At 34.6% G+C, this 69,881-nt stretch overlaps 9 protein-coding genes, 2 long non-coding RNA genes and 1 pseudogene across 24 annotated transcripts in view; 9 read left to right on the plus strand and 3 right to left on the minus strand.

Annotated features, from left to right (window-relative positions):
• Nucleotides 1-1,581, plus strand: part of LOC105123819 (protein-tyrosine-phosphatase MKP1-like) — a 5,007-nt gene extending 3,426 nt beyond the window's left edge. The window contains exons 3-5 of one of the 2 annotated variants that reach the window (XM_011023674.1): nt 517-699; nt 1,165-1,341; nt 1,481-1,581. In XM_011023674.1, the coding sequence (XP_011021976.1) occupies nt 517-573 (57 nt within the window). In that variant the 3' untranslated portion in view covers nt 574-699; nt 1,165-1,341; nt 1,481-1,581. Of the gene's footprint in view, nt 1-516; nt 700-1,164; nt 1,347-1,480 lie in introns of those variants that run through there. The other variant, XM_011023593.1, reaches the window with a different exon arrangement.
• Nucleotides 1,582-6,828: 5,247 nt separating this feature from the next.
• LOC105127852 (uncharacterized) lies at nt 6,829-7,683 on the plus strand (annotated as a pseudogene).
• Nucleotides 7,684-10,183: 2,500 nt separating this feature from the next.
• LOC105123954 (60S ribosomal protein L23a) lies at nt 10,184-12,218 on the plus strand. Its single transcript, XM_011023791.1, has 4 exons — nt 10,184-10,258; nt 10,523-10,569; nt 11,214-11,574; nt 11,931-12,218. Exons 2-4 carry the CDS (start codon nt 10,554-10,556, stop codon nt 12,013-12,015), a joined length of 462 nt encoding a protein of 153 aa, XP_011022093.1. The 5' UTR covers nt 10,184-10,258; nt 10,523-10,553; the 3' UTR covers nt 12,016-12,218.
• Nucleotides 12,219-13,541: 1,323 nt separating this feature from the next.
• LOC105124037 (uncharacterized) lies at nt 13,542-16,023 on the minus strand. 10 transcript variants are annotated; one of them, XR_842025.1, is made up of 5 exons: nt 15,535-16,023; nt 15,018-15,327; nt 14,799-14,901; nt 14,036-14,345; nt 13,542-13,875 (listed from the first exon to the last, which is right to left on the minus strand). It is a non-coding gene; the product is annotated as an uncharacterized LOC105124037 (long non-coding RNA). The 10 variants fall into 10 exon arrangements; XR_842013.1 differs by having other exon boundaries at nt 14,982-15,327; XR_841995.1 differs by having other exon boundaries at nt 14,036-14,108; nt 14,265-14,345; nt 14,799-15,327.
• Nucleotides 16,024-16,626: 603 nt separating this feature from the next.
• Nucleotides 16,627-25,165, plus strand: LOC105124424 (ABC transporter B family member 20). The gene is given in 12 exon segments (XM_011024472.1): nt 16,627-17,391; nt 18,578-18,632; nt 18,739-18,914; nt 19,009-19,209; nt 19,972-20,231; nt 20,308-20,618; nt 20,719-20,939; nt 21,035-21,375; nt 21,540-22,321; nt 22,457-22,698; nt 23,314-24,024; nt 24,027-25,165. Coding segments are annotated over 12 exon segments (4,218 nt in total). The 5' UTR covers nt 16,627-17,007; the 3' UTR covers nt 24,561-25,165.
• Nucleotides 25,166-25,536: 371 nt separating this feature from the next.
• On the minus strand, nt 25,537-27,172 carry LOC105124321 (uncharacterized). 3 transcript variants are annotated; one of them, XR_842033.1, is made up of 4 exons: nt 26,984-27,172; nt 26,044-26,888; nt 25,752-25,826; nt 25,537-25,548 (listed from the first exon to the last, which is right to left on the minus strand). It is a non-coding gene; the product is annotated as an uncharacterized LOC105124321 (long non-coding RNA). The 3 variants fall into 3 exon arrangements; XR_842042.1 differs by lacking the exon at nt 25,537-25,548 and having other exon boundaries at nt 25,550-25,826; nt 26,044-26,122; nt 26,459-26,888; XR_842029.1 differs by lacking the exon at nt 25,537-25,548 and having other exon boundaries at nt 25,550-25,826.
• A 4,409-nt stretch (nt 27,173-31,581) lies between these two features.
• On the plus strand, nt 31,582-33,046 carry LOC105124508 (aquaporin TIP1-3). Its single transcript, XM_011024584.1, has 3 exons — nt 31,582-31,807; nt 32,098-32,348; nt 32,465-33,046. Exons 1-3 carry the CDS (start codon nt 31,675-31,677, stop codon nt 32,837-32,839), a joined length of 759 nt encoding a protein of 252 aa, XP_011022886.1. The 5' UTR covers nt 31,582-31,674; the 3' UTR covers nt 32,840-33,046.
• A 2,216-nt stretch (nt 33,047-35,262) lies between these two features.
• On the minus strand, nt 35,263-40,371 carry LOC105124585 (F-box family protein). 2 transcript variants are annotated; one of them, XM_011024699.1, is made up of 4 exons: nt 40,115-40,370; nt 36,493-37,303; nt 36,234-36,383; nt 35,263-35,812 (listed from the first exon to the last, which is right to left on the minus strand). In XM_011024699.1, the coding sequence occupies exons 2-4, from the start codon at nt 37,279-37,281 to the stop codon at nt 35,450-35,452; spliced, it is 1,302 nt and encodes a 433-aa protein (XP_011023001.1). In that variant the 5' UTR covers nt 37,282-37,303; nt 40,115-40,370; the 3' UTR covers nt 35,263-35,449. The 2 variants fall into 2 exon arrangements, with proteins under 2 accessions (XP_011023001.1, XP_011023076.1); XM_011024774.1 differs by having other exon boundaries at nt 35,754-35,812; nt 36,209-36,383; nt 40,115-40,371.
• Nucleotides 40,372-44,932: 4,561 nt separating this feature from the next.
• Nucleotides 44,933-46,508, plus strand: LOC105124728 (protein UPSTREAM OF FLC-like). The gene is made up of 3 exons (XM_011024871.1): nt 44,933-45,381; nt 45,545-45,614; nt 45,763-46,508. Exons 1-3 carry the CDS (start codon nt 45,162-45,164, stop codon nt 46,361-46,363), a joined length of 891 nt encoding a protein of 296 aa, XP_011023173.1. The 5' UTR covers nt 44,933-45,161; the 3' UTR covers nt 46,364-46,508.
• A 3,758-nt stretch (nt 46,509-50,266) lies between these two features.
• On the plus strand, nt 50,267-54,646 carry LOC105124812 (putative nuclease HARBI1). Its single transcript, XM_011024986.1, has 2 exons — nt 50,267-50,851; nt 53,408-54,646. The coding sequence occupies exons 1-2, from the start codon at nt 50,692-50,694 to the stop codon at nt 54,463-54,465; spliced, it is 1,218 nt and encodes a 405-aa protein (XP_011023288.1). The 5' UTR covers nt 50,267-50,691; the 3' UTR covers nt 54,466-54,646.
• A 521-nt stretch (nt 54,647-55,167) lies between these two features.
• On the plus strand, nt 55,168-56,042 carry LOC105124885 (hexose transporter). The gene is made up of 2 exons (XM_011025099.1): nt 55,168-55,494; nt 55,633-56,042. The coding sequence occupies exons 1-2, from the start codon at nt 55,405-55,407 to the stop codon at nt 55,720-55,722; spliced, it is 180 nt and encodes a 59-aa protein (XP_011023401.1). The 5' UTR covers nt 55,168-55,404; the 3' UTR covers nt 55,723-56,042.
• An 8,400-nt stretch (nt 56,043-64,442) lies between these two features.
• Nucleotides 64,443-65,356, plus strand: LOC105124951 (zinc finger protein ZAT11-like). The gene has a single exon (XM_011025216.1). The coding sequence runs from the start codon at nt 64,634-64,636 to the stop codon at nt 65,165-65,167; it is 534 nt and encodes a 177-aa protein (XP_011023518.1). The 5' UTR covers nt 64,443-64,633; the 3' UTR covers nt 65,168-65,356.
• Nucleotides 65,357-69,881: the final 4,525 nt, after the last annotated feature.

Below are 69,881 nucleotides of genomic sequence, written 5' to 3' on the forward strand. Positions count from 1 at the left end.
CCATCTCTTTTCCCATTGGTTTTTATCCTATAATCTTTGTGTGCCTTGATGGTACCTTCTGTGGACTGATTTGATTATTTCCTATAGAGAGTTTGCAAGTGTTTCGGTATGGACAGATCAGAGCCATTAGAACAGATTGTTGTGTTGATTCATGAGTCAAGAAATTTTACTTTTTCGATGAAACTTTGATAGGAAGAACAAATGAAAAATGCAAGGAATGCTTTCAAGCTTATGGCAAAATCTCGATGAAATTTTGATTTCCTTGGTTTTATTCTTCCATTGAAGCTTCTTGTCTTTGCCTTAGCATCACCCACTTATATGTTATCCCTGTTTCTCAAGTTGGTGGTTATTTACTGTTTCTGTACCTCCATTTTTTTTTCCATACCTCTCCTCTTCTGTCAGCCATCGCTACAATTCCTTACCATGCATTTTGGCAAAAAATTGATACTTATTTTCTCAAATCTGAGACAGCAGAACCATGCTAATAGTTTTGTCATAACTGCATGTTATTGACAGGTGGTCAATGAAGATGAAGAACCAGCAGAATTTCTTGCATTGTTAAGTGCATTGTAGCAACACTGAAGAATGGAGGATTCTGTAATGCAATGGCTTAGACCTTCTTCCAATTTTTTCAGCTGCCCTAATTTTCAAGACGTGTATTTGGGCATTGAAATCAATTCTCACAGCAAAACCAGTGAGGTAAATTAATGACCTTCTGTGAACTCACATGCTAGCATGTATCTTTGAGTTATTATGTTTTACGTGGTTCTGCAAATAGGGATGGTAGCTTTTAGGGGGTTGTTTAGGCTAGACTGCAAACTGTTAGCTAAGCAGTGACCTTCTATGACATCCTTTTGAAATAAGAACCGTGTGTGTTATGTGAGGTACATCAATCCCCGGCTTGCTTATGACGTCCCAGGTTGTTAGATAGTAGCTTGATCTGAAATATGTTGGGTGGTACCCGAATCTGCATTTTCTTTTGCTTGGGGGGTTGTTTAGTTGATTCTGCTGGTGTAGGGAGATCTTATAATCCTAAACATTCTGCTGGGGTAGGGAAATCTTATAATCCTAAACCTGTGCTTATGATACCTGAATCTGCATGTTTTTGTTTTATCATAAACAATCTACTTCTTCTGAGTCGTTTTTTTCTCATACTATTTGCAGGCGGCTGCTTTCTAAGCTTCTTTGTGGCTCTTCACCTGGCTGTACAGTGCCGTAATACTTCATAGCTGAATCATTTTGTCGACCAATTGAATGTTCTTGTATATTCAATTATTACCAGAAACAAATTCCTGAAGGCTTTTTCAGGAAAAATAGATGCATTGAAATTTCTCTTCCGAGGTTAATTTGCTTTCCAACTTTTGAATTTCTTTTTGTTTAGATGGTAAGAGAAGCTCGTTGAAATTGTTTTGAATGACCTGCCCTGATTGCCGCCGTTAAAACTAGTCATCCTTTTTTTACACCGACTACTGTCTCTCAGGTCGGATGGGCAGGCTTATCTCATCTGAGGGTATGCAGGGTAAGTTGCTGGCAGGATTAGCAATCATGACCGAAATCAACCTCGTATGGCTTTTGCATCAACTTCATAATAAGTGATGTTGACCCGGTGTTCATTATTAGGAAATGCTCTTCTGATAGAAACTTTGGTCTTGAATGCTTGTCATTTTGCTGCTCTGGTTACCAGAGACAACTACGAGATCTCACTGATACTTGAATCATTGTCTCCTGGTACTTACACAACATTGATGGTTCTAATAGTGGAGGCCATTCATATTATAAACAGGTACCCTAACACGCATCAATCATATGCCTTTGTGAATACAACACAGCATGTTTTCATCCTTGTACTTACCAAAAAAAGATGTTTTCATCCTTGCTCCTTGGAGTATTGTTTTGACATAGACGCCGAGCTATAGGCCAATTGGCCACCCACGCAGCGGTTGTTTTTTGTTTGTTTTCCCTATCTTCTCATGTCGTTTTATGAATGTTTAGTGCTTTTAATTATCAATATTGGTATCAAGGATATGAGACAAACAACCAGATAACTAAGCCGTTGTCTGAGCAAGTTGATCCGGACCCAGATGATATGAGGTAGTCTTAGCAAGATGATACGGACCCAGATGGATTGACAGGGACTTCCACCTCTCTTACTATTATTTAACCTCTAATCTTTGACACCACCCCTGGGCTCGAAAATCACTGAACTTAAGTGCCCGTTAATGTCATGTTGGTTTTTCTTCTTTTATGAATATTTTTTTTATCATGCTCCATTCGAGGGGGGAGGAAAGGAAAATAGATGTGAACTTGATAAAGACAGGCCATAATAATTCTTGCTCCGAAGGTCTTTGGTTGAGACACGGGACGTCGCTTTTTTGACTGGACAAATGTACAAAAATCCAACAAGTCGAGGATGTTTTAGTCGGCAAGGTTGAATAAGTCGCAACTTGGCAGATATTATCAAACCCGAAGAGGCAGACAGTTTTGCAGAAAGTAGGAGGCAGTGTCAAGCAATAATGTAGGAGATATACTACTGTCATTTGGAATATGTCGCCGAGTAATAAAAACATAAATGTTGGATCCCTGATGCCCTGATCATCATGGCACGTTTTATATGTTGAATAAAATTAATTCGAAGATACTTCTGAATCTCAAAATGGAAAGAAAGATATTTTGATGAGCTACTGTTACGATATTTCGTTATCAGAATGAGGAATTGAATTTGTTCTTATTTTAGATAATCTATAATTGGTACTAATGGCTCAAGGCATAAACATTCTAGACTCTTCTTTAAAAAAAAATAAAAATCATAGGGCGCTGATTTTTTTTACCCCGACAGTCAACGGGGGCACCCTTTAACTAATTTATATATTAATTAAAAAATTAAACAATTTTATATAATTTAAAATTTTACATTTCATATAGATTTAATAGAAAATTTTTATGAATTTTAGAAATGAATGGTAATATCTTATAAGTTACTCTCTATGTTATAAAATTTCTATAATATAAAACTCATGACAAAAATAAATAAAAATACCTTGATCTAAAATTTTTCTTTTCTATTAATATCTATTTTTTCTTTAAAGATACATTTAAAATAACTAATAAAATACCATTAAATGCGCACTCATTTAGACCAATTTAATTTAATGTATAATTCCTCTAAATTTAACTTCAAGATTTTCACTTTTAGTATATATATAGAAATTGAGTAAATAAATAAAAAATGAGTAAATCTTATTGGTCCGTGTTACTATCCAATGTGTTTTGATAAGATGATAGAGTTACTTTGAAATTTACACTGAAATATTATTTTTTATTTTTTTAAAATTCATTTGTCATATCAATAAATCAAAATATTTTTAAAATATTTAAAAAAAAAAAAAGAATTTGTAACCTCAAAAACAAACAGCCTTGGTTAGCCCTAAAACGGAAATATTTATGAAAATATTACAGCGAGTCCCTTTGTATTAATGGGCGAGATATATTTCTTCGTTTCCTTTTCTCCTTACATGTCCTATTAAAATATATGAAAAGGTTCTCCTAGGGGCGGGGTTATTGAGAAAAGTTCGTTTTTTTTACCTGAAGAGATCGGCATATTTTGTGTTGATATATGCGTTTTGTTCGTATTAATTTAGCTATCATGTCATTTTTTTTTAATAATCTAGGTGAGTTTACGTGTATTATAGTTCATTTTTAAATTTATTAAATATCTTATAAATCTAATAAATAGGTAAGACATCATAAAAATAACAGACTTCCACATAAAAACTCGAATCTGGATGCAAAAACAACAAATTCTATGCCATAACCGTTAGACTAGGACACTCAAACGCGAATTTACTCTTTTTCTTCTTTTACACTGTGATGTTTTGTCTTACAACATTGTTGCTGTTGTCTCCTTGCGTGAGGAGTTTCTGGCGTGGGGAATTTTTTCGAACCGAGTTGTGTCTCGGACACAGCTAATTCAGCAAGTAGTTTAAAATAGTCAGTCAAGATTTTGTTGTCAAATTTTATAGTTGTGGCCTTTTTTACCATTTCATTCCTTTTGGGATCCAAAAGGCTGTGTGAAAGAGCAGCTACAGCAATGTATTATGCTGAAATTACTTTGTAAATATAAAACTACTAGGAACGAAGCAATACCTGTACATAGTTCTTTTGCAGTATTGACAAATGATAGAGCCAGATACCAAACTGAGCTTGAAGTTATTGGTTTACAAGAAACCACCGCAGTCCTTTTTGCAGAAGCTGCAAAAGATATTGTGGACTTTCTGTTCAGCCTCCTTTCCTTGCCTGTGGGTACCGTGATTAGGCTTATCACAAACGCGGGTGGCCCAAGGACAGAGCGAGTAATTTGCTTTATTTTGAGTTATTAAATTAATATATAATTTTGTTAAAAAATTATATATTAATTTATGTGTTTAAATTTTTGAAGTTATTAGGAAATTTTTAATTTAAATATATTATCTAAAATATTAAAAAATAAATTTAAAAATACATAAAATTAAAGTGATATTAAAGTTATATTTTTCGATATTTTGTGGAATATAATTCATTTATAATCGAATCTGAATTGATATTTTAATAATCTCTTAACTGAAATAAAATAATAATCTCATGTCAACTAAAAATTAAAGTATTTTTTTTTTAATTTCTCTTTTCTTCACTTGATTCTTTTTTAAATTAGTGTTTTATAAGTTATATTTTATAAGTTTAAAAGGTTATTTTTTATTTTTTTATTTGATTTTTTTAATGTTTGCACCTTATTTTTCTTTCTTTCTCTCTCATCTTTTCTTTTCTTTCCTTTTCTATTTTGCTTTTGCCTAATAATCAATATATATATATAAGAGTTGATTTGTTTTATTTTTTAATAGAAAATAACTATTTCACTCTTAATAAGTTGTTTTTCTTTTATTTGATGGTCTTTTTTTGTTAACACTATCAAATTTTGTTTATTTTAAAATTTTAATTAGATTTTATTTAATATATTTTAAAATTTTTTGTAAAATTTCAGCTCAATCTGATGGTTATTTTGAAAAATAATTTTTCATCAAACTTCTGAATTTCTTTAAAAATTATAAAATTTTAACCCAAGCTAAAGTATTATATTCCAAGCTCCATATAAATTTTTAGAATCTCTTAATAACTCAATTGAGAATTACAAATTTTTTTTATATAAAACTAATTAATAAAATATTAATAAAACCTTCATCCTGACCAGAGCCCACCTAAACCCTTGACATGCCTCCTCACCATGGTTGGCTGCTTCGGAAATCTTTACTAGAGCATTGAAATCCTCGATCAAACTTACATGCAGCCTAATCAAAATAAGGATTTGCTTTTAAAGCCCCCTGTGCCAAACCATGTTGCTAATGTGCCTGACACTAATCAAGCCGAGAGAAAGTTCTACGTGTGTGAAGCAATGCCGGTGTACCACAGACTGTAAAGACACCATTTGTGCTACTTGTAGTAATCCAATGTGTTATGAGGTGAAGTTTGTTGGTGAGAATAATTCTACTGCTGATTCAACCAGCGAGGGATGTGAAGGGATTGGTTACATACATGGTGACTGATGATTTGTCAGTGTCACCAATTTCAATGATATCCGGTGTTGCTCAGCTAAACAAGTTCAATGTTAGGGATTTTGGCGCTCTTGAGGAAAGGATGGACGAGTTTGGGATCAATGGGGTAAGAATTTACGCTGTGAATTTTGTTGTTTTTAAAGTTGGTGGTCAACAGCACGAAACTTTGTCTGGACCTCTGATATTAATAGTTAATACTAGTGGCTCTGCAATTAATGTATTTGTTATGTGGATACGAAGCACTATCGATTTACTCTGTGTCTTTGCATCTTGTAGGGTCTGTAAGTGTTGAAGGCTTCTCTGCAGTCTAAGGCAGCACTTACGGCAGTCTTCCTTTCAAAGCAGGAGGTCAAGGTGGATTTCATTGCGGGGGTGATCTTTCTCAACTCTAATTTTGACTCGCAAGAAATTACATGTTCTGATCCCTTCTACGATTATTAGAGCGTGCACATTTTGTTTGGTGCTGCCCTGGTTGTTAGATTACAACGAATTCTTTCATTAATGTATGGTGAGAAACGTTATATTTTCATGGCTGGTTTATTTGCATGATGGAAAGGTAATGGAATTAATCAGCCCTTCTTTTCCCTTTTGTTCTTTTTAGACACATCTTTTGGTATCTTCCCATGCACATTTCTTGGTGTAATCATTCCATATGAAGCGATGCATTTGTTCGTGTCCTATTCGCCCCTCTGCTTTCCAACCTAGTATCAGCCGTTGGGAAAACTGTTCTCATTTCTCTCCTGGAACCAAGGCTTCAACGATAACTCAAGCGCACAAAAGTCATGATCCCTTGCGTTCCTTGCACCTGCTCATCATATATATGTATATATATATAGTATATTCTGCAAAAAAATGCTTGTCCTCTTGTTATATGGGAAGGACATTCTTTATAACATGAGTAATACGAAAAACAAATGAATTGTAAGTTCTCTAGGCTTGGTTAGGATAATGTGTTGCATTTATAAAAGTGCAAATCATTGGATCTGATCACCAAACCGGGAGTGCAATTATTTCAGTGCATGTCCCTTTTCTTTTCCTGTCAGGAACGTGAAAATACATGCATAATTAAAGAGTAGTAAATAATGAATGAAATTCAATAATAGCATACAATTATATTCACTTAAACCTTTCCTCTTCCCCACGAGGCGATTGATCTGCTCCCTGTTATATATACGGTTAGATAGCTCTACAAATTCGTCAGGAACCATAAAAGTTTTTTTGGCTCATCATTGAAGGCGGAGCAGCCATGGCAAACTCCAAAATGAGCTTGAAGCTTCTTATTGACACAACCGTAACCAAGTCGTCTTCGCTGAAGCAGGAAAAGACTTCGTGGATTTTCTGCTTCACCTCCTCTCCTTGCCTGTGGGTAGAGTTGTTGGGCTCATCAAAAAATCAGCCATGACTGGCTGCATAGCAAATCTATATGAGAGTCTTGAAAGCCTGAATGAATCGTACCTGCAGCCTAACCAAAACAAGGATTCTCTTTTGTGTCCCATTATAGTAACTAAAGTCATCAATTCCAGCTTCCTGCTTCCTTACTCAAATAAAAAACCAGAAACGCAGAAGTTATACTACGGCTCACAGCATCCAGGGTACGTGTCAGATGTTTTTAACTCCTTTTGTAGTCACTGCGTATCACCAGGCTATCCTAGTTATAGAAATCAAGAAGTGAAGTTTATTGGTACGAGTGATTCTACCACTTCCTCGGCGAAACCAAATGGTGAGGGAGGTTACGTGAAGGGCTCGGTTACATATATGGTAACGGATGATTTGTCCGTGTCTCCAATGTCAATGGTGTCTGGTGTTGGTCTGCTAAACAAGTTCAATATCAAGGATTTTGGTGTACTTGAGGAGAAGGTTGTTGGCTTGGGGATTGATGGGGTGATACTCTCTCCTCTGCCTTCTACTGTTCATTTTTAACTAGTTTTGCTGATCATTTTAACATATTTCTATGTGGCTTCTTTGGTCCTTGTTCTTTTATATATTTCAGGCGATTGAATTGTTGAAGGCTTCTCTTTTGTCAAAGGATGCTCCGACTGCTGTTTTTCTAAAGCAGAAGGTCAGAGATGTTGCGTCAAGACGTAAAAGAGGTAGAAAATAAGCTATTCACGAGGTCCTAATTTCCAAAGTGAGTGTGTCAAGGGGGAGGTTAGATTTTACTAATTCTGTCTCCGTGAAGTTTTTGAGAATTCTGCTTTTGCTCTTGGACTGCCTTTATCCTTCCTGTGCAATATATATGCTTTACATTTTCATTTAACTTTCGTTGTTGAGAAATGAGAATACGCTGGGAATGAAAATATTGGTTCGGCTACATTAATTTTCCCTCGAGCAAGCATCTTTTTAGTACATTGATCAATCCAGCGGATTGGAGAAGAAAAAGCCAATAAAAGGGAAGGGAGAGCTGGAGAGAAGAAATTGATTTTTTTAATTTATTTTTTGGCATTGGCGCTGGCGATGATGCTGCAAAGAATTACCATATGAACGTTGATGCCATGACGATGAATATGCTTAATAGCATACAGTTCTATTTGCATGCTGAGGATATGATGAAACGCTGTCATCGTTTTCTCTTTCAAGGCAAAATATATCTTTGCAAGTTTTCCCGGAAAAAACTTCGGAATCTTGGAACCCGACCACAGAGAGACACGTTGAGCGATCGACCTCCCCTGTGTCTAGAGCTTGAGAAATCTAAGCTGTTCAAATGATTTATTTGTCACAAGCCGGTAATTATCATGCCTAGCAATGGAGCATAGCTAGCAAACCCTTTCTTTCAAAGGCAGATTCAAGAACTTCATGATTTGCTTTATCAAAGCAAACAGAAACACCTTAAAAAAAGTTCACAAAGGATAGAGAAATGAATGACATGGTCAAAACTATCTCTGATCTTGTTGAAATTATTGTTTCAAGCCCGATACTACTGCAAATACTCGGGCTCGCAAGCGTTGGAGGAGCTCTCTCTCATAACAGTTGTTACAAGGTCGAACTTTTCTTGCTGCCTGCTAGACCGAATCTTACTTTTATTGATAAATATAAACTTGTGTCCGCCTAACGTTTAAGTATTTTTTTTTTATAGAACCAATCCCAGGAGTTTATTAACTCAAACTTTGTGTACGTACGATTCTGCCAGCCCCTAGGAATTGCAATGTAGAAACAAAACAAAATAAAATAATAATAATTAAGTACGAACCGAGAGCCAGCCCGCTAAAGATAAAGAAAGCAACAGCCCATAAAAACCCGCAACGGTGGGCCGCTTATCTCCTTCGTGGATGACATGTCGTCTAATATTGGCTCCTGCCTAAAATCTCGTTCCCGAAATTGGAATCTTCGGTCGCAAAAATCACCTCCAAGATTATCCCCGATAAATAAAAAGCAGCGCATTCTAATCAACTCTATTTCATTTCATGATTATAACACAAAATCAAGACTAAAAAGTCTTAATTTTTAGATCTTATCCAAGAAATAATTACCCAGCTATGAATAATCAATTCCTGTGGTGGCTGAAAATAAAACACAGAATGGGCTTGGGTTCAAGCAATTCTTAATAATAAAATATTCATATATCTGTTAAAAAGATCGCCGGCGTATCATAGACCTACAAAATATTACTTGTGGTCGTTACGACTTTCAAACGTCTAAAGAAGTTCAGTTCATCGGTGCAAAACAGTCTGCCTTTAGCACTTCATGGTAACAAATGATTTTTTGGTGTCGCCAATATCTCTGATATCTAGGTTTGGTATGATAAGATTGATTTTCGATGTGTTTTCAATGGTGCTTTTTTTGGATTATATAAAAAAATCTTGTTTAAAGTAATTTTTTTTATAATTTTAATTTGTGTTTAATGTGCTGATATTAAAAATAATTTTTAAAATATTAAAAAAATATTTTAATATATTTTTAAATAAAAAAATATTTTAAATTATTATTATTATTGAACCACATTTAAGTTGCTAATTTTTAAAGAAAAGGCCATTGAGTTTGGAGTTGATTAGCTAATGACTTGAAATTTCTGGCTTTCATTGCTCATTTTTTATACTAGCATGCTTTCTTTCCATGTTTTCTCTACTATAACCTTTGAGGTCATGGAATCACTGGCGATCAAAGACGACTCTTACCCATGCCGGCCTAGCTGGGCAAGAGTTCCGCACAAGAACAAATTTATCCCACCGTGAGGAGTTGCAGTTTCATGCATGTCTGTGCGTGTAACGTGCGTTTTAAGTTTTAAAAGAGATCCATGCAAAAAAATACCTAAATTTAGATTATGTCTGCATTTTTAACTCTTGACTTGTACAAAATTTATAAATATATATTTGGTCATAAATAAATTTTAATTTAAACCATAGGTTTATTAAAAAACTGAGTAAAGTTTTTTATTTAATTAAAAGTCAAAACCTTTTAACTTTTCAATGGAAATATTTTCAACGAAGTAAAAGGATAATACTTCCACGGGAACAATCAGCAAATAATGCCTCTTGTTGGGCCACAGAACTTAAAGCCCAAAGTAGCAAATCTTAAGCGGAGCCCACAATAAACGTTTCTCATCAACAACTAGCCCATCTCACAGCCAACTTCGAGGTTAAATTAGTATTTTCGAGATCTTATATATACCACCCCAAGTTTTCCCCGCCTAGGAAAAACCCTAGTTCACAGCCGCAGAAGCAGCAGCAGCAGCAGCTAAGGTCAGTCCATCCTATCTCTGTTTACTCTCTACCCTCACTTTTCTCTATAGGACGGTTTTTCAGAAGATTTCTTTTCTGTCATCTACGTGTAGGGTTTTTCAAATCCAAAACCCCGCTTGTAAATCTGCTTTTCGTCTTGAAATGAACCAAAGTTACTCTTGATCTTGACTTATTATTCTCTTTTCGCCTTTTCTTTTATAAGGTTATAGCTTTGGAATTGTTGTTTTTGTTACTAAAGTTTTGGTTTTGGGCTTTTGATATCAGGTTTAGTGGTGCTTAGGAAGTGGTTGCTACAATGTCTCCAGCTAGAGGTAAGTCTGTTTCTTTCTCTTACTTTTTAAATTTTGAACATCCGTTGATCGTTTATTGTTTACGTACTCTTCAATGGTCTTGAATATATGTATAATCGGTTTGCTGGGTCTTTTTTTCCTTACAAATGGTTATGCTCCCATAGTAGCTGCAGCTGGTAAATTTATGCGATTAGTTCATGCTTTATATTGATGTCTAATTACGATCTGTGCTGTACCGGTCAGTTATAAAAAGGGATTTTTCTTTCTAATTTTACAGACTACCTGCACTTGTCTTTAAAAAAAAAGTGGCGTTGGTTGTAGTGAGCACAACTGATTTGTGTGATAGAAGCAGCTTTTGGCTACGTGTGATTTTATGTTGTTCTTGGTTCATATAATTTTTCAATTTAATTTGGATGATTTTCCAGCTGTTCCATTTTTGTTTTGAAACTGCATTGCTTTTCCGATTGTGTTGAAATCATGGTTCAGTGAAGAAATTGGGCTGTGTGCTTGTAGATAAAAGCCATGATTTATATGTTACGACTGATTTTGTAATGTGTAAACTAGAAGTGTTGTGTATTTTACATATCTTTTAGTCACATCCCGCTTCTCAAACAAACAGTTTATTGATTTGATTTTTTTTTTCTTGATCTCATTTCTTCTACCAGCTGATGCTTCCAAAAAGTCTGATCCAAAGGCACAAGCCCAGAAGGCTGCCAGGGCTGTGAAATCAGGGCCAACATTTAAGAAAACAAAGAAGATCCGGACAAAGGTTACATTTCACCGCCCCCGGACATTGAAAAAGGAGAGAAACCCCAAGTATCCACGCATCAGCGCAACTCCTAGAAATAAGTTGGACCACTATCAGATTCTCAAGTACCCACTTACTACCGAGTCTGCAATGAAAAAGATTGAGGACAACAATACCCTGGTGTTCATTGTTGACATTCGTGCTGACAAGAAGAAAATCAAAGCTGCAGTCAAGAAGATGTATGACATTCAGACCAAGAAAGTGAACACTTTGATCAGGTAAACCATAGTTGCTTTAAGCCAAGACATTTTGATGTTTTACATTTATGATAAGGGGATCATTTCTTGTCTGATCCTGGTGAATATTAATGCATTATATAACTGTGGCAAGTGGGGCGTCCATCTTGACAAGATGCATGACACTCTAATCTTGTTAATTAGTAATTCCAATCTAGAGTTCATGTTCTAACCAGAGGCAACTGTATTTTAGACTAGTGAATCATCTTATACAAGTTCATCTAGAGTTCATGTTTCATGATTGAGATTTTGCCTTTAACTTTAACTGTGTTTTGAGCTCATTGCATGATTCAATCTACTCTTCCAATGGAGTCTTAACTGTATCCATTTTAATGCAGGCCTGATGGAACTAAGAAGGCATATGTCAGGTTGACACCCGATTATGATGCATTGGATGTGGCAAACAAGATTGGCATCATATAAATTTATGATTTTATAGTTATTTGATTTGATGAGCAAAGTACTGTTGACAGTTTTGTTAGCAATGCAGTCTGATAGTACTCCAATGTTATGTTTATTTTTTTTCAATATATGCTGAGAACTGTTTTCCTATTACACCATTTTCTGATGGTGGTGTTATGCTGCCAGCTTGAATGTGTGAATGACCACCTCTATTGTTTTAGCCTTGGCTTGGCAAAGACTTTACCGGTCTAGAACACTTGATGCCAGTTCGCTGTTCAAATTCTGTATGACAATCTATAGGTCTTAGAACTGCTCTTGGAGGAAACTGCAAATTCAAGTTCCCGTCTCAGTAAATGATCATATTTATCTAGCGGCTATGATTTTCATTTTACGGAAATGAATCTAAATTCTAACCTTTGGGTTTATATTTTCTTCCCTCCTTTTTCGTTTTTTATTTTCGAGTTTGTCCCTGTTTTACAATGTTAAGTTGGATGTGAAGGTACAGGTTTTGACTGCCTCACGGCTCTCACCTCCCAACCCTGAACGAGGTGGGCACCGTTTAAATGGTAACATTGGGACAGGCATTTAACCTAGATTGTAGAAGTTATGATGTGGATGATATACTAAAGAGGACAGCAATGGATGGATGGTGCCTGTATTATAATCATGACACTGAAGAATAATTAAGAGAAGTTCATTTCATATCAACACGCATGGAGCTTCGGATATCAGATGCTCCTCTACACGAGGAAAGCGGAAAAGGAGAACAACGAATGAAAACGGGAGGGATGCATGGTGACAAGAAACGTTCCTCATACAGCTCTGAAAGAGGCCTGTTCCTAAACAGAAAAGTGAAAACTGAACAGCCATATCAAACATTGAAAATTTCAAAGGAATCAACAACCGTCTGCAATCCTTCATCATGTTGACCATGAAAACTTGTCCAGTTGATCATCTCAGACTTTGAAAATCCTAACGTGTTTTACCTGAAGTTCCACAAGCATTCTGTTCTTACAAGGTGAATGCGACAGCACTGAGTAAAGATAGGAAAAATTGAAAAGAATAAAGGAGATGGTGATGGTAGCAAGATCACTGCAAACCAATTATTCCAGTTCTCTTTTAATGAAATCGCTGTGGAACCACAGGAGTAAGCCTTGAATGATGGGATGGGTGCAAGAAATTACATAATGCCATTGCCAATAGTAATTGCACTAAGAGCATGGCAGGTAAAATTTGGAGCCTGAGCAACAGACTCGATTGCATAATAAACTTTCTCATCAACATCGTGCTGCACCATAATTGCACAATATATATCAGTTAACTGTTCCTTTTTCAACAAACCTTAATGGTAAATTTACATAAGCAAGATTAAATAGTCATCTAATTAAGTACTAAGAAGGGGATAGATGTGGTCTAATTTCAATAGTACAAAGAATACCGTGCATAATTCAACCACAACAATTATTTGAAATGAGAACATGCTGCTCATAAGCATGCATGAACTCCGGTAGAAATAAATGAGGAGATGCAAGAAATCAATCCTCTTTTGCCTCGACTAGTTTTGTTTTCCGTGAAGGAGGGGCTTGAACTTTTTTGATCAACGTTTCAGCAACGTGGGATAAATGCATAACAAGCATTAGCATCTTCCATCACTTAGAGATATAAACTCAAATTATAAACTGGCGAAAGGGCATTAAGGAAAATAATGCTATCGCCTCTGTGATGAAAAAAATTGGGTGGTAAAGTATACATGGAAAACCTGTTGTGAGGACCAATGTCTCGAAGATCCTGTTTGACGGTAGGGCTCATGTTCACACTAACACTTTCTAATGGCTCAACGACATCTTTAAATACCTTGTCTTGACCTTCAATGACAACTTCCTGCCACAGACAACGGGAAATATGAAGAACCGTTCTGAAAACGTTGTATCAAGTCTTTGTTGTGTGTGGCTAGCTGATATATCAACAAAAGAGAAGAATGAATGAGCTATGAACACGAGAAGAGGAACAGAAAAGAAAAGGTTTGGGAAACCAACCATACCTGCCACCCAAATGGGAAGAGAAATGAGTATCCATCCTCTTGTCCGTGACTAGCAGAAATCCCTTTTTAGTTTCTGCAGCAACGGAACCATATCAAGGATGTCCTCTTAGGATATCAGCAATCATAATATCCCGAGGGACTGACAAAGTTGATTCTAAGCTATAAGTTTATTTCTTTGCTGAACTGCATTAGCTAATCAGAACAAAAACATCGAAAAAAGGTTGCTTACACGATGGAAAAGTATGGTTAACCATGGATACCCACGGAGCAATGACACTCGCAGCAATCAATTCGCGTCTCCCAGATCTAACTGCAAAGAGATAAGAGCGCAACTAAACAAACCAAAACACAAGGTCTCTTCGACACTGCTTCGTTCAACTTAAAGAAAAGCCTTTTAAGTTCAATTTTCTACGGGGTGTGGTTCTGGCCTTTTATCCAGTAATCTAAAGGTGGTTAAACTTCGAATTCAGCAAAATCTTATTTCATTGGCATCTGTCAAGTGCGCCCTCATAACCAAATTGCCAAAAGAGATTCTCACAGGAACACATTTTAAATACAGCAGTATTTTCCTTGAATTATGAGATTCTAGTTCCATTTTTTGATCAGTAACCACTGAATTTCCAAGGAAGAAATGCTTGATCAAATCCATCAGAATTGCAATTTACAGTAACATCTACCGAGATGAGTGCCATAATGAAGTAGTGGCAAGGACATTGTTCATTCCATCAAGAAAATTATAGCAACTAAACTGAAGAAAACTCACCTTGAGAATGAGAAGCTGAAGACGCTGACGACTGCTCAGCTTAACAAGAAAAGGAAGGCCTCTTCTACAGAAAGAACATTCCACGACTCTTTTGTACTCCTACCTGTGCACGTAAACACGAAACCCATAATGTGATATCAAGCATCCACGTAGATATATTGTTCGTTTACAGAGAGGGAGGACCTGAGAGAGAGAATTTTAAGATAATTTATGATGTACTGATGATGGTGAGAGCCATTGATCTGTGGGGAGCCTGTTAGGACGAGACATTCTTGTCCTGCGGACTTCAAGGATGTTTTTGTGGTGGAGAGCTTGTCTTCCTTTCAGCTCCCCCGCTGCTTATCCGTTATTAGTTGCCTTCGGGCCTCACTCCTCACAGCCACCTGTGTAGGTGCCTTCTTTTAGTCATGGCCCTCTTGTCCCGTCGGTGCTCCTTTCTGACCAGAACGGCTTCTATTAATTAAATAACTAGCTTCGTACATCCCATCGTGTCAATACACAAAATCTCCATGCAAAAAGCTAAGAATACCTGGACGTGAAACAATACCTTAAATTAACAATCATGTAATTTCACGCTCCAATGCAATCTAGGCACAAAAAATATTCAATTATTGAAATTAAGTACCCTTTCATATCAAGGTTAAATCCATATAATCAATCTATCAACTAATTACGTGGCCTTAAAAAGCTAAACTATTATTAATTAGCGCTAAACATTGTTATGCTGAAACTTCACCATAATTGATGGCAACGAGAATACATTGTTCTTGTTGGGTGTATTGCCCACAGCATCATGTTAAGAATATATATATATATATATATATTACAAGGAGACAACTTAGGAACTTGTTTGTTTTTCAGTATCAATGAAGGAAAAAAAAGGACAAACAAGTTGCGTCCAAATCAAACGCACAAAAGCATGGGATTCAAAATATAAATTTAAAAAAAGAAAGAAAGAAAGAAGGGCCAGATGGAACAGAGCAGATGCACTGGCAACACAGAGAAAAGCTCTCTGCAACAAACCCACCATCCCCCTCAATGATGCTGCCGCTCCCAGTCTTCCCTTGTGCCATCCCCACAAACCCTTTTTTTTCTCTTTATTTTCAAAGCCACAATAACCTCACCAAACATTCATCCAACACTCCCACGTGTCACCTCTTAACAGCTCAAAACAGCTGTCTTTCACAGTAACCAACACAAAATATTTTTGCTTTCGATTCCCAGATATGCCCCTACAAAACACGCCTGCTGTAAAGCCCGTTCAACACTCGAAAAACTTCTTATTCCAGAGTGGTATTTGGAATCATTTTTTGATAATACACTATTTGTTTAGAATAAAGAAACCATGACCAATAAAATAGTAATTTCCCATAGAAAATCCATATTGTAAAGTGTTTAAATATGACAATCAATAAATTAATATATAGAATATGTTAATCCGATGTTAACACAGAGTCCATAATTCAATCAATTGATTAATAATATATCATGACAGATTTACTAGCATGAAATTTGGAGTTTATTTGACTGTATGTTGAGCTGTCATTTAGTTTTTCTTTGAATATTTTTTGTTTTTTATCATTTTAATATTCCACCATAAAAAATAAAAAAATATTATTTTAACATATTGTTAAATAAAAAATATTTTAAAACACATCCTGATACACCCGTAAATAATCACTTATATATATAACATGAATTGTTTCTACTGGCATGACTCAGGGAACTGGAAAAAAAATTTGCACAAAACGATTGTGTAGTCAAAAGCAATATTCTAAAGTTTAAAGGACAAAAATCCCCGGAGTTTCCTGATATTGTGACAAAATAGAGGCGGGAGATGACCGTTAACCTAACAAAAACTATCACATGCAAAAAGCCAAATACGGGAAGAAAAGAAAGGAGTTTTAGAGGGGGCAGTATTCCTTACAGTCATTTCCAGTCTGGTACCTCAGCTGGTGTGAGTCAACATTTTCTCCTTCCCTCTCTCTCTAGGAAATCCTCCTTTTTGACCCGGTCCAGTCACCCAAAACCGAAAGAAAAAGATCCCATTTTTATTTTTTTCTTAAATTTTATTCTCAGCTCCTCAAAACGCACAAAAATTCGAATTTTGGCCTCTAAATTTAGCACAGATCTGCTGCTAAATTTAGAGGTAAAAGGAATCGATTAGGGTTTTTTAACGACAGAACAAACAGATAGTCATCTGCCCAAGATGATGATCTCCAGGGGATTATTCGGATGGTCCCCGCCGCATATACAACCGTTGACGCCGGTCTCCGAGGTTTCCGAGCCGCCGGAGAGTCCGTCTCCGTACTTAGATACCAGTGCGGAGGCGGCCGCCGCCGCTGCTGCGGCGGCTCAAGCTGAAGCAGATGAGGAGATCGAGGAGGCCGAGGAGATGGAGCCGCCGCCAGCTGCTGTTCCTTTCTCCGGGTTGTTTGCTTGTGCTGATAGGTTAGATTGGGGGCTCATGATCGTTGGGTCGCTTGCAGCGGCTGCGCATGGGACTGCTCTTGTTGTTTACTTGCATTACTTTGGGAAGATTATTGGGGTTTTGAGGACTGCGCCGGAGGAGCGATTTGACAGGTTTACTGATGTGAGTTATTTTTGCAAACCCTAATCGTTTTTAATTTTCCGGAGTTTTGAGTGAAAAATGATTCATAATCTGTTGTTTTGCTGGGGTGGCTAGGTGAATTTAGTTAGTAATGAGGGTTATTAGGAATTGGAAAATTAGTTAAAATCTGAAGTTGAATAGTTTTTTTGGTAGTTAAGTTTGCTGGGCTTGGTTAATTATGCTTGTAATTTGTTCTATTTTGAGAAAGTTTCAATTTTTTGGGACTTGATATGTTTTAGTTGTTAAACATGCTTAATCGTTGTTTAATTAGTCTTGTTTAGCTTATTGCCAGTTAGATTGGTTCAGAAATGAAAGTGCAGCGTTATACTACTGGAGGCAATTAGAGAGAGAGGGTTCTGTTTGGGAAGCAACTGCGATTTACTGTTTTTAATGTTGTAATTTTTGTGTAAAGAAACTGAACATATAGTCTAATTGTAGTTTCCCACGGTTTTTCTGTTTCTAAACAAATTCTTCTACCGTGATAGAAAATGTTAGTAATACACGTGTTTTTTTTTTGTCCTTGTAATCAGTAAAGGAATACTGGTAATTCTGGAGGAAGAAAAGGTTGTATAATGAATAGACTACTAAGAGCTCTATGCAATCAGGTCTTCATTTTTTTTTTCCAATTTGAGCGACAAATTAAGGGTTTTCCAAATAACGCAACTAAGTACACCATACACCCCTGAGTTTCAATCCCCCCTTCCCCTCTCTCATTCTCTAGCATTAACCAAAAACTACAACAACTCGGATTGCTCTTTTTTTACTTTTTGGTCAATATATGAAATTTGTGAAGCCAAGCTGGATCCGAGGTTGACTGTTAGGCAGGAGCATATGAATAAAATACATGTTAAGTATCAGGATCCTGTACCTATTGAAGTTTGGATAGGAGTCGATTTTCACATCTGAGAACTTGATCTTTGATGAGTCATATCTCAATCTTGGAGACATAGCTGTATGTATTCATACACGTTGCCCAGTTGGAACTTCATTTGCTGTATATGTGACCATCTAAGGCTTTAATTATTCCTTACTGATTCATTGTTTCTAATGTGTTGGTTTCCAACTGGGGCGGGGGTCCTGAGTTTCATGTTCTCTGAAATCTATTTGTCCAGTTGAAGTTGCAAACATGTACCTTTTTTTATTTGACCATGTTATGCTTTGTCTGCAGCTTGCTATGCACATTGTTTATTTAGCCGTGGGAGTTTTTGCTGCTGGTTGGATTGGTAAAATTCATATATTCACCATAATGAGCTTTATTGTATTTTTGTTATCAGCTCATGAATAATGGCCTCTTTAGAGCCATCAATTCTAACTTTTTATCTGTAATAGAGGTTTCCTGCTGGATTTTAACTGGGGAACGTCAGACCGCGGTCATCAGGTCAAAGTATGTTCAGGTATTACTCAATCAAGACATGAGCTTTTTCGATACATATGGGAATAACGGGGATATTGTTAGCCAAGTATTGAGTGACGTGCTCCTCATTCAATCTGCATTGAGTGAAAAGGTATGTTAAATCTAAATCAACTGCTTCTCCCCTCTACTTCTATTCTGTGCAAATGTTTTCTGTAAACTGATGAAAGAGGCGCTTGATGATGCAGGTCGGAAATTATATTCATAATATGGCTACATTTTTCAGTGGTCTTGCTATTGGATTTGTCAACTGCTGGCAAATTGCACTAATAACATTAGCCACTGGCCCATTCATTGTTGCTGCTGGAGGTATCTCAAATATATTTCTTCATAGGCTTTCTGAGAGCATTCAAGATGCATATGCTGAAGCTGCTAGCATTGCTGAACAGGCCCCCCCCCCCCCCTCCTCTAAACTTCTATTGCGCAATCATGTGAAGATGCATGTTTCTATTACTCACCATGGTGGGCATTGTAATTGCTTATATTTTTTTTATTGTTTCTCTGCAATTGGGCAGAATCATAATCCTGAAAAATTAGAAATAAGGATTATATATCATGTTTCTATTACTCACCATGGTGGACATTGTAATTGCTTATATTTTTTATTGTTTCTATGCAATTGAGCAGAATCATAATCCTGAAAAATTAGGAATAAGGAGTTATATATCCATGGGGATATGACTGGCTAATGAAGATATGTGTTTGCGGTGCCGTACTCTTAATGCTGTTAATATATTTTGTTGATGATTTAGTTGAGAGAGGGTTTTATTAGACTGAAATGTATCCCTGCAAATGCTTCGCTTTGTTTTTCTATTGTTGTATATGTTGGCTGTCTGTACCTTTAATTTAGATTTAATTTTTTGATGGACCATATTGTTAGGAGGGGTAGTCAAACTATTTTGAGAGGCTCTTCAAGCACTAAACAGATTGTCAGTTATGCATGAATAGAAAGCATATTCTTGCTTTTCTGGGCTTTGTAGTGTCAGCATTTGTCCGTGCAATGTAGGTGTAACCCTTTTTTAGACTGTTCTTTGGATTACAGATAGAAAATTAAAATATTGCAAGTTCTAAATTTACTTGTGATACCACTATTGTGGTGATTCATCACATGCTATTGATACTGAATACTAGTAATTTTATAAACTGTGCAGGCAGTCTCTTATAGTAGGACCTTGTATGCATTCACAAATGAAACTCTGGCAAAGTATTCATATGCAACATCACTACAAGCAACTTTGAGATATGGTATTTTGATTAGCCTTGTTCAAGGACTTGGGCTTGGTTTTACGTATGGGCTTGCAATATGTTCTTGTGCCTTGCAACTTTGGGTTGGAAGGTTTCTGGTTACAAGTCATAAAGCTCATGGTGGTGAAATAGTAACAGCCCTGTTTGCTATAATTTTAAGTGGCCTGTAAGTGTCTTGTTCTCCTCTTTCTCAGCACTGTAAACAATATTTTATGGTTTTCTTGTCTCCCTTGTGTTTACAGTGGGCTGAATCAAGCTGCAACCAATTTCTATTCATTTGACCAAGGACGAATTGCTGCATATAGACTCTTTGAGATGATAAGTCGGTCATCCTCCACAGTTAATCAGGATGGGAACAACCTAGTGGCAGTGCAAGGAAATATTGAGTTTCGAAATGTTTATTTTAGCTATCTGTCTCGTCCTGAGATTCCCATCTTGAGTGGATTTTACCTCACTGTACCAGCTAAAAAGACAGTGGCTCTTGTTGGAAGAAATGGTTCTGGAAAGAGCAGCATTATCCCACTCATGGAGCGCTTTTATGATCCTAACTTAGGTATTATGGCCATTTTATTTTTATATTTCCTTTTGAGATAATGCTATATACTTAGCCATGTCCACATGTTTATTCCAACATTTTTGGTCAATTCATTCAGGAGAAGTTCTTCTTGATGGAGAGAATATTAAAAACCTGAAACTGGAATGGCTCAGAAGCCAAATAGGGCTGGTCACCCAGGAACCTGCCTTGCTGAGTTTGAGTATAAGAGATAATATTGTATATGGACGAGATGCTACTTTGGATCAGATTGAGGAAGCTGCCAAAATAGCACATGCACACACATTTATCAGTTCACTTGAAAAAGGCTACGAGACACAGGTAATATTTAAAGGACAGGATATTTATTCGACCTGTTTATTTTTATTGCTTATCTCTTGGCTGTCCTCCTGCAAATTAATTGCTGTACATTTCAGGTTGGTAGGGCTGGTTTGGCATTGACTGAGGAGCAGAAAATTAAACTTTCTATTGCCAGGGCAGTGCTTTTAAATCCAACAATTCTTCTGCTTGATGAGGTCACTGGTGGACTTGATTTTGAAGCTGAGAGAGCAGTTCAAGAGGCACTAGATCTTCTCATGTTGGGACGTTCAACCATTATAATAGCTAGACGTCTTAGTCTAATTAGGAATGCTGATTATATAGCTGTAATGGAGGAGGGTCAGCTTGTTGAAATGGGTACACATGATGAATTATTAACCTTAAATGGTCTATATGCAGAGCTTCTCAAATGCGAAGAAGCAGCAAAACTTCCAAGGAGGTATAGTATGAGAACAATGATGTTGTGCATTATAGTGAAATTTTCATGTTTGAATTGTGTAACTTTTGTTGGCAGAATTAAAACGCTTGATTCAAACATTTCCTAAACAGTTAAATTGCATCTCTTTATGATACTATGTTTCTGAGATATGCACCTTTATCCAGGATGCCAGTTAGAAACTACAAGGATACTGCTGCTTTCCAGGTTGAAAAGGATCCCTCAACAGGCCACAGCTATCAAGAACCATCCTCCCCTAAAATAGCCAGGTCACCATCACTTCAGAGAGCTCCTGGTATATTTCGGCCTCCAGATAGCATGTTTAATTCACAAGAATCACCAAAAGTTCTCAGCCCACCACCAGAGAAGATGATGGAAAACGGCCTTCCCTTGGATGGAGCTGATAAGGAACCATCAATAAGAAGGCAGGATAGTTTTGAAATGAGACTACCTGAATTACCCAAGATTGATGTCCAGTCTGCACATAGACAGACATCAAATGGTTCAGACCCTGAATCCCCTGTTTCTCCACTTTTGACATCTGATCCTAAAAATGAGCGTTCCCACTCGCAGACTTTCAGTCGACCCCACAGTCACTCAGATGATGTTCCAATTAAAGTGAAGGAATCAAAGGATACAAAGCATCTGGAAGAACCATCATTTTGGAGACTAGCAGAGCTTAGTTTGGCAGAGTGGCTTTATGCTGTTTTAGGAAGCATTGGTGCTGCTATTTTTGGTTCTTTCAATCCACTACTTGCTTATGTTATTTCACTGATAGTGACTGCTTATTATGGAGGAGGAGAACACTTGCAGCAGGAGGTAAACAGGTGGTGCTTGATGATTGCCATCATGGGTGTGGTGACTGTTGTTGCCAATTTCTTGCAGCACTTCTATTTTGGTATCATGGGAGAGAAAATGACTGAACGTGTCCGCAGAATGATGTTTTCAGGTAAATAGCTTTAATATCTCTGTTAGTTTCTTTGAGAATATGGTGCCAGGTGTCACATCCGACACAGCTGTTATTTCCATGCTTTATAGAGTTATTTGTGTGGACGATGACTTATTAATGGTCATCATCTCACAGCAATGCTGCGGAATGAAGTCGGATGGTTCGATGAAGAGGATAATGGTGCTGACACGTTATCCATGCGCTTGGCAAATGATGCTACTTTTGTAAGAGCTGCATTCAGCAACCGACTTTCAATATTTATACAGGACAGTGCTGCAGTTATTGTGGCTGTTGTCATTGGGATGCTGCTTCAGTGGCGATTGGCTCTTGTAGCACTGGCAACCTTGCCAGTTCTCACTGTCTCTGCAATTGCACAGGTTTGAACAGTTTCTGCATGCTTTTTAACCTGACATCATTTTATCATGAGAAGTTTTCTGTAAGTGTTGATGACTTAATTTTGCAACAAACGTTTTTTGATCTGATTTTTATGTTACATAGTCGAATGAAACAGAATAAATCTTGTGTTACCACTTACTGATCAGTAATTAAAGTTTCTAGGAGTTTCTTTTATGAGTCAATTTCCTTTTTCATTCTTTTCTTTTGATTAGGGGGCTATTAACCATCAAGCATTAGCCATATGGCAGTGAGTGTCAACCTGTGAAAAGTGAAAAATGCCTTTTAGTTGCATGCTTTTCCTTAACAGTTTTTTGCTTATGTTTTTAGCTTTTGTTTGGATTTGGTACAAACTGTATTAGACCAATTTTTCAATACCAGTTTTATTGGGATAGTCTATGGTCGTACGAGCTCCACAAGCACACACATACACGTAACCTTGCAAATCCAGCTATTTTCAATCGGATATGTTCAGTGACTGAGCTTTAATTCCATCCCATCAAGCATTTTTCCACTCTTAAAAGTTGAATTATAAACACTACATTATTTATAGTTTATTGTGCCAAAACCCTGAATGGCTGCCAACTTAAAAATTGCAGAAGTTGTGGCTTGCTGGATTTTCTAGGGGCATCCAGGAGATGCACAGAAAAGCATCATTAGTCCTTGAGGATTCTGTTAGAAACATTTATACAGTTGTGGCATTCTGTGCGGGTAATAAAGTAATGGAGCTCTACAGATTTCAACTACAGAAAATATTTAAGCAGAGTTTTGTCCTTGGAATGGCCATTGGTTTTGGATTTGGTTTTTCTCAGTTTCTTCTCTTCGCCTGTAATGCCCTTCTTCTCTGGTACACTGCGTACTCTGTAAAGAATCACAATGTGAATCTTCATACGGCTCTCAAGGAGTATATGGTTTTTTCTTTTGCAACATTTGCACTGGTGGAGCCTTTTGGATTGGCTCCCTACATTCTTAAGCGGCGAAAATCTCTTATTTCAGTGTTTGAAATTATAGATCGAGAACCTAAGATTGACCCAGATGATAACTCAGCACTGAAGCCTCCTAATGTTTATGGAAGCATTGAGTTGAAGAATGTGGATTTCTGTTATCCAACTCGTCCAGAAATGTTGGTATTGAGCAATTTCAGTCTCAAGGTGAATGGAGGACAAACTGTAGCTGTCGTGGGAGTTTCAGGGTCTGGAAAAAGCACTATAATTTCTTTAATTGAAAGATTTTATGATCCAGTTGCCGGTCAAGTCCTACTGGATGGCCGGGATTTAAAACTTTATAATTTGAGATGGTTGAGGAATCATCTTGGTCTTGTTCAGCACTTGGTCTTGTACAGCAGGAACCGATTATCTTCTCAACAACTATAAGAGAAAATATTATATATGCTAGGCACAATGCCAGCGAGGCTGAGGTGAAAGAGGCTGCAAGAATTGCTAATGCTCACCATTTCATCAGTAGTCTGCCTCATGGTTATGACACACATGTGGGAATGAGGGGCGTGGACCTTACCCCAGGGCAGAAGCAGAGAATTGCAATAGCTCGAGTGGTGTTGAAGAATGCACCCATCTTGTTATTGGATGAAGCCAGCTCATCCATCGAATCTGAATCAAGTCGAGTGGTACAAGAGGCACTAGATACTCTTATTATGGGAAACAAAACTACCATTTTGATAGCTCATAGAACTGCAATGATGAGGCATGTTGACAACATTGTGGTTCTAAATGGAGGACGAATTGTTGAGGAAGGGGCCCATGATTCTTTGATGGCAAAGAATGGTTTGTATGTCCGTCTGATGCAACCCCACTTTGGAAAGGGTTTGCGACAACATCGGTTGATTTAAGGTTGGGCTACAGTGTTGAAATTTCCATCTGGTTCACCTGTATAGTTCTTCTGGGCCATCTTGAATTTCTTGAAACGTGTATACCTGCTAGTGCTTCTAGAAATATCAGTAGGTTGGAGTTTCCAGATTACACAAGAAGCTAATGAGAATGATGAAGCTTTTGACAGCGTTTTCTATGGCTAAAATGAGATGGAGCAGTGGTGGCAGTGATAGCTATGTTGTTCAGATGTAGGATTTAGAAATAGGGATCTTGGATTTTGTTTGGCTGGCGAGGAAATGCTCTTTCGAGAGGCTAGATGCGACCATATTCTTTTGGAGGGAAGCATTACGTTGTTGCTTCGTCTCCATGATTGATTTTTTCGTTAGTCAGGGATTGGGTGGAGGAGATAATTCTAGTCCTAATGGGGTGTGTTTCCTGGTTTTTGTTCTCTTTTGTGAGTATTTTTCTCCCTTAAATGAATTTATGCGACTGACTAGCTTGGGTGTGTTTACTGTAAATTTTACATTTGTGAACTTGAAAGAAAGTTCAGAATAGGGTAAGAGGTGAGAGAATTTGTTGCGATCTTTGTAAATAACCACGCGGTTAATTTATAACCTGTTAACTTCTACTAGTTTACTCACAATCGGATTGATTTTTTTGTCAGTTAGATCAGCGCCATTGTTATGCTTTTGCTGGAAACAAGGCAGTATGATGTTTGATGCTTTATTATTATTATTACAAGGATGGATATGTTTCTGATGCCTTGAAACTGTACTATCATGCCATGGTAGGAATTTCAACTTTACATCCAGCTCTTTACATCGTGAGGAATGTTTTACTACGAAAGTCGTGTTCTTGCATGGTCAAGAGAAAAAGGCATGTCATGTTTTTCAGGTGGTGATTCTGAAAATGGCCACCCCGCCCTGAACCTCCTCTTCGACCTTTCATTTTCCGCACTGTTTTATATCAATCATCTGGTGTTCATGGAGGCTACCGCTTCGCCTTTGTCTATGTCCATTACCACCTAGTTTATTCACAAGAAATGTGCACTGTGCTCGAAAGCAGCATCATTCAGTTTTTATTGCCAAGCCAAGCCAGGGTCCAAGGTAAAAGCAATTTCATCGCCAAAAATTGTCAACTAATTATGTGTGCGCTACGCATGAATATTTTTCTTATTCAACCATCGTTAACCCGTATAGCATTTCAAGCACCTTGAAAGAGTCGGCTTCCACTTTAAGCTGACTGCAAAATCTTCTCCACCGTCACAATCAGTGTGCAAGAACTCCCTACACAGAAATACAACCATTGATCAATCCAGATTCTGAAAAGCAGCTTCATCTATATCTTTCCCTGTTCTTACACTTTCCCTATTCTTACAGGCTTTCATATGGACTGTTTTATCTGCTTGTGTCCATGTTAACACAGTATCACCTGCTGTTCGCTTCTGTTGGCATATAGTGGCAATATATAGAATGTTGACGATTCAAGAGATATGATGCTTACCATTAGCAATAGCTATGGTTGCTGTTTAGAGATGCAAGTCCGTACTCAAAAGTGATGGTTTTTTTCCGTCTACAGTTTTCTGCGTTCAGAAGAAACCCGTCAAAGAAATTCAGTATGCCAAGAGATAATGATTTCACTTGCCGAAAGGTGAAACTTCTGTCAAGCTAAAATCCATCACAAGAATGATTCAGCACTCATGGGCTTACAAACATAATTTTCAAGAAAACTTCTTATATTCTTGCTGCCTGTGATTGTCATATTCGTAAACTATTTACTGAGCAAAGATCAAGTTAAAATCTTCGTGCAGGAAGTACGAAATCAGCAAGCATGGGAGGGTCTGATAATCGCCGGATTTGAAGGAAGTGTTTTTAGCTAAGAGGAGCCGATAAACTGAAAGGATAGGCAATGATACAACCTCCTGCATGCTATATATGGTTGGCATTTGATTTGGTGCTGTATACCTGTGCTTCCCCAATCGGTAAATAACCTGACAAGGAGAAAAGCTTGTGAAGTACCATATCTAGGCTTTAATGACGTGAAAAGGGAACGAAACTACAATCTTTCTGCCTCTTCCATTGGACCCCAATTCATGAATTTCCTTTTTCTCCGGTGGTATCAATCTCACCCTAACATTCTGCAATTGCCTCGTTCTGTCCTTAAAAGCAGAATAAAGTCCCCTGAAGTCAAAATCCTAGGAAATAGACGACAAGTTGTCGAGTCTTGAGAGCTAAACTTCAAGCTTCCACGTTATAATATGACTGCATAACTTACTATCCAATCTGAGGGGTAATAATATGGATATCCATCTTCAAAGTTCACAGAACATGGATAGTTTTTTGGTATCTCTGCACAATTCCACGACAGAGAGAGGTTTGACAAGAATTCATTTTTATGTACAGTAGCTACGAATATATAGAGATGACTACCAATCTATAATTACCTTCAGCTAAAAGGAGATTTGCTGCGAGTGAACTTGTGGTCATTGCTTTAACTCCTAGCAGTAGGAGGCGCCTCTTGCAGTTGCCTAGAAAGCATTGATAGCTATGAGCAACACAAGGAACATAAGTTGGTCATCTAGAGTACGATGAGGTAGTAATATAAGACCAAAGTTATTTAGTAATTGTTCCAAAATATCCTAATTCTAGGGCAGTTCCCTCTCGACTTTGGATCTTAGCACCCCAAACGTTTGTCTGTACAAACGATCTAGGCCTGTGTTCAGTTTCCCTGGGGTTGGTAAGGCGAAATGAGGCCACCCTAGCCCATAATTCTAAAAGGAGATCCGAGAGGTCTGCTTGATGACTTTGGGCTTATTGTGTTTCTATATAGATATATTAAAAACTTCTTAACTTATAAGTATAATATGTTGAAGTAAGTAACATTTTATTACTATGTTAGAACAAAAGCGACAGAAATAATAAAAATATAAGATACAAAATATAAAAGAAGATAAATATAAAATTATGTTTGGTAATGAGAGATAAGATAGAATGACTATCTTTATATTATATTTAGTTATGATGGATAAAATATAATAAAATAAAATAAAATTATTTTATTTTTAATAGATATTGTTATTAACAATATACAATTAAAAAAATAAAATAGTTAGATATTATTTTTTTTCTTAATTTATATTGAGTTTTGAAATTAATAATTATATTTATAGAATTGAGACTAACCTAGTAGGTCCACCCAATTGATTCAAGATTTATACAAGTTTGAATTTTTTATAAAAAAAAAAAATCAGAGAAAGGATTAACTCAATTTAAATCAGTAAAAGACTTATAATCTATTTAAATCTGAATAAAATACGAGTAAAATGTCTATTCAACTTTTTATATAAAAAAATCGTGTGGATTTACTGCCGGGCTTTATTGGACTGATGTCGTTACTGCAGAGCTATGGGCAGTCAAAATAGGATTGACTTCGGCCTGGTTTAGATAAGGACTGGCAAGCCGTGGGTGTTTTTCATGTTTACAGCGCGGGAGCTAACAGCAAACAGATTAGCCAATGTGGGAGTAGAGGTTGTCCACGAGAATTTACATTTTTCTGAGCCTCCAGGACTTTTGTGATATAGGAGAAGTAAGGATAGGCGACAGGGCTTTGCTTGCCTTGGACCTTGGTATTGGCTACCTGCTGGCCTGCGTCGATTTGATAATCTTTTTTTAAAAAGTTTTAAACAATAAAATTTACTTTCTGAAATTAAGCATCTCCTCCTGTCAAGTCTATTCCATGGCTTCCACAATTCTATCAATGTACAACACCAGACATTTATGTGAGTATGTGAAATAAATTGCACGGTACAATACAATGCTCAGCAGTCTCATCTCTTGAAAGAAAGAAGGAAGGAAGGAAGGAAGGAGAAGGGGAAGAATAGCCAGTTGATAAAATTATAGATTGATTAATGTAATTTATGCCTCATATCTCATCAAATAGCTGGATATCAAATCATTAACCTCAAGGTTCTGATTGGAGATTCAGCCCGACTTCAGCCCACACGCATCCATGATTAGAGCCTAGCCCATATAGATTCGAGGTCTCTATTCACAACATGCTATGATGCAATGATGTCTGTGGAGTGGAATGACAATGGGAATGCAATTTCTTCGGTTTGCTCTCTAATTCGAGTTTTGATTATTAGAGGTTCATTTGATTGTTAATTTTACGGTTTAATAAAATTAGTTTAAATATATATAAATTAATCTGGATACCATGGTTATAAAAAAAGAAAAAGGACAAATCTCAATCATGGCAAGTGAGGTGAGATGATGAAGGGGAAACTGGATTTGTGGGCATGGAAGAAATGGTCGGTCCAATTATGAGAATTGATGATGTTGTCCTTTGCCGGCAGCAAACAAAGAATAATGATTTGAAGGGGGCTCGTAGATTTAATTTATCACATGATAAAATCAGTCAATGAGAGTGATATGCAAAATAAAAAATAAAAAAATTCGAGAGCTGCCTTCACCTCGTGTCAAAATGGGGGCCTCGCAAAGATTTCTTTTTTCTAATTAACAAAAAATAAAACTTATTAGATTAAATTAGCATCCATTTAATAACAATTTTCCTGGACCTCTTGCATAATTGCATGGTGTAATGACAAGTCTTAAGGTGAAAATTCTGCCGAATAATTTTATAAGGTCGATCAGTCTAACCCCATTGAATTGTTTAAATATTAGGTGCTTGGATTCTTCGGATCATGGCGCTCCAAGAATTAAAGATATTAATTAGAGGGCAAATCCTCCCCACCACATGTTCAAGTAGCCTCTACCTAATATGGGATTTGTGCCTCGAGGATCATTGGCATATCCGCTATGGACTTTGAATCATTAAGTTTTATTTTGGATTTATATAGCTAATTAAGTAATGGATTAGCATAAACACTCCATGGCTCCAACAAAGTACCTTACCCACTCCTTTAACACCAAGACCCGTGATTGGCTTTTAAAATTTAAAAAATAAAATAAAACCACTCCATTACAGAGATTAATGCGTCCCACGATCCTCCCCTTCACGATGCATACAGAGAAAATAAGTGTTCCAGTATGGAAATCAAATTATCGCCCCCCTAAGCTCCGCTTGATCTTGCTTAAATCAAATAATCAACTCTCTAACACAAGCTCGAAAGAAAGTATGAATTATCGTCTAGTTGATATCTCAAGTTCAAACTAGATTTTACTTTTTTTTCAAATATATTAAAATAATATTTTTTATTTTATAAAAATTATTTTTCATATTAATATTTTAAAACAATAAAAATTTAAAAAAAAACCATCAAATGAAGATTGAACGGCAACCACAAGTAATCTTTTTATTACTATCCTTTGAGCTTGATTTCAGATACTATTTGTTTCAACATTTTAAAAGTATTTTTAAAAAAATTTAAAATTATTTTATTTTTTATTAATTTAAAATTAATATATTTTTAATGTTTTCAAATTATTTTAATATACTAATATTAAAAATAATTTTTAAAACATAAAAAAATATTATTAACATATATTTTAATATAAAAAATTATTTAAAAAATAATAATAACTACACTTTTAAACCTACCCTTTATCACTTTTAAACATGCCCTTTATCCCCCAGCCAATCATTCGTTTTTAGGCAGTGCTTCTCGCAATAATTATGTTTTGCCTTGTCAAGAAGTAAGTCCTCCATCTCCTGCTACAAGCAACCACATGGGTTTTTAATGTAGGGTCCACGAATTTATGTTCATGTTGCAAGCTAATATCAAGCTTACAAAAATTATTTTAATTTAATAATTTATATTATTAAATAAAAATTATATTATTTTTTAAAATATTATCTTCAATAAAAAAAAATTAAACTTGAAACTTCCATGAATTCAAATTATTTTATATTTAATTTTTATTAAATAAATAAAAATTATAAAATTTAAATTTATAATTATTTAGTTAATCAAATTTATTATTATATTAAAAAATTATTTTTAATTAATAATTTAAAGTATTAAATAAAATTTTAAAATATAATTTATATTATTTTTTAAAAGTTACTGCCACCGAACCAACTATAACCTATTGTGTTCCTTCGCTCAATCATCTTCCATGATCAGTACGAAACTATCCGTCCACATCAAATCGTGGCATTCTTTTTCTACCAATAATAATTCACATGTACCCAAAAAAAAATAGTCTGGAGTCGACGAGATTAAACCGCCAGCTCCGTGATCCGTCGACCTCATCACCTAAAACAAACACGTTTGATTTTGAATATTCAAAGGTCGGCGGTCCCTGTCCAAGTCCAAAAACTTGCCGGTCATCTCTTGTAGAACCGCAACACCAGAAAAATATTTACTAGGAGCTAATAATTATAAGATAGTCCCTTTAATTTATCAAAGCCAACTATTTAGTTCCTATAATATTATAACTAACCCCATAGTTTTTATTCCAAAAACATCTTTTTCTGTGTTGAATTCATAATTATTAAATCCAAACCGACCAGCATATGTCAATTCAATGACTTGCTAATTTGAAACATGGCTCGAGTTGGATTTTTATTTTTGATATGATTTATTTTTTTAAAATAATGTTATTTTAGGTAAAAAAATTAAAATAAAGTTTTTTATTTTAAAAAATAAGATAAATTTATTTTAGTAAAAAAAAAAGAATTGCCAACCCATAAAAGTTAAAAAATATATACTTATTAAATATAAATTCATAAAAGTATAGGTACTAATTATTAGTTTTGTTAAACAACAAGGACTAAGTTATAGTTTACTCAATTAATTAGTGACACAGACTGGCCTGGTACACAATGGCGCTAGTGGGCCCGCCACCTCACTTGGTCGGCGATCGCAAGTCTTCTCCTTGCCAAGCTAAATTCAATCTCCACCACAAACGTGTCACCACCTCATTAACCCACAAGTCCTATTTACTAGCTGTAAAGTCACCGTCATGTCGCCTTAATAAAATGCCACTTCCTCCTGGTCTTGATGATTTACCAGGTAACCGGTTGGACCAGTTCTTTAGCCGTTATTTCAGGTATATATAAAGGGTTAGTGTCCCTCAAGACTAGCTATAACTAAGAAGGAAAATCGACGAGAGCTTTTAAAACAAGTATAGAGCTTGAACAAAAGTAGAAACTAAGCTCAGATTCAACGAAATGCCTATCAATAGAATTGCAGTTGGAACACCTGGAGAGGCAAGCCATCCAGATTCACTGAGGGCTGCTTTGGCAGAGTTCATCTCTATGCTTATTTTTGTATTTGCTGGTTCAGGATCTGGCATGGCTTTTAGTAAGATATCAATTCTAGTTGCTCTTTTTTGTTTCACATTTCATAGTATTTGATTACAGGGTGGATAAATTAGATCATAGTATCATAAAACTCTGTGCATTGAGTTTCAGGCAAGAAATACTTGGTAATATATTGATACTGACAAGCAATTCCATCGCTAGAGAAGTTGACCCACAAAAGTCACATGATAAAATGGAAAAGAAATGCAATTTTACCTTTTGAAAACAACAGGCAGCATTTTTTTTTTTCTGCAAGTGGCTCACTCATGACAAGGCATGATGTTTTGGCAGACAAATTGACAGACAGTGCTTCGACTACTCCTGCTGGACTAGTAGCTGCCGCGTTGGCACACGCATTTGCACTCTTTGTGGCTGTTTCGGTTGGTGCTAACATTTCTGGAGGTCATGTGAATCCTGCTGTGACCTTTGGTGCCCTTATTGGAGGAAACATCACCCTGTTGAGGAGCATTTTGTATTGGATTGCACAGTTGCTAGGATCTGTTGTTGCTTGCTTGCTTCTTAAGTTCTCCACCGGTGGATTGGTAAGACATTAACTTAAGCATACAAATCTGTTTAACAGCGTAATGCCAATCTAGAATACCAACATGATAGCTTTGTTACCATTCTGATTTATTTATTTATTTATTTTCTACTGCAGGAAACACCAGCTTTTGGGCTATCATCAGGGGTGGGGGCATGGAACGCTGTAGTTTTTGAGATTGTGATGACCTTTGGACTAGTATACACTGTATATGCCACAGCGGTGGATCCGAAGAAGGGAAATTTGGGAATTATTGCTCCTATTGCAATTGGTTTCATAGTTGGTGCCAACATCTTAGCTGGTGGTGCTTTTGATGGTGCATCAATGAACCCGGCTGTCTCTTTTGGTCCTGCTGTCGTGAGCTGGACCTGGACTAACCACTGGGTTTACTGGCTTGGTCCATTCATTGGTGCTGGCATTGCTGCCCTTGTCTATGACAACATTTTCATTGGCAGTGGTGGACATGAGCCCCTTCCCACCAATGATTTCTAAGCATTGCATCCCTTGTTGAAATTTCAATCTCTCCCCTTTCAGACCAGGGAGGGATAAGGTTGGGATTTCTGGTAGTTTGGTTGTTGATTTTTGTATTGTTGTTGTTTCCACTTATTTTACAGCAGTGGATGGTTCCTTGTTTAATTGTGTTTTACCTGTTGAATCAATGGAAATGTTCTGTTTTCTTTGAAAACATTTAGTCTGAAAGCTCTTCTTTCGATGACTGATTTTCTTGGACACATTTAATCATATCAGGGCATAACAGAAAGTTGTTCAAGTGAAAGGGGAGTAATAATGCAATACCAAAACTCCGAAAGTGAAAAAAAAAATGCAGATTATAAGCATTAATATTAACAGAAAGAAGCCCAGGACAAGGTTTTAAGCACCAAACCCTAGACATCACTCCTTAACCTGTATTTCATCAAATTTATAAGAACATTTATGTTCATATGGCTGAGTGCTGCCACTTCCAAGTGGTCTATTCTGCTCTGATTTGGCTGGATTGAGGATATACCTAAATCAAACTTCGCAAGCAATTCCCATCTCGCGATGCTAGGATTGATAAGCTCAGTGGTGGCCACCTTTCCTATATATTCGGCCGAGAGGATTTCATCCTCGTGATTTGCAAATCCATCCTTTATCAGTTTAAGATGTTGCTACTGAGTGCTCCTGCCAGCTTGTATAAGATTTGGCTCCTTCAATATTGAAATTAACACAACATTGAATGAGGCAATTTTGCAGGTGTTGTACCGTACATTCAGGTTTTTGAGTTCGATTGTACTGGCTCATTTTCAAATTTTCTCATTCCAATGACTAATTCTTCAGATGTTCATAACATTGAGGACGAGTTTCGAAATATTTAACTAGCATTGGTTCCTATGACATCTACATGTCTTATGATCTCAATATTTCATCCATCAAAGTTGGAACAATAAAGACAGGCTTGTCTGTGTACAAAAGAGTCTGTCGTTTGGATGTGAGGATTGCCGTGTGTTCACAGGTGGTATAATAACACAGTAACAAGAACATTTTTTAGCTGTACTGTAGCTATTTCTGTTACTGTTTTACTCATCACGTCAGGATTATAATGAAGGATTCCCGTATAAGCTTGGTCGATGTAAACCAAGTCGATCACATTTTGTGGATCTTAGCAAGACAAAGCACTTTCAAGGCCTAACTTTTTATGGATTTTGCCCTCACTTGCTCTCAGAAATCCAAAAAACTAACAAAACAAAGAACTCTTCAAACAGAATTACCCGGCATGTCCTTCCCCTGCTTTCTCCCCGATATATATGCTTCTTCTCTGTCTAAAAACACGCATTTTAGTATCTAAATGTTCCTTCGCAATCCACATTCCTTTCCTTCCCACCAAATACTACCATTGTCAGCTCCTCCGCTACCGCTACTGCCATCACCACAACAGCAGCTATCTTCTTGTCTGTCCTAAAGCTCGTGCCAACAATCACCTACAGCGTGGTCTCATTGTCTGTATCAATGGGTTTAAAACAGACGATGATGATTAGTCTGGATATGGTACTGCGGTTTAGCTTCTGGTTTTTATGGGCTGATTTTGATGCGATGGCTAGAAGTAGCACAGCACACAGTTTACGTTTTTTCTGATTTATTTAATAGACTAATCCCTGATTCCAATTTAAACTTTGTTTACTGCAGGAAGTATCATCATTTTCTCTATCATCAGGTGTGAGTGTGAATGTGAGTGATGGAATGTGTTTTGTGATCGTGGTGACCTCTGGACTATTCTTCGCCGTGTTTGCCACAGCAGAGGATCCAAAGAAAGAAGGTTTGGGCATCACTGCACCTATTGCAATGATTTCATAGCTGGTGCCAACATTTTAGTAGTCTCTTTGGGTCCTGCTGCGGCAAGATGGAATTGGATTCAACACTGAGTCTACTGGTTTAGTCCAGCGATCGTTGCCGCCATAGCTGCCCTTGAACGATAACGTGACTTCCCACTAACGATTTCCAAGAATTGCATCCCCTGTTAAGATATAAATATCTCTCCGCTTTCAGATGAAAGAGAGACGAAGTTTCGATTTTTTGTAGTTTCGTTAAAGGTTTTACATTCTTCTTATTATTTCCACTAATTCGGTGTCAGTAGGCTAAGACCATGTTGTATTTTACTTGTTGAATCAATGGAAGTATTTTGTTTGCTTTGCAACCATCCAGCCCGAAAATTTCTTTCTTTTGTGGCTGACATAAATACTAGATGTCATATCAAGATTTGTTCAAGCTAAAAAAGTAAGAAACCCATCCTAGAACTCTGAAAGTGAATCAAGAACGGATAACAATCACCGATACAGACAGATAGAAGCCAGGGACAAGCTTTAAAGAAGCAAACCTTTTCTTAATTAAGAACATCCAAATCAGTGCATTTTTCCTTTTTAATTTTTCAACCCGTGAGAAACTGAAACTCTGACAACATGGAGGAGACGTCATAAAGTGTTGCTCAAACAAACTGGCGTCCTCATTGTTTACAAATTACAAGAACGAAACCTCTGCATTATAGATTCTGCAGGGCCTCATGGACGAAAAAGAGGTGGCTAACTTGAAAATAAGTAACAGAATGTGATTTATGCACAGAATCCGAGTTCACAGATCCATATGAACATGTTTAGGATGCAGTTCCCTCGTATCCTGAACTTCCACAAATTTATAAGAACAATTCCTTTCACATGACTGGGGCGCTACCTCTTCCATTTTGTCTGTACTGTTCTGCTTTGGCTGGTTTGAGCTTACCTCAACAAATTTTCGCAAGCAAATCAGATCTGATGATGTTAGTATAAGTGGCTCGGTAGTGACAACCTTTCCTATACGTTCTGCCAAGAGTACTTCATCTGCTTGATTTTCAAATCCGTCTAGTTTAACCAGTTTTAGATGATGCAGTTGCGTATTCCTGCCCGCTCGTATAGAATATTTACTGCTGCTTTTCATGAAGTAGCTTTTAGGATCAATCTGCACAGCGATATAATACTATTAATCGTAGTTTAAGATATGAAAAACAATTTTCAGAAAATAATTTAATTCCCTTGGACACAAGTTCATCAAGGTGTTAATCTATTAGATATGCTTTTTTTTGGTATTGGAATAAAACTGAGTTCATATCGGAAATTTTGCAGTTCTTAGGAACTAGTAAAATCTCTGTCAACATACCAAGCCCATTGCAGCTGTGTTTTTTTTTAAAATAAATAAATAGAACCTGTCAATGAACAATATGTCTCGAAGATCACAAGCCTCGATAGTGCTGTCTAGAAGCTTGTTCAAATGTATATCAAAAAGACATTCATAAAAGAAGTTGCTGTGGTATACTCAACTGGAAATCGTCATAAAGAAGGAAATAAAAAGTCTGACCTCTGTATACACTCAAAACACTTACTGTCACGAAGAGTTGCTGTAATGAAGGACATAATTTCAGGAAAGAGATTAACGCTTCTCCGTCGTTTGAATTATCAATCCACCACAACTCTTCTAAATTATAGAATTGGAAATCTGCAAGTAATGTGGATAGCGATGGGCAGATCAACTCCTGCAGCAGAAAGTCCTGGAAGTTACTTTCTTACGATAACAGTCAAAATAAACAATCACAACTTGCATAACAAGAAAGACTAAAGATCAAAACCAAGATTAGAGTATACCTCAAATGTCCATTTGCATAGAGTAAGCACTTTTACGTTCTTTATAGTCAATAGAACCGAGTCAAAGTCACGGCCAGAGAAGCTACTGTAGCCAGGGCCTTGTCTGGAATCAAGGTAGGAATCAGCCAGGTTAAAGTGATATTCAGGCCTAAACCAAGGTAGCGGTCCTCGATAGCGGAAAGTGCGAAGCTTATAAGATCTGATGTGGAGAGATTTTAGTTGTGGACAGTCGAGAATGGTTAAGCTTAAAAGCTTTGTATCAGAGCCAATACTTAAAGATTGCAAAAAATTGCAGCAAGTGATTTTCAAGGTCTCAAGAATCTGAAAGTTTGTCATTATGGAAGAAACTACCTCATTAGTAAGATAGGTCACTGACATCAGATGAAGACTTTTAACATAAAAGGAAGATGGAGATGGTTGGCTGGCTAGGTTTTGATGATTGAGCTCTAATTGCAAGCCAAATTGCTGAGGAAACTCTTGTTTCCCAGTAGAGAAATGGAGACGAAGGCCGCCACTACGTGCAATGATAACCAAGAGGACACTACCATTGCAAAAGTGGAACCGAAACTTCCTGGTATTCTTTGATGGATCTTTCTCATCAAAATTGGCAAGGAAGCCAGACATTGCATTAGCAACATCCTCTTCAGTGCCATGTTGCACTAAAGCAGTCTCCCACAGAAGCCTCCATCGGTTTGAAAGAAAAATTGTTTGTGCGGCGGATTCAAAGGGGAGTGAAGAAAAGATGCGGAAAAGGATCTCATCCGGTAAACTACTGATCAAATCATCCATATTGGCTTCTGTAAGAAGGATCCTGTTCAAAAATAAGAAAATCAAAATTAGTCTTGTTTCAGTTCATTTTAATCGGACTGCAATAGGAGCGCAAACAGCCAACTAGTACATGCAAAATCCAGGAGAACAGAACAGCACGCTCCTGTGGCAAAAGGCAAAAGATCACTCACACAGGCAGATTGCATATATTATACATGTTAGCCATCTACTATATTGGATGTATATATAAAGCCTCGTTGAGGTTGCAAGGTGTTCAACAATTATTCTCCTATTCTATGGTCAACGCATGCCCATTACTCGATATTCTCAAAGGTAGTGTTACTTTCCCCGCACCTTTTAATTTTTCTCTTTATTAATATATTATATTATTATTATTCTATTATATTATAACATATCTTGAAAGTACTGTAGCTATTTTATTATTATTTTAATGATTTTTTTATTTAATTTAGTTTATTAATATTAATTTTTATATTTTATTATCTGACTTTCATGACACAGATTCCGAGATTGATAAATTAACTTGGTTTAATAAGTTAACCCGAAATTTTTTTAATTAATTTTTTTATTTAGTTTAGTTTGTTAATATTAAATTTCTTTCTATTTAGTTATCAAATTTTCATAACACGGATCCTGAGTTTAACTAGTTAACCTGATTGGACGGATTAGTCCAATTAATTATGGATAATCCGTTAATTTTTTTATATTTAGTTGTCAAACTTTCACGGCATGAATCCAAAATTTTACAAGTAATCTGCTTTGAAGAGTTAACCCAGTTTATTTAGATTTTTGTTCTTTTTCTTCATTAGTTTTTTTTAAAAAAACTTATGAATTACTACAATGTTTCTCTACATGATTTTTTTTAATGAATTTTTTCTTTTTTTTTCCAAAATGGTTCAATTTTACTTCGTAGATTTTTATTTAAAACACTATGGATTGGTATAATGTTTCCCCATATTATTTTTGTTCTGCTACAGTGTTTCCCCGCATATTGTTTTTAAAAAATTATCTTAGTCGAATGTTTTTTAATATTAAACTAGTTGAGAATTCAGCTTTAATTTTCCTCGCATGATTTTTTTTCATTTTTTTATTGCTTTTTTCCCTAAAATTGTCTTCTTTTTTTGTGTTTTTTTAAAATTATTTTTGTTGATTTTATTTTTTTAATATAGAGCTGATTGAAAATTTAGTTTCGTTGGTTTTTCTTTAAAATATTTACATTGCTATGATGTTTCACCACATGATTTTTTTTTCAGAATAGTCTTTGTCGATTCTATTTTTTTCATATTAAGCTGGTTGAGAATTTAGTTTCGTAGTTTTTTTAAAAAAACACTGTGGATTACTACAGTGTTTCCTTGCATGATTTTTTTTAAAATTATCTTTATCAATTTCATTATTTTTAATATTAAGTTAGTTGAAAATTATAATTATAGATTTCCTCATGAAACACTATAAATTACTGTGATGTTTTCCTACATGTTTTTTTTCCCTTTCGATTTTTTTTCCAAAATTTTCTTTGTTCATTTAATTTTTTTAATATTTGAAAATTTAATTTTATAGCCTTTTCCTTTAAAACATCGTAGATTACAACATTTTTTCTATATATAATTTTTTTTATTTTTTCCACAAACCAAAAATATACAAACATGCTACAAGCTCACAACATTACATAGACATGGCATCTAAAAAAACATGAGCAAAGAAAAAAAAAAAAAAAAAAACCTTACAGTCACACTCATAGCTATTAATTCTAGTATTATAGTTAACCTCATTTAAATTTAATATTATTATTAATATTATAAATATTATTTTTAAATTAGATGTTGTTGCGAAACTTAAAACTCTTTAATATAATTTTATAAAAAAATCTAATACTTTTAAATCTTAATTTTTTTAATATTTTTTATATAAAAAGTTTAACCCGTACTATCGCATGGCTCATGTAAGCAGTCTTTCACGAAAATCCGTTACTCAATGCGTGCACGAGGGAAATTCGACTTTGAGTCAAGTTATCGCTGTCTAGTGGAATAGCTTCCTCTGCCATTTCAGAATGAGCTTGACATAATATTATTTAATTGTTTCTGGAGGTTCGGACACGTCAATACTAATACACTCGATGCCTAATTCATACAAATAGAATTAAGCTGTGATAGATAAAGTATTCAATGAGATAAATAGAGCTAGTAAGAAACTTCAGTCCTGCTCCCTAATCCAAGCTAATATTAACTCAAATAGCTCAACAAAGACACAATAAATGCCACAGGTGAACCGATAAAATCTGCTCAATATACAGTTGTTTTTCAAACACGTATAGTGAGTTTAAACTAACAGCCACTTGAACAGTATCTCGAAATCTCAAGATCTACACTTGGCAAAAGATTTTAAGAATAAATAAAATATATTTATTAATTATTTTTATGAAATAAAATTAGTCACGCTTAACAAAAGACCATGACTACATAGAAAATAAAAATTGCTTAAGACTTCACTTATTAAACATGCATAGAAAAATATTTTTTAAAATATTTATAATTTTATACAGACAGTCATCTACCTTTACAAGTTTTTATTTAAAATGACTAGTTGTGCAAGTATTTTACAGCTCTTTGTCCGTAAAGAGAATCAATTGGATTAAAAAAAAGAAGAAGGAATTATTAAAAAATGCAAGGACCCTGGTATCATGGAAAGATGAAGAAAACCCAGTACTCCAGTTCGCTCAATAAACAAGGCCACAAAGAGAATTCACAATGACCCATTACATGCTTTGAACTTTGAAGAAGGTGCACCTCGTACACAAACAGAAACGTAGAAAGAAAGAAATAGTAAGTGATGATACCTTAAAATGGTCTGTCAAAGGTTTCTTGAAGATGCCACTGGCTGAACAAATCTAGTAGAAAAGAAGACCCATCTGGTTCTCTCGGAGCTGAACATGCCGAGCTTTCCTTGCTTTTTGGTAGAGCTGGAAATGGTTGAGAAAGAAACATTGGTGTCCAGTACTGTACTTTATGTTAATGATTTTGTTACTGTCAGTGAAGGACATCATCTCTTACAAGGGTTGTCCGTTCGATTCCAATCCAAATGCATTTATTGCATATCTATCAAACTACGTGTAGAACGACAGGTTCGTTTTGTTTCATTTTGGTTTTTGAACATGGTGTGGGGGCCAGGGAGCCTTGAGCAAGTACCTAGAGCATGACCCTCAGCGACACGTCAGTTCTACTTTTAATGCGGGTTGGAAAAGTCAAGCTCAATACTCAATATCCCATCCAAATCCAATAAAACTATTCCAGCTCTGTTTAGGGCCCAGGAGAAGATTTCATAGAAATTAAAAGGAGACATTTGAGACGAAAGGCCTCGTGACTTTGGTTTTTTTTATTTGTCTTTTTTTTTTACAAGGTATTTTGAGGTTAATTGTTCGTTTTCACATTAACAAAAATCTAAAGGACGTGGAAAAAGTAGTGTAGAAATATCTTGATTTATTATGGATCAAGATAATGTGATTGATATTTTATTGTTCTAAAAAAATTAAGTTTCTTTAGAGGTAATTGAATAATTTGACATAGTTAATTAGTTTTTATACTTGATTGGGGTAATTCAATCTTTTTTTTGTACAGTATAATTACTTGATTACTTTAAAAAAAAATATTATTTAACTTGTGTTGGGAAGATTTTTCAACATTTCACTTTTTACATATAGTAAAATGACTTTGTTATCTTTAAAATCAAGATTTCCTTCCTCTGCCTCCTAGGACTTATTCACACTTATTAAGAGTAACTCAATTTTTTTATATTTTTTACAAAATATAATTACTAAATTACTTTTAAAAAACAGTATATATTTAACTTGAATCTAATAGCTTTTTTAATATTTTACATTTCACAACATAATAAAATGACCTCATAACCCTTAAAATCATGATTTCCTTACCTTGTCTCCTATGCTTATTCGTGCTGACATGGAGTAACTTAGTTTTTCTATATTTTTCTTTGAACAATACAACTATTTAATTGTTTTTAAAATAAAAAAATCTATTTAAGGGTTTTTTATATGTATATGACTTTTAACAATATACAGGAAAATAACTTTATTGCCCTTCAAATAAAAAAAAAATCCTTAGTAATTTTCTTTTGTTGCAGAAAAAAGGCATTCTTAATGTCTTTTGATTAGTCGCAGGGAGGTTTATCTCTTTACACGGCATACGTAGCCCAATTCTTTCTTGCTTGGTACCGATTTGCTTCTTCTTTTTTTTTTTATCCTTTACGCTTAATTTTAATGCTTTATTTTTCAAAATTTTACAACAATCCTTTAATTTATTTTTCCTTTAAATCCAATCCTTGTTATTTCAATTGATATATATTTTTTAATTATTTCATATAATAAAAATTTACTTTTAAATTTATTTTTTTAATCAATCATATTTGATTTTTATTATTTTTATTTTTATTTATTTTATTTAAAATTATTTTTTAAATTTAAATATAGATGTGTTATGTTCACTTCATAATATTTTTACACGCTTAAAAATACCTTTTTTTTTAATGAAATATTTTTTCTTCTCATTTTTAATTTTTAATATTTAACTAATTGAAATTAAACTTTTTTTTATATGAGTTTCATAAAATTATCACGGTCTTATATTTAGCCCGTTTCAGAATAATATGTTGTCTTAATATTTTTTTTTAAAAAAAATAATCTGTTAACATATCTCTAGTTTAATATTTTAAAAATCAGTGTATACCAAATTTTATCTCAAGGTTTAAAAAAATTATATGACCATGGAATAACATGTACCAAGAACATGTCAAGTGCTCCTCAAGGTGAACAAATTGCAGGGCGAAAATATTATGAGATTCATCAAAACTTTGCTCAGAATCTCGTGCCTGCCTATGCATTGAATCCGCTTGGATTTCTACAGCTTCTTGTGCTATGATTTGTGGACTTTGAAATTAAAGGCATAATAGTATCATAACTTATTTTCACAAACCATATCTGAACAAATGGTTGTTGCACTTTGACGGGTTTGGGCGTCACCCGGAGCCCACCCTGATATTTGGGCCCATGTGCTCTACACAAACCCATAAAAAATGTATAGAAATGGGCCGAAAATTAGACCCATTACCATTTTGTGTTGAATGACGTTTCCCGACAGCGGAAAATTTAGAGGAATTGCCATCATTAGTTTCAGGGTATCAACTTTAAAGAATACTCGCGTCTGGATTATTTTTATGCTTTTAAAATATTTTAAAAAAAATTTATTTTTTTATTTTAAATTAATATTTTTTTTAATATTTCATATTATATTTTGATGTGTTGAAATTAAAAATAATTTTTTAAAAATAAAATAAAATAATTTTAATATATTAAAAATATTTCAAAAAGTTACTGCGACTACAAAAATAAAAATCTTAGCACTGTTCTCCATTAAAAGATCTTCACTTCTTTTCTGGGTTTGAAAAGCTGAAAATTTGATGGCAGGAAAATCTGCTTCCCTATAAAACTAAGCGATCACTATGAATCAAATTTTGTCCGATTTATCATAGTCGCTGGTCAAAATGCTGGAAATTGATAAAAAAAATAGGAACTGGTGGGTTACTGTGAAGGAGTCACTGCCAAAGCATAAAACATGGATGGAATCAGAACGATGCTAAGATAAGTCTTTGATTAAGTTGATTCTAGGAGAGGCACATAGAGGTTAAGATGTACTGAAATGAAGTTCGAATATTTTGAACAGTGAAAATTTGAAACTTCTCTCCTGACTAGGTTGATTTCTTTTATTGATTCTACTGCAATTCTTCCATGCAGACTGAAGCTGCTGCCAAAAGGGCCTTGGCATTTGATGGATTTGACATGCGAGTAACTAAAAAACAACATTTTACTAACCTGTCCATTTTTTGTTTTCGCCCACGGCCCACCCCCTCAACATACTTATAGAACTTGTAATACTTCTCAGGGGCGGATTTTATCTGAAAATTCAGCCTTACAGGACAACTAGAGCCAACAAGGATGCCAATTTTGCCCCAGGAATCGTGGACGGTTTCGATAGGATCTATGTTGGAAATTTGTCATGGGATATAACTGAAGATGGCCCGAGGAAATTTTTCTCAGATTGCAAAATATCATCTATACGTTTTGGAAACAGAGGGTTCCGTGGTTATGGTCATTTTGATTTTTCTGACAATGCCTCATTGATGAAGGCACTAAAGTTGGATCAGCAGATTTTCTGTGGGAGACCCATCAAGATAAGTTGTGTGGTTCCTAAAAGGGAGCAAAACTCCAGGGAGTCGAAAGCCTATTAGTTGCAGAAGTATACATCCAATCAGGTGCTCTGCCTATGGCTACGAGTGTGATGAAGTCAATGATGGTGTGCCGAGCATTAGCAGTGGCAAGATGAAGAGGAGGACCTGCTATGACTGTGGTGAAAACTGAAAAGGGGCACATTTCTACGGCTTGCCCAAAGAAGCAAACTACTGATCCAAGAGATTCCAATACAAGTTAAATAAGTGGTTTTCTAAATTTGTTTTTCTTTTCTGATTTACTCACCTAAGCAAAGAGAATTGCTTGCTTTATATTTTTGCTGGAATCTCTATGAATTCCAGTATAATCTGTTTTGGACTAGTCATAGGCACTAGTTGTTATATTGTTCTATTCCAAGTTAATCTACTAAATCAGTTGAATTGAATGCACTGGATCATAACTTGGATATTTTTATTAATTCAAAATCAAAATTCGTTGCTCATTTCTTAGCTGCATGGAAAGTCCTTTCTCTGTCTCAACTCCTAACAAGATTGGAAATAGTTAGATTTAATGTCAGTTGAATGCCGCCTGGTTCAAGAGTTAAGATCCTTAGCATTGCTATCGACTGGCAGGAAGCGCATCAGAAACTCCAGCTTGATCCGCAATACTCGGCAGGTTCACTATGTTGATGCACGAGCGTCTTGTGTTTGAAACTGCGGGCAATGTGAACTCTTTACGCTGGTGTCTTAAAACAGGCTTCTATTTATTGTGCGTAATCAAGTTCTACAGAGGCGACCTGCGGCATCCTGCCTCCTGCACGTCTGGCTTCCCAAATCCCTCCAGCATATTTGCGAAAACCAGGTATGGTTGGAGCATCCTGATCTTGAAGCACAAACCATGGCATTATTTGCCCCAAATCTAGCATGGGTCTCTAAGGACCTTCAACTACATAGGATGAACTGTAGATATAATACGTGATGCTAGGGTAAGAGTGACTTGCAAGTCAGGGTGTATTTCTTGCTTGAAGCTAGAAGATTCTATACTGAGCTCCGTATGTCCAGGCTTTCGGTTTGGAACTTGTGGTAGTAAACTGTCAAGTTTTGTCCCCTTGATAAGCATTTCATGTTTCCACGGGCTAGGCTTTGACTTGTGAATATCGAAAATAGGATCTTGTAAAGTTCAATGTCGTCCGTGACCAGATTGCAAGGGATAGTGCTCTTAGGAAACATTTTTACACTGGGCCCTAAATTTAATGACTAATTGTCTCGTGAATTCGCTCTATACTATTTTCATTTATTATCCAGAGACTTTACCTAATTCTAGTAGCCTGTACTCAATCTACATATAATAGGATTGCATTAATGATATTCCATCTCTGTTTGCTAGCAAGGTGGTCAAATTGTCTCCATCCAGACTTCCAAGACCTTCGAGCTATACAAACTTCCATTCTTTCCTCCAATTTGTTCCCTCAATTGAACAAGACTTCCACGTCTCTCTTTGCCAGCTCAAGATTTTCAAAGCCTCGGGCACTCGAAAGTCAAAACCATTGAATAACATACACTAATCAGTAACTCTTCTCCATCTTATATCAAATTCTGTTGTTGCCTAAACCTTTCAACTGTCAGAGTTGCTTCTCTTGATCCCCGTAATGGCTGCCACCAATTCCACAGATAGAAGAGAGTTATCAATGGCAAACAAGTATCGAGACAGGGAAACAAGTCCTGACAGAACCAAGATGACGATCCTGCCAAAATCAAAATCTGATCTGAAAGTAGCTGTGGTTTACTATCTCACACGGAATGGCCAGTTTGAGCATCCTCATTTCATGGAAGTCCCTCTATCTTCTCCCCAAGGACTTCAACTCAAAGGTGGTATATCCATTCATAGAAAAGCACACAGAGTGTGTGTTTGTGTTTATGAAGAAATTTTTTCTTGAAAATTTGAAAGTTGAAGATCCCTTTAGCACATTAATGTTGAACGTATACTGCTATTGTGTGTGTTATATGAATTAATTCCAACCCAATTTTTCAGACGTGACAGATAGGCTAAATCATCTCCGAGGTCAAGGCATGGCTAGTATGTATTCCTGGTCCTCCAAAAGGTAACTTGATCGTTCTTTCAATTATTCTCGGTTAGTTAATTGTAAGAAAGCTAATAAAACAACTATATTGATGTGTTAAGACTTCTGGTTCGCTTGGCCGCATTCATTTTCCCAGCAATAATGCATGCTTGTGCTGATTCATTTTTAGGAGGTACAAAAATGGATTTGTGTGGCAGGACTTGTCCGAAACTGACTCTATACACCCTTGTGGTGGTCAAGAATACATTCTCAAAGGATCATTACTCTTAGAAACCTCTATGAGCTTTCGGTACGATACAACATCATCAAGAACCTCCAAAGTTTTCTCGGACATTATTAGCAGCTCAAGCGAGGACTCGAACTCTCCGGCCATTAGACGGAAAAACCGTTCATGGACTACGTTCGATGACCTTGAAGAATACAAAGTTTACAAGGCCAAAATCACTGGAGAAATTGCTGGCGAGGATACTTATAACGTGTCAACACAGACAGATGATAATAGAAGAGTGAAAATTGATGGTACTAGAGAAATTGGGCACAGAGGGCCTAGCACTGTGTTGGGAAGTAAGGAGGCGGCTTCTAAACCATCACTCAAATCTAGTTCAAAAGCCTTCGAGAGTTTGGAAAGGTCCGTGGAGGAAAATGGGTCGTCGGCGACTATTAAATATGAGAAAGTAGGAAACGATTGTCCGAGTGGAAGAATGAAGCCATCTGTGGTTCTGATGAAATTGGTGGGATGCGGATCAAAGAGGTTCTCAAATAAGAATTAATGGCTTGTAATTTTTCCCCCTTTTTTTGGAGATATTTCCGATTCAATTTTCATCAATTTAAAGTAAAGAAATGTTAAATTTGTACGATCAGTTCTTCAAATTAATTTTCCAAATAATCTCATACGTCGAAGAGGTAGGTCTTACATATAAATGATAAATCCAAATAATTAAATTGTTCAAATTTAGAGGAATTGGTTTTTTTATTTTATTTTTTCTGTCAAATTATCGTTACTTTTAAAACTAGGTTCGGTCAGTCCCGTCTGCTATCCTGTTTGTGTTTTTTTACCTTTCAAAAATATTTTTTTAAAAAAATAAATTTATTTTTTATTAAATTTATTTTTTATTTTTTTGTATTTTAAAATTATTTAATATAGTAATATCAAAAATAATTTTTAAAAAAATTATATATATTATTTTAATATATTTTCAGATAAAGAATAATTATTGCTACAGTGTAAAAACGAACTCTAAAAAAAGAAAATCATTTATTTATTTGTTTCAGAGAGATCCTGGGTCATTCGAAAGCATTTATTGGCAGACATGTTGAAAATAAAGGCTTGCTTGACCAGGGGAAAACAACAACCTAGGGTAAATTATAAGTTAATCTCTAGAGTTTAAAACTAATAATATAAATAGCTCCTGTGATTTTAGAAATAATTAATCATTAATGCTGGTCATAATTATTTTAATATTTTTCATTCTAAATAATATCTTCTTTTTCCGTTAATATTTTCATATTAACTTTTTCTTTTCTTTTCATGTTTCTTAAGGGGAAAAAAAAGGAAACAGAGTGAAATTTTAATAATTTTTTAAATATTAATTCTAAATCCTAAACATGAAAGTTTTGTTTTTAAAAAAAGAACATAATTCCTTAATAATAAAAAACGTGGTTGGGATCTGTATGCTCCTTTTCCACATGGGGTATTCATGTGAATTCTTGATTTTTGATGCGCAGTTTTCCCCTTTCTTTCATGCTTTACTCGCGAAGATGCAGGCAGCATCCACAGATTATACCTTCCAGCTAAATTTCGACAATTCCATGTGCAAGTGGCAATTTTATTTATTTATTTTTTCGTGTGGTCATTCCTTTCCCATCAAATTACTTACCGGCTCTTGTTATATATATATTTTTTAGATTTTTTAAATACTTTTATAAAAAAAATTTTTTTTTGCAATTTCATTATTAAGTATTAAGTTATTTACTCTTAAATTATGTTTTTTATTTTTCTTATTGGGTTATATTGAAAGCACAAGTTAATGATATTAGCTTGAATTAGATTGTATTTTTTTAATATTTGTTATTTAACTTTGATTTTATTTTTTACAAGTTTATTTTTTTAAAATTCTATTTATTTTTTTAATTTGATATCGTGATGGATTAGTCGAGTTAACTTGAATTATATTAAATTTTTGCTTTCTTTTATTTTTTCATTATTTTTATTTTTTTTTAATTTTATTATTTTGCATTAAATAATTTAACGTTGAGTTTTGTTATTTTTGTTCACTTTTCTTTTTGTTTGGTAATTTTGAGAGAGAATTAGTAAATTTAACTTAAATTAACTGGGATTTTTTATTTTTTTTATTGAGCTTTGATCCTTTCTTACTCGATTCTTTTTTAAAATTATTTTTTATACCGGTTTAATGTTATATATTACAAGTTTGTTAAATTAATCTGAGTTAACTTTAATTTTTTTCCTTGATAATTTTTTTTTCATTCTTGATCCTTGACATTAGATTAATAAACCTTGAGCTTTACAATTTCTCTTTACTTTTCTTTTTACAAGTTGTTTCAGTATTATATTTTAGGCCATGCTTTAATAAATTTAATTCGAGTTATCTTATATTATTATTTGGCTGAAATTTTTTATTATTATTAAAAAATAAATTTGGCTTATGTTGTAACTCTAATCATCTATCTAGTATTTTTTTTAACGGTATATTTGAAAATATGATTGTTTTTCAAAGTATTTTTTATTTGAAAATATATTAAAATAATTTTTTTATTTTTAAAAAATTATTTTTAATATCAGCACATCAAAATAGTTTAAAAATATCAAAAAAATATTAATTTAAGGTAAAGAAAAATAAAATATAATATAATTTTTTTCAAAAATATTTTTAAAATATAAAAATAAATAAGTTCCAAATATATATATATATATATATATATATCAAACTATCAGTCTCATACGGCTAGTGACCTCGCATGGTTTTATCAAACTCAGTTTAATTTGACCACGCTGTCTAGAAAACTATGTTCTTCTCGAAGTTTAACAACAACAAAAAAATAGTCTTTTTAGAAGTACTTCCCTTTTTGTATATAGTCAAGTGTACTTCTTGGTTTTTTTTTCGCCGGTTGAAATCATATGGCTAACAACTTGTTGGTACTAATTTTATACTAAAAATAATTTAAAATATTTAAGTAGATTGAATTTATTTGATCTGTTAATTAAATTATTTTATTGGAGACAAGTTTTAAAATTATATAATTCACTATCATCTATCCAACCTGTCCTCGTATTTTTTTTCGAATAAAAAAAAAACTTATTTCAAGCTAAGAGTGAGAGGGTGATAGAAGGCTAGCTGCTAGGGAGATCAATTTTTAAGAGGTAAAATCTAAAATAAATGACCCATTTAGTTATATAATTTATTTAAATTACTTAATGCCTTTGAAAAACTAAATTTATGTAAATAATGTTAAAATCATTTCATTTTCTAATGGAATCTTGATTTTCCAAACAACATATAAAGGTCACAACCCGAGAGAAAGGTCAATTGGTTCGAGAAAGTAGAAGATAAAAAACTAGAAATGTCCCTCGTCGTCTCCCACGGGCTGTGGCCAGCATCATTTTCAACTTAATCTCGAGTCCGATCAGTCCCTCTCTTTGAAACGTCTTCGAATGACAAACTCCGTCAATTATATAAACTTGCTCGGTGGACCTCTCATGGTGTTATTTTTTCTTTCGATTAGTTTTTGTCCCGACATTTCAATGTTTCATTGTTTATATCTGCATAACACAACAACCATATCACTGTGACTTTGTATTTTGACACAGAAGACGTCGCCAGGGGCGCAAGTGATTTCTGTCACCTATCAACAGTTCGATACCACGATTAATGGATCCACATTCACGGATAACAGAATTAAAGTTTTCTGGATCGAGTTTACCAAACTAACCTCTGTCCAAAATCGATTTTACTCGCTTTTCTTCATGGCGATCAACTCGTGCTTATTTATGATTCTAATCTAACTTGGTCGACGAAGTTAGCTGTCATGATATCTATGAAGTGGAGGTCTGGATAAGTTGAACGTACACATGGCCGGAGATAATACGTTTGATATCACAGTCTATATTTTAGATATTTGGCCAAAAAGATTTAGATTTCCGTGTAAATCTACTGATTAAATGTAGATTAGTAGCCACTATGTGTATGGCTCGACTCGCAATAGTATTCTTTCCTTTCAAAAGATTCTCTGTAATAAAAAAAAAAAATATATAGATTAGTAACTTCATTAAGGAACCAATAACAGTACTATTTTACGGTTTGAGGTACGGATCACCCTTTCAATAATAATAATAATAATAAATAATACAAATATTTTTCTTCGTGAAAAAGATAAAAAAAAAAAAACACAGCCCTGAATCTTGGTTCGCCTATTTTGAACATCTGCCACAAAGGATGGATAGCTTTTTTTATTATTATTATTATTGTTATTTTAAGAAAAAAATGTTGACTCAAACATTTCTGTTAGAGAATTGGGTTTGATAGTCGAAACAACATTAAATGAGCAGTGCCCGAAATACTATGTTTTGTCCAAAACCCAATCCATAGAATATTTAATCAATGTCGAGGTGGTAAATCAATCGAACCGAAAATACAATGGACTATAAAAAGAGAATCGTGAAGAATAAATATTAGGAACGGAAAAGAAAAGAAAAGAAAATAGAAGCGGGGGGAGAGAGAGGGAGACAGAGAGGAGAGAAAGCAGCGAGGGACGCCTTGTAACTTGTATTGCTGTTTGCTACATTGTCTTTCCTCTAAAACCAAAACCCAAAACCGAAAAAGATACAGCCACCACGTCTGTCACTCTATACTCAAATTGGCCGGGCTGCCTTTCTTCCATCGAAAGCCTATTTCCTTGTGTATTCACCACCATCTTTTCTTTTCTCCCTTTACTTCTCTTCAATATATCAATATTGCATGCTTTGAACAAACCTTTTCTTTGTTTTGTTTTTGTTTTCAGCATCCATCTGTATAATCCGTTATGCTAATTCTTTGAAACTTTGCTTCTTCTTTTCTTTATTATTCCTTGTTTGGTTTTCTTAATGGGACCCATTAGAGGCTTCAAGAGAAGGAAGAAAGCAGAGAAGAAGGTTGATCAAAATGCCTTCGATGCTGCTTCTGCTTCTGCTTTGTCGTCACTGCAGCCCCAATCTCAACGCCCTTTAGATTGGTGGGATGACGATTTCTCTAAAAGGATTACTGGTACACGCAACACATTCTTTATATTTTTGCTATGTTTTTTTTCTTGTTCCTTTTCTTTTCACCTTCGTTAATTTACCGTGATTGTTTCGGTATGTAGCTTTTCATATATCTATCTATTTATTGGTAGACCAGGGTGCTGTTTATGGGTTTGCTGTTCAGGTTTTATTGCATTTGTGAATTTTTATGACATGGGTCAAATTTAGTTTAAGGTAATTTGGTTGATAATAATGGTGCCCACTGATGATGGATATATGTATTGTGCATTATTTTACTAATTGGTGTGCTTGTATTTTGTTTAGAATGTATTGCTACTGAATATGTGTTTCTTCTATTTCCTTTTATAGATTACTTGCTGTGTTAAGCTTTTGTTGTTCTTACGTTGATGTTGCTTGTTCTGGATGTACTGGTGTCTCTAAGTATAATATTTAGGTTGCTCGCTGTGTTTGCTAGAATTTTAGTTCTTTGATCATGTCCAGTTCTCGATGATTAAATTGTTAGTTGGACGAGTGACAATTTTAAAGGGTTCTTGTAATGAAGAAGAAATGCTCTCTTCTTTAAGTGAGTTGCTGGAAAACACACACACACACATTTACTATCGTGCAATTCTCCTTCAATGTGCTTCCTATTGAGCCTTAGTTTAGTCTATGTAATGCTTGCAGTCTCAATGTGTGAGCTGGGTTTTAGCGTTTTGGAGGTTAGGTTATCTGCTTTTGGTAGGATCACTGGAAAGGGGTCGATCCAGTATATAGGGATGAGATTAATTCCAATATTCGTGTGTGCATATGTACCCTCTTTCGTTACTAAATAACAAGAACCTAGGATCTTTCCCAATCAACCCAAACTTTATCCATCCAGGCTGCATAGCTAAGCTGCTAATGTGAATGCTCTAGTTCATGATGATGCTCATGCTTCTTTGTTTTCATTTTTATTTCTTGTATCTGTTGAAATGCTATTCATAATTTTCCCAATGTAGGAATTCCGTTGTATGTACTTGCTTGGGTATCATACAGTCTATAACATCTTGCTTCACGTTTTTTTGGGTCTACTTAGAAAGGGCATTTTGAAAGTCTGATGCTACTTTGTTTATTTCATGTACCAAGAATGATCTGTATCAAGAAGTGAACCTATTTTACTTGCTTAATGATATTTTAATTTAAAACTTATCCAATCCCAGCCCCTACACTAGCCTGGAGCTATTAGAACAGAGGGGGGTTGACTTTGTAACTGACTGCATTTTAGAAATAAAAAAGGCCAAAAGCAAATCTATGTTAAAATTTTGATGCAAACCATAGAGAGAAATTCTCTCTGTTAGGACAGTGGCTTGATAGAGCTAAACTGCGAATTTGAGGTGTGGTAAATAAAGTGGTCGGCAATTAACCATAGCTGTGCATTCCACACTTACAACCACATTATTGATCCTCGAGGAAGAAGATTTTTTTAGATGATGCAATGCTGTAAAATCATTATATGGTGTCTCTTGTATCATGAATACATCCTTAACTGGGAGAAATTACTGTGAAATCTCAAATGAGCCATGGCATGTACTGCCCTCATAAAATGCGTTGATTTACAGTGAAAAGCACCTCCTCTAGTAATCCTGAGTTCATGTTTGCAAAAAATAAAAAGGAATAAGAAAGTTTAATGAAGCCCTTGTTAGGGGTACAACAATAACCCAACCAAGAAAATCTGTGCTGACTGCTCACACGTGATCTGTGATTTTTCTGTTCATATGTTTTATGAGAGGTTGCCCTTCAACAACTATCACGATGTTTTCAGTGGAATATCCTGACTGGAGTTCATAAGTTCTATGCCTGTATCTTTTTCTGGAACATTTGTTATTATTTCACTGACTTTCTGCCAAAGATATCATTAAAACCAGCCTTATAGGAAGGGGTGCTGCTAAAGGTGATCTGACGAGGCAGAGAAGATTATGAAGTTTATCACCAACATAATCCTAAATCTGCAGTTAAAGGACATGTATTTATGTCTAATCTCTAGATGGATATTAACAATATCTTTATCCTCTAACATATCAAGATGGTTGCACCTGATGTTTTACAAGCACTTTGAAATTATGTGCATTCCAGTCTATGTTCAAAAGTTGCTTGGTGCTTGGCATTTGGCAGCATGCATTTTTGTTAGGGGTGTCCATGTCCACCATAATAGTCAATATGTCATTATAAGTTTTTCAGCATGATGTCAAGGATTCGGTAATTTTAAATACTTGTAAACCTGAAATGCCCAGGGTTGAATGGGTGAGATCAATTAACGACAAGAAGTTTAATTTTTGGCAGACATGATACTTGTGCACGTGAAGCTTCTTGCACATGGACAAAATGACGTTCAACTTGCTTTACCATGTGTTCTCCATTTATCTGAGTTTATTGCTTTACCATGTGTTGGATCCAGTACTTCTTGAGCATGCTACAGTTGGAACATCCCTTCATTTGGCAAATTGGCCTCAAAATCTTATGAGTTAATTGTTCTTTTGGAAATTTTGATGCATGATGATTGGAAAATCACTTGGATAACTGATTTCTCTATCTCCACTTTTAGGTCCCTCTTCTGAATCAAATAACTCGAAGAAATTTGAATCTTTCTTCAAAATATCAAGAAAGACATTCAACTATATCTGCTCCCTTGTGAAGGAAGATCTGAGGGCCAGGCAATCAAACTTCACTGGTTCAAATGGGAAGCCATTGTCTGTAACTGACCAAGTAGCTGTGGCTCTTAGGAGGCTCAGCTCTGGCGAATCATTGTCAAACATTGGTGATTTGTTGGGGATCAACCAATCAACTGTTTCTCAAATAACCTGGCGATTTGTGGAAGCAATGGAAGAAAGAGGCCTGCACCATCTTTGTTGGCCTTCCACTGAAGCAGAGATGGAAGAGATTAAGTCCAATTTTGAGAAAATATGTGGCCTGCCTAATTGCTGTGGTTCAATCGACACTACCCACATCGTCATGACTCTGCCTACAGTGGACCGATCAAATGATGTATGGATTGATCGTGAGAAGAACCATAGCATGCTCTTGCAAGCAATAGTGGACCCTGATATGAGATTCCGTGATGTAATTGTTGGGTACCCAGGTAGTTTAAGTGATGCACTTGTGCTTCAGAACTCGAGTTTCTACAAGCTATCCGAGGAAGGGAAAAGGCTAAATGGGAAGAAAATAGAGCTTCAGGAAGGAATGGAATTGGGGGAGTATATCATTGGGGATTCAGGTTTTCCCCTATTGTCGTGGCTTCTTACTCCTTATCAAAATGCACTCTCAGACCATCAGGTTGAGTTCAACAAGCGACATTCTGCAACTCAAGTTGTAGCACAGATTGCATTAGCAAGGCTGAAGGAAATGTGGAGGATAATCCATGGAGTAATGTGGCTGCCTGATAAGAATAGATTGCCAAGGATTATTTTTGTTTGCTGCTTGTTGCACAATATTGTTATTGACATGGAGGATAAAGGGGTCGATGAGCTTCCTTCATCTCATCGACATGACACAGATTACCGGCAACAAATTTGTGAGACTGTCAACAAGACAGGCATTGCTGTGAGAGATAACCTTTCTCTCTTCTTTTCAGGAAAATTATCACCTTCTACTCTTTCTTCCTAAATAGTGGTTATTATTTACTGGCCCATGTAGACAGAGCTGGATGCCCTTAGCCTAATTTGTTTAACAAAAGCTCTTGTGAATCCTGTGATGTTAATTCCTATAGGGTAACCAGTTCAAGTTGTATTCAGAAGTTAATAAGTTCGAATAATTATTTACATAAACAGTTTTGAATCTCGTGAAACCATGTCTCAGATAGTTTCTTTTAGCTTGCATGGTATGATTAACAACCATTGATAATACAAGTTGAATTGCTGCGTTCCTGATCTTTTTACATTATGTTTGCCTTGTCAGAGGCAACTTATTGTGCTTATGTGGTATGTAACATCCTATTGTTCTGTAGGAGACAAAATGCCCTGAAATGCAGACCATCTCTCGGACCTCCTGAAAGTGTATTGATTTTGCTATCTTGTGTTCGAAGGCGACTTAGAACCCTCCATCTGAATTGGGGTTGCAACTCAATGATACATTGATAGGAAATTATTACATGAATCTGACTCGTTTTGAATTTATTTACACAAGTTATACGAGATTCTGTCTTTTCATAAATATAAACATGTGTTGCACCGTATTCATCATGCAATGTTTAAATAACAGTTGTGCTAAATAATTACTTAGGATCAAGTTCCAAGAATTTTATTTCTCTCGCCAGGAAAACCAATGAAGGGGAATGGAAGGGAAGAATAAGGAAAAAATGTCAACAAAAAAACTTCAGATAAACAGATTAAATTTTCGAGTTAGAAGGTTAGATCAATGGATTTTGGGCCGAAAGCCCAAAATAGATCCGACCCTCATCACGGTTCAATTTGAACTGCAAAACGCTGTAGGGATCACAAATCGGGGAGAACCAGAAACCCAACACCAACTACAAACCCCCCCCTCCCCCCTCCAACCTGAATCAAAACCCCTAAAGAATCTCTAGGGTTTAAGTTATTTGGTACAATGATTAACAAATTGGAAGCAAAGAAACTCCTCAAGGACAAGAAATTATGGTTTGCTTCTTTTTTGATTGCCTGGGCTGCTGCTCTTCAGGTAAATAAACAACGTTTGCATATAGACGCATACTGGCATGAACATAGAAACACGTGTTTTTTTTTTTTACTTTTGGGTGCTTAATTAGCTCAATGGGATCATTTTATTAATGGGTTCCCGTTCTTTTGAGTTTTGAAGGGTCATATGATGTGGTTGCAGAGACAGGACTCTTTCAAGCAGAAGTTTGGAACATTAAACGAAGATAATAGTGATGTTGCACAAGAGTGACCCACGATTAGTTGGTTTTCAAATGTGCTTTTAGAAATTTGAAGATTAAACATTTCGTGCTTGTAAAGAAACGAGAATCTTCGGATTTCGGATTTTGCTTGAGTGGGTTGGCAAATGGCAATGTAGTTTGTGGCTTAGGTTATCTGATTGTTGAATAACAATGATATAGATGAACTCGTGGTAAGTTGTGTGGTGTAATTTTCAAATTAGAGGGCTCTTCTTTCTGAGTGGGAGGGAATATATATTGAGGAAATTACAACATGTATCTTGATTGGTACTCAGAAGCAATTTGATGACTTAAAGTTGATTGAGTTCTCTGTTCTTTTAGTATTCTTTTTCTGATTGCATTCTTTGTAGGTTTTGTATTGCTATGATTTTCTGTTGACATTAATTTCATTCAGTGGATTTAGGAAACTGCATAGTCAAACTAGTTGCCGTAATTGACATGGAAATTTGATTCAATATAAGTCATTTCGTAGATTTTGAAGGGGTGATCAAGCTGCTAATAAGTATTTTGAGTTTAGTGGATTATGCTTTTTCTTCAAAGAAGTGCTTTAATTGGTTGGAGGAAATTGCATGGTTGCAGTGCAAAGTTTTGTTGTCTTTGAGCTCCTTGCTTGTTACGTGACAAGTAGAATCTGGAGCTGTTTTTAAGTTGAATTAATAGATGGGCATTTTGATTAATATATATGGTTGTTTTCCTTCGAAGTGGAGTGTTCACAAGGAGATCTGTGAGACTGGTTTTCTTGGATTGACATAGGGATGCGACTGTCTGGGTCCAAGATTGCTGTCTGTGGTGTAGTAGCTTTTATTTTCTTTCCCATCGACTGTGTGGAATGATCTTCTTTGATTGCTTTCTAACACAGGAGTGATTACAAAAGGTGGATAATTATTAAAATATCACAGTGCTCGGGTGTTGTTACCAAGGTACTAGCACTCACTAAGAATAGTTCACGATTTCATGTTTTTTTCCCACTTATCAAATTCTTGGAAAATAGTCTCTGACTCACCACAGCGCTGGAACTGGTAGGAGCTGCCTTATAGTATAATATTAATCAAACTTCAGGCACAATTTTGGTCGAGTGTCAAAGGTATTTGGGTATGAAGAAGATAAGGTTAGTGGGTTGTTCAGAACTGTCAGCCGAAAAAGGCCATTAACTTTTGACAGGAAGTTCGAGCTTTTAATTTCTACTTATGGAAAATCATGTACCATTAGCACACGTAAGCCTTGTTTATTACTGTGATTTGGCAGCCTAACATTACCTTTTGTTTTGTCATTTGAAGCTAGAGTCAAATAGGAGAATAGGGTATTAGAATTCTAGAATTAGCATAGTTCTGATGTATCTTAGTGCAGCATAGGGGTCTTAATTTCTGAGTCCCGATCAAATTGGAAGTTACATGAGGAATTTCAGCAGGCAACCTGTTGTTTCACTCGAAGCTGGTGAATATGCTTTCTGTTTTTATAACTAGATAGTTGGGGTCGGTTACCTGAACTCTTTTTCTCTGTTTTATTTTGTTCAAAGCCAAGCATCTTTTACCCACACATGCTTAAAAGACTGAAATCCATGTATCATGATCACTATGCTGTTCGCATTAACTAGGCAAGTTTTGTCTTGACGACCACAAATTGGAACAAGATTTGAGTTGTAATTTATTGCGTCCAGCCTCGTTAGGCTGCTGTTTTGCGTATGCCATGTGCGTTGTAATTTTCAAAGCTTAGGGACCATCTGGAGGCAATATGCTCATGAAGATCCTAGATCGAAGCTGGATTTTCAGTTAAAATATTTCTTCATTATTTTGAAGTTATTTTCTCACTGACAGAATTGATAGAGATGTGGTGGAGCTGTGGAAAGCCAGAGCTGCTTGTGAAGAAACCTGTGCAATGAGCAAGTAGAAAAATATTATGGTGGGTATGTTCTCATAAACCAAATTGCTATCACTAAATTTGACCCTTCTAGTCCCAGCTCAACTATTTTGAATACAAGCACCAAAAATTAAGGGAAAAACTTGTTTGAATATGCAGCTGGTTGGCTGCTGATTTAAATATCATTTATGGCAATCAGTATGATGATTTTTTTTAAGTTATTTTGGTGCTCTTTTTCCATGTTTGACTTCGTGGTTCATGAACACAATCCCCCTTTGTTTCTATCGTGAAAATGTGATTCATGAGGCACCTGAAAACCCATGGTAGTAAATATATATTGTGGTTGCTTCTTGCAAATTGCCAGTATAGTCAGTCCAGTGAATAAAGTTATGATTAAATAATGAAAATTGTGAATCACCCTGATTAAAAAAATAACAACACTCTAGTTTACTCTTTGTTGCTATCTAGTCACCATCCTATTCCAGGTCAATAATCCTCTAACCAACAGTCTGAAATTATAACCAGCCCGATCGTTCCTGGTAACACTTTCGTTGAACATTGTACTGACTTTAAAGGCATTTCTTTGACTTCTCAAATGATTTCTTGATATGCTTTTAAGTCTCTTTTTTTGTTTTTGATTCTGTGGTACAATTTGAACGTGAAATTGAAAAGAAATTGCACTAGACAATGACAGGATGTGCGGTGGCGGTGTGTTTACACGCCCACGCCCCCAGCTGGGTTTCTTGCGGCCTTGGCAACTAAACCAGAAATTCTCTTATCTAAATTCTAAACGTCACCACTTACTTGATCTCGTACGCTGCTGCGTCGTTTAATCCTATCATATCCTTTCATGGTAGGTGCAAGCACTGACTTGCACATTCATGATCGAAACGATAATTAAGTTTTGAACTTGGAGTTCGCCTGGCATGACTTTTGTTATATTTTGCAATTATTTCTTCCTTTCACATCATGTATGTGCATTTTCGTGGAACACATATCGTGTTGTTTTTCATCAGAAAATATTGGAGTGCACATTTCGCACTATTCAGTCCTCTGTTTTTCTAGTTGAATTCATTCCCTTTATTACTGAAACAATTGTGGATAACATTTCACTTTGAGATCTTCGATGATAATCAGCTTTATGGTATCTAATTAATCAGCCCCGCAAATCAACCGGTTACTGGGAATACTGATGCTTACTTCTTCTACTTCTTTATGTATATTATAATCTGTACTGATGTGATTAGTTTTTCTAACGGCTGGTTAACAGAAAGGAGAGAAATGTTAAATAACCATCTATTTAAGCAGTTAGGTGAACTTCTATGAACCCCGCAATTTCTTTCATTCTAAGGATGAGAAAAATTGAATTTCTTGAGCTGAGGCTGAATAAATTAGCATCATTCGTAATGTGGGAACACGCGCCTTTGAATTCAATAAGGATAAACTGGCGCATGGAATCTTTTTCCGGGAAAATTTCAAACCAAAAAACCAAGAATTTTCCGTGCGTTCCAGATTGCAAACGTTCTCAGCTGGCCAATTCTCCGCACCTACTTCCATATCCTGAAAATGAGTGTTGTTTGAAAGAGAGCTTTGCCTGCTTTTAATGCTACGAGGTAAGTCTTTGTGCAAATCGTGGTGCAATTTCCTGTAGTGAACCTATAGAACCACAGGAGTTGCAGTCAATTTCAACCAGTTTTTGGGTCAGGGAACCGGAAACCGGTCCCATACATAGACATTTGGTAGTAGTTATTTAGTTTGCTATCTTATTACTTTTCTGTCAGAAATATATCTAGAAATAATTAATGGCCAAGCTTTCTGACAAGTGTGTGTGTGTTGGATCTAGTCACACAATAAGAAACAGGATCCAGGCAGATAGAGTTTCTTCGCCAGCTAAGCCAACAAAATCGATCGGTTAGACATTAAAATCGATATTATCAAAAACCAACCAGAACTTGATCCAGTAATTAAATTAGTGTCATTAGATCTCGAAGTAACCCAACAAAATTCATCATCTTACCATTAAAATCGATTTTTTTATGACAATTTGGGTGACAATCAAGTTTTTACAAGCACATTAACATTGTAAACCGACCTTTTGTTTGAATAGATATATAAACTCTATCCTTTTTTTTTTGTTGGGGGGGGGGGGGGGGTTTTTAACAGCATTTGGGGGTTGTGCATGAAAACCTTTTTCATTGTTGATAAGCCTTAGACATCCAATTATATATTTATATAGTACACTTTATGTGGTTTTGCAAAATTTTATAATTGGCTAAATCATGAGATGAAATCTGATTTTATATTGATTGAATAATCCTGTTTGATAATTTGGATTATTAAAATTATTAAATATTTAGTTTTGATAATGTGGTCTATCTTTTCTTAATAAACTGGTTAGCTAGATACCTACAAAAGATTTATTCTTTCATGTTTGAGAACTTTTAAATGATTAATTCAATATTATATGATAGAAAAGGTTTTTTTTTAAAAAAAAAAACCTTTTTCTCCCTTTGAAGGTTTATATTAATCCCTTTTATAGCTCCTAAGATCTCTCATGTTTATAAAATAAAAAAATTAATATATTAATTAAATGTCTTCACCTTGGCAGGATAAAATATTTTTAATTTATCAAAATAAAAAAATTTAACTATTCATAAGACCATATAAATATGAATTCAGCACTTGACTGAATTAAAAGATGATAAATTTAGTTGTTTGTTAATTAATCCCTTTTATAGCTCCTAAGATCTCTCATGTTTATAAAATAAAAAAATTAATATATTAATTGAATGTTTTTATCTTATCAAGATAAAATATTTTTAACTTATCAAAAAAACCCATATAAATATGAAATCAGCACTTGACTGAATTAAGAGATGATAAATTTAGTTGTTTGTTAATTAAATTTATATATATATTTGAATTTAATACTTGGTTGGGTATAAATATAATGGGTTATACTCTTAATCTTTATTTATTGTTCAGAAGAAATAACTAAAAAAATAAAATTAATCCATCACCATGTATAAATAATACTTTTATATATTTTAAATTGATCGAAAAATTTAATGAACCTCGCACTACATAATAACGAGTTTTCTCTAACTATAAATTCTCGACGGTCCTTTGTCCGTAATTTGAATCCGAAATACTGAAGGAAGAATTCCAATTTTTAATTACTGCGGTGTCCCTTTCGAGACTACAACACAGCACAGAGCAGGGTTGAGCGCTTAAGATTACGGCTCAGGTACCGAGCCCTGGCTGGACACGAGTGGTAAGCTTTCCATGCACGCTGCAAGATTGAATCTTGAGTAGTGTGAGTAATGACGATCCTGACGGCTAAAATTGACGTTGCTGCTGAAGGCAATAAATCTGATTTTAATCCCCTTTAGTGTTCATCGAACTCAGTACTAGTTAATTGCATCATATTTTCTAAGCTAGCCAGCCGTCCATCTGGCTGACACAAGAAGAGAAGCCGTTTTCCCATTTTGGACCGAAGAAAGGACACCTTATTCGCTGGGGGAAGCTGATGTAATATGACGTGGAATGATTATATTTTACTTCAACATATGATTTCCATGAACCTTTCCCGGTCCAACCAATAGATTAATTAATTTGTTAGCGGTTTTAGGGTTACCTAGCCAGATTTTATCTGTGGTCAAAACTGGAATAAAATCCAGGATTGTTTATTTTTGTATTTTTAAAATAAAATAATTTTTTTTATTTTTTTATTGCTTCAAATTAATATTTTTATGATATTTTCACTTTGTATGGGTTTTTAATTTAATATTTTTATTCAGCAGTAATGGTTATTGGCAAGAACTTATTGAATCAATTGTTTGGGCTCATAATAAATTAAAAATAATTATCATGTTCTTAAAGAAGCCACCGACTATAATACCGTTTGAAATTGCTGCAAAATTACTATTTTCTATAAGAACATGTAGTTGTGTGAAAATTAAGGATAACGAGTGTCAAAAAAGACTTTCCAATTTAGAGCTATGAAAGGGAAAAGCGTGTCTTGAACCGCACGGCATTGCAAATCGGAAATTACGTCTAGAACCGTGGTCTAGAAGAAACACGCTTGACGTGTATTATAGTCACACAAGCGGGAAGAAGATATGCTTCCATGACGTTAATTGACAACCATACAAGCCACGCTTTCTAGCTCTTCGACAAGTTTCGTTTCCGTATCCGGTTCAAGCGTTGGAAGACGCAAATTGTTTTTGTTTCCGTATCTGCTTCCCATGTCGGAATACGCACATTATTTTCCTACAATTAGAAAAACAATTAGTGCATTTTCTATGCGACGAACGTATGGGCTACGTGAAGCAGCAATTAATAATAAATAACAGGTATAGTTATTAAATATAGTCTGCCTTGTGGTTAACATGATACTCCATTGATCTCGATTCGTTCAAACCAAGTTTTAATTCAAATTAATTTAAAAATTAACTTTGTCAAATTCAGATAAAATCCGACTTCATCAAATTATTCAAAATTATATTGTTTTATTAAAAAAATTAGCTTGATAAACTCATGGTAAAATACCTTCGATGGAATTTATAATATTTAGTTAACTCTTTTTTTCTTCTTGAAAAAAAAAACAAGAAGAAGAGGGAAGATGTTGGGTGGTATTGAAGTTCCATGTATTTTCGTCATATAAGAATTTAAAAGGAGTACGAAACCATTGATGAGATGAGCGCTACATGTGATCGTGATTATTGTTCCTCTCTTGGAAAATAAAAGAGAAAATACGCACGGGATAAAAGTTTGACAAAAAATGAAGAAATACTATGAATTCAAAACTTGTTCAAGAAGTGCAGCCGGTTTACAATGGCTCTAGCTGGTCTCTAGAAGAGTCAATTTTTTTGTGCTTTTGAAAACTAATTAATGCAAGTAATTACAAACAAGAAGCTAATAACAAATCCCAAGTTAATTTCATAGCGAATGAAACATTGTTTGACTATAGCAACATTGTTAAACTACCGTACACCAACCCCGAAGAAGAAGAAGAAGAAGAAGAAGAAGTAATCAATATTCCAACATCAAAAAAATACCACACATCATCCCTTTTAAATTTTCTTTTCCAGCAAAAAGTCTAGTTCACATAAACCAGCTAACAACCCACAACTACTTCATATTGCTGTTGGTAAAGTGAGATATTTGTATATATTTTTTAAAAAAATTATCTTAATTTAATAGTTTAAATTATTAGATAAAATTTTAATATATAATTTATATTATTTTTTAACACAATATTTTAAATAAAAACCTTTTGAATTTGAAATTTGTATAAATCTATATTATTTTATACTTAATTTTTACTAAATAAATAAAAATAATAATATTTAAACTCGTAACCATTTAATTATTAAAGTTTTGATATCATGTTAAAAAAAATTTTAACTTAATAATTTAAATTATTATATAAAATTCAAAAATATAATTTATACGGTGTATCTAACAGACTTCTAGGTTAATAATCCAAATTTTAAAACATAATATACACGCGCGCGCGCGCATACTCCTACTTCGAAGTTAAAAGTCCACCACAAATTTATTACTATAATGGTCCATATTTACTTGCCAGGGACGGCTTGCGTGACTTCTGCCTATTACTAAACACGTGTGCCAGCTCCTCGTAAATTTTATAATTGGAAATTATTGAGTGTGCATGTAAATGTTAAATATCTCATATTAAATAAATAAAATGTCTATACAGAAGATCAACTTGTTACTTATTAGTTTAGATTTTTAGATTGAATACATTACACCATTATATATAAGACTTTATGTGCGCAGACCCGTATATTTCTCCAAAAGTCGCTAATAAAATCTCTATATTAATTATACACAAAAATAAATTAAAGAAAAACATACATACATACATACATACATATATCTTATTTCTACTTCTTCTTCTTCTTCTTACACAGTTTCACATTTATTATCATAAGAAAAAAAAATGTTTGAATAGCCAAATAACATGTTTTTTAATTGCACTTCCACACATATAATTGCAATTCAAACCTTAAAATCTAAAATAACATGTTTTTTTATTTATTTTATATGAAATAATCTACATCACATTATTTTTAATCAATTTTTATTGTTAAGTCTAGTTTTTTAAAGCTGTAATAAAAAATGTTTTTTTAACCTATCTTTTATGCAACGTAACAATAAAAATTAACACTAACTTGTAACCCTTGGTTTATAACTAAAATAAAATGAATGTGTATTATTTAATTAATGATCTTACAAAAAAAATAAGCACTTTCTTATTCATGATAAAATTAAAAAATTTATTGTACATAGAGCAATGCAAGCAGTGAAATTTCCTTCTTACTGGATGCATATACCCACCATCCAATAATTAAAAAAGTATATATAATTACCACTTGCTGAAATTTTTGTATTGGTCCAAAAAGTACAGCAAAAAAAATACTTGTTTAAAACTATAGTTAGGTTATTTTTAAAAATATCTTTTATATAAAAATAATATTTTTTTATTTTAAAAAATTAATTTTGATATAAAGCATCAAAATAATTTATAGATATTAAAAAATATTAATTTAAAAAATAAAAAAAATTAAATTTGTTTAAAATATAACCTTAAGATTTTTCTAGAAAACTGATGGTTCCAGGGAGGGCTCACTTACTCATGACTCGTTCTCTGAGCTGGTGGCTCAGACTTTCAGTCATGCTTACGTTCCCCTAGTCGGCTCATTTTCACAATTAATTAGTCCTCCTTTGAGTGATTAAGTTTTTTTAATCCCCCAAAACCCCGTCTCTCTTTCACTTTCGTATCCATCGCCTCAAGGGCACAAATGTCATTCAAATGAAAGTCAACTATAAAAGTCAAAACATGTATAGTTGTACAGCTCACACAATTAGTTACACGAACCAAACGATCTTATAAATACTACACCGATAAGACACCTACATAGTTCCATTACTTTGCCCCTAAGCGATCCAATATCCTTTTCACATTTGAAACCATAGCAACAAAATCCTTATAGCTCACATTTCTATATCTGGGTAACCATGAAGAGAAGTTTGTGTGCGAGAGAGATTGATAGCATAAACATGGCAAATTGCTTGGTGTTTCTATCTAAAGGAAGGGAAGCATATTCTTTCCCTTCCTTTGATCACGCCGTTAACAATAATTCTCCGAGTCGTGTTTTCGAGTGCAAAACATGCAGCAGGAAATTCCCATCATTTCAAGCCTTGGGTGGTCACCGTGCAAGTCACAAGAAGCCTAAGTTGATGGGAGGAGAAGGAAGCTTCGAGTCTCAATCGCCGGCGAAGCCTAAAACACACGAGTGCTCTATTTGTGGGCTAGAGTTTGCAATAGGGCAAGCTCTGGGTGGTCATATGAGGAGACATAGAGCTGCCTTGAATGATCAAAACCAGCCTGCGGATCCTTTGAGCCTTCCTAGTTCTGATCATCAGCAAGTAGTTCCTGTCGTGAAGAAATCTAACAGTAGGAGGGTTTTGTGTTTGGATTTGAATTTGACTCCTAATGAGAATGATATGGAGTTGTTCAAGCTAGGAAAGGCAGCTCCTATATATACTTAGATTATTGTTTCTTTTAGATCGTACACGTGTAGGCTCATCATGATATGCTAGACCTGTAGGTTTTCTCATTTTCTGCTTCCTTTTTTTTCCCACTGAATATAGGAACACTTGCCATCTTGTATTTATATTTGTTCATTTGTTCATAGACCTGCAATTAGAAGCTAGCTCATGGTATTAATTTCCTTTCCATTCAATTACTTCAAATAATCAGCTTTATTACGTCATCATGAGGCAAGGATGATGTGTACCATGATAATTAAACTTGTGATGGGAGGTGATTATAATTACCTGTCAAGCATTAATTATTGCTAAGCTTTATTACGTCATCATGAGGCAAAGATGATGTGTACCCTGATAATTGAACTTGTGATGAGAGGTGATTGTAATTACCTGTCAAGCATTAATTATTGCTATAATTGATTAAGAGATTTAGCTTTCGTTCTCGCGTATTCCTTATTAATTGGAAAGAGGAAAAATTTACAAATGAGAAGTGATGATCACTCTCTCAAAGAGCTGGTCCAGTGGCTAAAATTAGTCTGAGATTTCAGATTAGGATAACTCAAATTTAAATATCTGGAAAAATGAGAGGACGTTTAGTTACGGGGGTGATTTTAATTTGTAACCTAAAATGAGGCTCTCAAATCCGATGCCTTTAGGAAAACGAAACCGCACATGAACAGAAGTGCAGATACCAAGCTTTGTTGGTGATTGTATATTGGATAATTAAATGAGGTTTTAGCACATAAATTTTGTTTTATGAATATTTTAAGGAGAAAAAAAGGGGGAGAAGGAAAATCCATCTTGCATATGTAAAAATGTAATTCTCAAAATTGAAGAAGAAGAAGAGGAAGAAGATACAGAGAGGGAGCTGAGAGATTGTCTTGTTGTTGATTAAATTTCTTTCTCTTGCTATGGGCTTTTTATGGCATTGATTGTCTATATTGAAGAGTCAGCTGGGAACTTTCCTTGATAACCTGAAGTTTAATTTTTTTTTATTATTATTCTTATTGTGAAGCTTAACTTGAAGTCCATTCATGTGTATCTAAAATGCATACATTCAATGTGTACGTGTAGCTTCCCTAAAATTTCCCTTTCGTAGTGAATCAGTATACGCTACAAAATCGTGTCAATGATTCATCATGATTGATTGTTAAGATTGGCTTAAAAATTCTATTTTAATTGTGGTTATTTTTTAAATTATTTTTTATATAAAAATATATAAAATAATATTATTTTATTTTTAAAATCAACACATTAAAATAATCTAAAAATATTAATTTAAAACAAAAAACAAAAAATTTAATTTTTTTAAAAAACACTTTTAAAATATAAAAACAAATAAGATATAAATAAAAAATCCAATCACATAATATATTTGCCAAATAAGTAGGTGGCTTCTACAATAAACTTTATAAGAAAATATTTAAGATGGCAAAAATTTAAACATTATTTTACTAAGGTTATTTATAAGAGGTTTGTTTTTACGGTTAAAAATATATTTGATGACTTAAAAAATAATTTTGTTTAAGGTTATTTTTGTATGTTTTAAAATTGTTTTAATGTAATGATATTAAAAGTAATTTTTAATAAATAAAAAAATTATTTTTATATATTTTTAAATAAAAACTATTTAAAAAAAGACCAATAATATATTATAAGACACCACCTAAAAGGTGACCAATAAAAGCTCATATTAATGATTATCTATTTTCAATTTAATTTTAATATATCTGTTATTCGGTAATGGACTTTTTAATCTTTGCAGTTGGTCCAGTGATCTGATTTTATGGCCGTGGAGCCTACACCATGGTTTGTTTCGTATTCTATTTTTAATTGATATGATGAATGAATTCATCGGAAGATTAAGTCTCAATTCACATAGCTTATGGTCAATTCATAAGTTGCAATTGTTTATTATTATTATTATTTTATAATGACACGCATCTATTTTTATAAAAAGCTAAGCTTTAACTTCGTTATATCCTATCAAAGGCGCATTTGGTGGCGACAATAAATGATTCTGGGATCCCTCCCATCAAAAGGCACCATGTTGTTGAATATTAATGGCCTGAGACGTACTGCAGTCATAAATATATAAAACCGACGCTTAAAAGCTCGAGAGTCGTCGTCACTCGTCTGCCTATGGACGATATTGTTTTTTAGAAGATACAAATTAAATATATTTTTTCAATAAAAAATATAGGAAGAAAATAAGTTTCATCAATTTTCCATAAATAATCATTAAATAGAATTTTCTTAAAAAAACCTATAGCATAATTCACCATTAAAATGAATTTCACCTAATTGTTTTCAAACTTATTTTACAGTGAGTTTCTGAAATTAAATAGAGAAATCATCAAACAATATTTATTTCACGAAATAACAAAAACCAGCGCCTATTGTGCCGTGTCTTGCACATGGAGAGTGGTTCATCGAATTTTTAATCTCCATTTGATTGTCATTTTTTTTTTCAAAAAAAAAGACACTGTCATTGAGGGATGTCCCGGCCTCCATGCCAGCATCTCAAGACGACCGTAATGGATGGGCTTGACCATGTTCGAGAATCCAAACCGTTAAGCCCTAGACGTGTAACAGCGAAGATATGACCTTGTGTCTTTCCATCAATAGTCAAAGGTTACCGATCCACTGTTTTTTTAAGCAGGCTCTCATTTGTTGAGTAGTCTCGAGTTTACATGCGACTTCTATAACATTTTCCTTTTCGTATCAACAACCGAACGGGAGGACAATATACTGTCCGAATGAAACTTGACAACCAGATTTTGAAGAAAAATATAGTACTCGCCTCCAATTAGAAGGGATTTTTTTTTTTTTTAGTTTTACGCTCAACTCCATAATCCGTGTCTTGATGGTTGTCATCTTCATTTAAATTCAGCAAGCTTTCGAAATAAAGTAACTATAATGTTTGTGATGCGTACATAGCTTAGAAATGTTGTCTGATTGGCTCTGCTATGCTTCTTGTTAGCATTAATATATAGCAATCATAAAAATAAAAAAAAAATTACAACCTGCTCTTATTTTTAAAAATATCATTCTAAAAAAAATATAATAATAATTGCACCAAACATTAATAAAATAATACTATTTATATACTGTCACCATTAATGTTACAATTTATAATCAAATTACCTTATTATTGATGTTCATAAATAAAAACATTATTTGAGAGTAAAATAAAAAAAATATAAAATTAAAAATATAATAATTATTTGTGAGTTGTCAAGAGAAAATACAATAATTATCATTGCATCACTACTAAAAAAAAATGAATGATGAGAATGAATGATGAGAATATGATAAAATAAATGATTCATTCTCCTTCATTGTTTTAAAATCTTATTCTCTTTGTATATAATAATAATAACTTCTTTCATAGATTTAGGTGGTTTTCTAAATTACGTTAAATATTATATTAGTGTTTAGCTTCTAATAATAAATATTATATTAGTGTTTAGTTTCTAATAAATAATTATTAATACGTTACTGATTCAAAACCCTCCATTCTTTTAAGATATAATTATTTTTTATTTGTTTTTAGTCTAAAAGCTAATATTAGAAAGTTTAAGAAAAAAAATAGCACTTTTTGAGAACTACTATTTCAACATCAGATTTAATGAGATTTCTTTTTCGGTGGTGAAAGACCCGAGTATCAACTCTTTCTTTTATTACTTATTTAGGGTGTTTTTGTTTTTGTAGTTTAGATTGAGGTTTGTGCAGGGATTCGAAAAATAAATAGAAAATATATATATAATGGTTGAATTTTATGCATTCGATTATAAAAACAAACATATTTTTATTATTTCTGTATTTTTTAATGGTTGAATTTATGCATTCGATTATAAAAACAAACATATTTTTATTATTTCTGTACAGTGGTCCATATTTGCAGTTTTATCACTGGACAAACCTTAACGCATAAATTTAATTTTAAGGTATGACAGGTGAGATAAGCTTTCCTTTTCTTAATCGAGATTAGTAAATATTATCTTAGATTTTTTGCCAGGTAAATATAATTATGAAATTAAAAAAATGAATTTGGGAGGCCCATGAAGCATTCTTAGGGTTCAGTGTCAAGAAAAAAGAAAACATAAACATTTTCCTAGCCAATATTTTTTTATTTATTTTACTAGTCAAAATATTTTGTGATCAACTTCCGTGTATGGAACTGTATTTGTTTTCCAGATAGTTTTACATAGATCATTCAAGTTTACACGGTGCATCAGTGGAAAAAAAAAAAATCTTTCTCGAATTCTTTCCTTAAAATATTATCCAAAATAGCGAGGCGGGAAGCAAATATATCAAAAACCGGGAAATAATCTCCCAGTAAACCTATACAGCAATTTTGTCTTTCAATGCTAATTACTACCCGAAGTTTTGTCGATTATGTTTCTAAAATTTATATTACTAAATTCAAATGAATGTGCGTGATTTTAACACATGATTGGTAACAATTTGACGGTGTTTTAAAAAAAAGAGAGCGCTAAAATAATAAAATTTGGCGATTGGACTATGGACTAGTTAAATATTTATTTAAATAATTTTCTTGTATAAAATAAAATAAAAATTATTTGCTGATGAATTTTTTAAGAAACCTGCAAAAAAATTAATTTTTTTAGAATTTAATGACCATTGTGTAGTAAAGTTAATAATTTTATATAAAAAAAATAATAAACATATTAAAGAATATTAAATTCTC

The sequence above is a fragment of the Populus euphratica genome, unplaced genomic scaffold (assembly GCF_000495115.2).
Source record: "Populus euphratica unplaced genomic scaffold, PopEup_1.0 scaffold1.1, whole genome shotgun sequence".
NCBI classification, from domain to species: Eukaryota; Viridiplantae; Streptophyta; class Magnoliopsida; order Malpighiales; family Salicaceae; genus Populus; species Populus euphratica.

Coding starts and splice junctions, on each gene's coding strand:
- LOC105124585 (XM_011024699.1), bottom strand. CDS start 37,281: ATGGATGATTTGATCAGTAGTTTACCGGATGAGATCCTTTTCCGCATC. Junction 36,384..36,492: donor TATGCAAATGGACATTTGAG/GTATACTCTAAT, acceptor TTTCTGCTGCAG/GAGTTGATCTGCCCATCGCT. Junction 35,813..36,233: donor TACAGCAACTCTTCGTGACA/GTAAGTGTTTTG, acceptor ATCGCTGTGCAG/ATTGATCCTAAAAGCTACTT.
- LOC105124885 (XM_011025099.1), top strand. CDS start 55,405: ATGATTAACAAATTGGAAGCAAAGAAACTCCTCAAGGACAAGAAATTA. Junction 55,495..55,632: donor CCTGGGCTGCTGCTCTTCAG/GTAAATAAACAA, acceptor TGAGTTTTGAAG/GGTCATATGATGTGGTTGCA.
- LOC105124812 (XM_011024986.1), top strand. CDS start 50,692: ATGGGACCCATTAGAGGCTTCAAGAGAAGGAAGAAAGCAGAGAAGAAG. Junction 50,852..53,407: donor TTTCTCTAAAAGGATTACTG/GTACACGCAACA, acceptor CTCCACTTTTAG/GTCCCTCTTCTGAATCAAAT.
- LOC105124951 (XM_011025216.1), top strand. CDS start 64,634: ATGAAGAGAAGTTTGTGTGCGAGAGAGATTGATAGCATAAACATGGCA.
- LOC105124508 (XM_011024584.1), top strand. CDS start 31,675: ATGCCTATCAATAGAATTGCAGTTGGAACACCTGGAGAGGCAAGCCAT. Junction 31,808..32,097: donor AGGATCTGGCATGGCTTTTA/GTAAGATATCAA, acceptor ATGTTTTGGCAG/ACAAATTGACAGACAGTGCT. Junction 32,349..32,464: donor AGTTCTCCACCGGTGGATTG/GTAAGACATTAA, acceptor TTTCTACTGCAG/GAAACACCAGCTTTTGGGCT.
- LOC105124728 (XM_011024871.1), top strand. CDS start 45,162: ATGGCTGCCACCAATTCCACAGATAGAAGAGAGTTATCAATGGCAAAC. Junction 45,382..45,544: donor CCAAGGACTTCAACTCAAAG/GTGGTATATCCA, acceptor CCAATTTTTCAG/ACGTGACAGATAGGCTAAAT. Junction 45,615..45,762: donor TATTCCTGGTCCTCCAAAAG/GTAACTTGATCG, acceptor ATTCATTTTTAG/GAGGTACAAAAATGGATTTG.
- LOC105123954 (XM_011023791.1), top strand. Junction 11,575..11,930: donor AAAGTGAACACTTTGATCAG/GTAAACCATAGT, acceptor ATTTTAATGCAG/GCCTGATGGAACTAAGAAGG.